The following is a 72,089-nucleotide window of genomic DNA, read 5'->3' as shown; positions in this document are numbered from 1 at the left end:
AGTGACAATCGTGGTGAAAAGTAATATTCGAATTCAAAATCATTGGCAAGGTATAGTTAGTTTGTTACATTTATCATTTACTGGGTTACGTTACAGAAATAAACTAAAATTTCATAACTCATTTCGTCGATTCAATTGCATCGATTTTTGAATAATTGCATTTTTCGTAATTTCACTACATAAAGATATAAACAAAAAATTTGGCTCTTCTTTCAAACACACGCGCCTCTTTAAACACTTGCGATTATTCCACGCTATTATTTGTACCAACCACTTTTATGTTACTTTTTTATAGAAGTTAACAATTATGCAAATATCGACAACAGAAGTGCTTACTATCAAGGTCAGGTGTTTTTCCAGCAAGGATGCCAGTTTTGTGCATTGACTGAACAATGGGTTTGATAAGATTGTTTATAAAAGTTCGCTGCAGTTCAGCAACTTGAGGTCGTTCGCGGTCCATAAAAGGTGACACTGGTACACCGAGTTTCCTTTCTTCATCGCCCTGCGCAATCATGTCAAACAGTTTACTACTAGGTGTAATAAGTATAAACGTTTATCAACCATGAATTTGGATAAGCACACAAATAACGAGTAAACCTGCACAAAAAATTCTTCGCATATTGCTTTGGTCCACGTAATATGCAATGGAGTGTGTTTTGCTGGACCACCGATATCGGCAAGTTTAATAACCATCTGACAAACCAACAACCGGTCTTCGTCGGCACTCCAATTGATGCCTGTCCAGAAACAATATTTAACAAACATTCTCAGGTAAAGCTGATATTAACCAACGCGTCCAATCAAAATTGCTGCGGCTCGCAAAATGCAGTAAAAACATAATCACCAGATCGTCTAATAAAATTTCAGCTGCAAAGGCAAACTACTTTTTTCTGGACGCTGGTCATCAATCAATGTTTGACACATATTATCAAAACTATGGTTGCAAAAAGAGGTAACAATTCTGATACCTTACTTGGAAAATAACACCGAGGTTGGTACCACAATGGACACTGTATCTTTTACTTTAAAGTTTACGGCATCATAAACGGTAAAAGTAGGACGTTATATAAAGAACGCATACAACTCAAGAAACCAAATAAAATGATTTGCCGAATGTAAATTTCTTAAAACAAACTTACCAGTTCTTCGAGGGGTGTCAGAATCGTCGTCCTCAAGCGAACGTAAACACTGCGCCTTATTGTTGAACTGCGAAAGAATTTCGAAATGCTTTTTCAGATCGGTAGCAAGGATTGCTTCAACGATGAGAAATCTAAGTCGCTTCCATTCCGCCGTTTCCAGGTTTCGGAGAAAATCAAAATTTTTGTTGGAGTGTAAAAGCTCCCAAGACGCAGAGGCATGGTGGTTTTCAAGAACAGAACGATCGTTGTATAGAATGGCCTTATTGATATATTAATTATCATTAATGTCACCAGCGTTTAGATGTACGGTAACTAGAAACCTTGGCTTAGTATTTACAAACAAACTCTTAAGTGTAATACAGCAGATTATGACACCTCACCAGTGGATGTCGGGTTTCCACCAGAAACGCATTAGTTCTGCCTGGATGGTCGTAATCATGCATAGCTGCAGCTAGATAAAGTGACATTAACTCCAGTGCTGGAATGGCTTGCGCTAATGAGCCATGGCCAATGTTATTGACCTGTCTCGTATTGGTCCCTGTTCCGCTGTCTGAATCTATTAAAGATATTGATTACTTCAACGTACTAAATAAATTACCCCGAATGAGTTGAACGTCCCCTAAAAGTTAACGGTTGAAGTGGCGAAGAGCATATCTTTGCGCATACACAAATGCTGTGCTTAAATCAGAGACAATTTGCCAGTATGTATACTGGCGAACGGATTTTTAATAATACGTAGTGGTTAAGCAGTTATTTCCAAATATGCATCACAAATTTGGTTTCTTTTATGGCGGAGATGTCGTCCATTACGACGTCACTATCTTAACAGAACATGCTTCATGACAGGTTCCAGTTATTGTAATACTGGTATGCAAGCATACGCGTTTTGGATGGAATATGTCTCCATGCACCATGTAAGTAGGTGATTAGTAGCTCAAGTAAAGTTTATTTTCAGCATAGGAATGTAACAGACGACAGAACATGTACCGGTCAAGCATTCTTGTCTTTACGGCAGTTACTGGTACCGCACTAGGCTAGTGCCAATAGCCAAAGTTGAGCTGTAGCTTAGCAGTTAGCACAGATATTCACCAGTACAAAAACACTTAACGGTAAGTTAGCCCAAACTTATTTAACGCAAAATATTCCCGTTACCATATACACTTAACGCTTTAACTATAGAACCTATTACTTGTCGACCACAAGAAGCTGATTCATACTTGATGCAAATACCTGAGTCATGCACATTGTTTTTAATAGCATGACGTAAAGAGCCGCCATCTCCATTGTAATTAACAATAAATTAGCGTTTTTTGCCACTTATTTATGGCAATAATCGCTTTACCACTACATTGCAGTAAAAATCCTTTCTCCAGTATGCTTACTGAGAAATAGTTCCTGACTTAAGGCTGACTTGTTTTGAACTTGATTTTACCCTCACTGAAACAAATTGCCTGACCTGAGGAATCAGAACTGAAGAGAGGAGAATGGTCCTGAAATCCTGGAATTTCTTGTGTAGAAAGAAACCAACAACCGTGAAGAACATCTGCGGCGTGAATTCTATTGTGATCTGACAATTAAAACACTATGTGACAGGGTACAAGAAAATTTGAGAAAGTAATTAAAATCACATATACACATGAAAGCAAAATATGAACGTTTTGGGCATTCTACGATTCCAAACGTTAACAATTTCAACTTTTTCATTTTTCAGTATTTTATCTGTAACGCTAACATATTACGTACAAGGAATTCTTCTGTAACCATTTTCAAGTGCTTGCATATAACATACGAATTCTCGTTTAGGAATGCTGAAAGTTTCAAATAGTCCAGTATCTTGGAAAAGTTTAAAAGCCATCTGAAAGGACGTTAATGCAAGTTTAAACATTGATCAATCCTCGGAAACGATTCCAGTGTTACGAAATACACAAAATAACGGGAAAACACCTGGCTTAAAACGCAATGGGTTTTTCCAGCAAGCTCGAAAATCCGGAAATTCCATTCATATACGGATTCAAGTAATTTTTCCTGATAATTGTCAAACATTGCATGGCCTTCAAGATCACCATCTTTCCAACGTTTACTGAGATAGTCTTCGTCCTCTTCGAGAATAACGGCCTCGTTCATTACTGGCGAACTGGCAACGCTACGGACCGGGTATGTCTAAAATTTAATGTAAAAAATGAAATTGTTTACCGAGCATTACAAAAGGAGATTAAGGATAAAAAATAATTAAGATTTTCTGAAAGCTATTCTCTACTACAGGGAAAATTCAATTGCTGATTATACGTTCATAACTTTTCATGGTAGATGTAGGAAGAAGCAATATCTCAAAAACTAGAGCCAATTTGAAAAAAGTAATGGCATTTTCGAGCTCAGCGTCCCTGATATACTCTAAAATCGTTCTTACCTTCCATGCCAAAATTTTTTTGTTGGCCTGTGTAATAAATCAGGTTCGCACTACATAAATATATACACATAGTTTGGACGATCAATGACTGTAAGCAAACCTCTTGTGTACTAGCTGGACTTGCTTGATTAATGTGACAATGATAATGAAAAGAAGGTGCATGCTCGTCGCCCTCCGTGTCAGACTTTGATCTGATGGTGGCTGACAACGGAAGTTCTTCGTTATCACAACTCTCGTAATCGGAAGAAATTGTTGAAACTGTAACAGACTTCACATTACTTATCTAAATTTAAGGAATAGTTTCGGACTTTTTCATGCAAACGAAATTAATGGTGTTGCGCGGTGGGATTCACACTGATTGCAACGCATTTGCCACGACAGTGAAAACATACATTTTTTTGGCGGGTGAGCCTTTGGTGTGGGTGCAAAGGACCAAGAAGAATCTAAAATCACAACCCTTATAAATGACTGTTTACCAATTTCTACTTCTTAAGTACAGCCCCTAAAAGGAAGTAAGGAAGGAAATAGCTCAGTAGATAGAAGGCAAAAATTAAACTTACACGAAACGGGAATATTCGGGTAGGTTCTTCGCCTGCCGATGTGAGTTGATATTGGAACATCACTTACAGGACTTTCACAGCGCGAGTCCAGAGGTGTGCCGCTCCTGCGATTTGCAAACATTAAATTATTAATCATACATAATTCACCAAAGTGAACGTGGATACAATCAATGGCTCACTAATCAGTCAAAATCAAACATACGTTGGCGTTTTGTCTTTGGCGATTTTAGGCAAACGTTTTGGTTTTACCGGACCGGGTTCTTCTTTTGGCAGACCAGTCGCGGTCGTCGTGGTAGAAAAGAGATCTCGCTGACCAGTTTGCCAGTCCGACCGTCGCACAAAGGTTCTCTACAGAGGCAATTTCAAAATGTACGAAACCAAAGTTCATTTTGAACGTACTGACATTTAATATAATTTTTTCCATAAACCATCGTCTAAAGAAGGTAAAAGTAAAACCTACTTTACTGGCGGAATGACGGGTACTGAGGCAAATGGTGTCTTCATCTGAACCATCAGTTGCGCTATCTTGTAACCACACAACTTGTCGAGGTTTTATGTGATCGGCCTTTTAACACGTCAACCAATTTTAGTATTTTTCAGTTTTAACAAATAAAAAATATTGCAAAAAACGAACAGAAATAGAAGTCAACTCCATTAAGAAATATTAATGAGTTGGTCATGCGCGCTATTGCATAACGGAGATATTTTATCGCGTAGTATGTATGTCTGTCAACTGACATTGCATTTAGATCGATATCATAAGATAGTCAAGGTTGCTTATCAATTTCAAACACGTTTTACCTTATAGGGTTTTAACAAATTCTGCAACTTCTTTACAAATTCGGCGAAGTTTGATGGTGCTTTGGCCAGCTCATCGAGAGTCGCATGAACTTCCACCAAAGTGGCAGTGTCCATGAGCACCGATGACATTACAGTCTACGAAAAGCAAGTTTCAAGTTGTGATACTGTCACCCCAGGATAGTTAGTATTTAAAACGCACTCACAATCCTAATTAATCATATCATCAGTGGCGTGTTTGTACAACTTGAGTAACGGCTTAAACACCACAGTATTGTAAATATTAAAACGTTGGGAGAAAAGAGAATTTTCATACAATGAATTTAGAGTTTAGATGCAAAGCGTCAAAATAACACATACTGTAGTTAGGGTGCTATGCAAGCCTACTGGATTGCTACATACTGGAAGGCTGACGCAAAATGCTTGTATTGTGGAATGCTAAGATAAGGTCGTTTGAAACCACACGATCAAACGCAAATTGCAGAGATAATCGATTTAAATCTCAAAATATACAAAACGCACGTACATCTGTTAATAATTCCTAAGGTGTAATAACGCAACGCTAATTTAAAAAGCAAAGGCATTTACACAAACATCAAATGAATACATATGTAATCTGCGATCTTGCAGGCGGTAGCACTGCTCCTATAAGTCAACAAAACTGGAATGTTGCCAGTAACTTGGTCCCAACGTATCTAATTATGTACAATGACATTACGAGTCATACAATGAATTTCAGGAATCGTATCCTGCGGGCCTAATATATTTACATAAATGTTATCAGCTTAGTTAATAGTTTTTCCTAAAAACATCATGTACAAGTTATTTGAACACAGTAAAATGTTCTACATATCAGCGGCAAATTATTAGTTATCATATCTATACCTTCAGGCAGCGTAGCTAGAAAATCACTGAAAAGAAGACGACAAAAATTTAAATAAATTGGAAGTAGAATTGTCCAAAATCAGCATTCTTACGTCTAGAGACACATTAATTCATTATCATCTCATACGAGTCGAGTGGGGCTTAAACCAGTGCTTCTTAACCTTTTTATAAGTTCATTCATCCTACGTAGTGGTTTTCCAAATCTATTCAACTTTAAAACAAAACTAGCTCAAGCATCTATTCACATTATTGGAGCGATTGCAGACGAAAGAATAAAGTTGGAAATTGAAACAAAACAGTTCACCGCCAAATAATGTTCTATAATAAAATTGAAAACATCTAAAAAAGTGGAAACAGTTGCGCGCAGGCTCACATTTCAAACAATTCGGCCTTGTACGGTTTTGTTTCTTCATTCAGCCCTTTGATTACGTTCACCTTTCAAAATTTGTTATTCACTCAGTAAACAAATACTAGCTTAAATTAGACCGAGAACTGAGAAGTAACCAGCTTAATAATTCAATTTGTAATCGAAAATTAACAATTCGAACACAAATTTGGTGTTCGATATGCTCAGTTGACCATAAAAATGAAGTTAAGATTATACAAAATGTTAAATAAGAGTTTAGAAAGTTACAACAAAAGGTTCGTTTTAATTAAAACTTGCAATTTGCGAAGAGCATTTGGGAATAAGGGTGGTGACAAACACGACGCAAACAAAATACAGCAGACTTTCAAATTACTACGTGACCTAGCCCTGGCCCTAGCCCTTCTATTATGCGCATATAATGTTATTACATACAGCTTGCCTACGTCATAACTTTCACTCGGCCTGATGCTGAATGGTGATAAATAACTAGTTTTGACATGTATCACAGAAAGCGTCGGCTTGAGTGGAAGGCTGATATATGCGCTTTGTGCGATGCGACAGTTAGACTTTAGCATTAAGCCGAGTCGCATCACAAACATACCGAGAATGAAAATCACATTTTTCTAGTTAAGCAAATGAACGGCACAAAAGCTGCAGAACGATCAGCTCAAGACATCAGCTACCATCGTCATTTGCCTTTTAGCAATGCTACTGAATTCCACCTGATAAAATCGATTAAGTACACGATGTACACAAGTCAACAACATCTCTTATACAATATTTATTTTCTTTTAACGCTTAACGTTCTACTTTTCTGTCAATACGATTGTTACAAAAGACGGAATACAGTATAACAACCAGAAACATACTTTTTCTAAAGGCTGCCACTATTACACCGGAAAAAATCGTGCGTTCGAAACTAATTTTCACAGTTTCTTGTTAACCTAAGCCTAACTTAAATCTTCCTTCTAATCTAGATCTAACTCCAATAAAACCTTTAATAGCTAAAATCAACTTTTTGCATGTCCATTCTCCTAACCTAACCATCTATCTTTAACAATGGGTTGCGCGACCTACTTACGGTGAAATAGTCACTTTGCTTTCTAGGGCAGTACACACTTTCTGATCAACGGACAACGACCACTTTGCAACCAAATACTTTATCGAACACCGATTGATTTTATCGATGTATGAACAGAGTACCATTACATACATACTTCCCAATACACAAGGTTATTTGCTCGAATGCGCAATCAACTGAGTTTTTGTATAAATATGCTCCGTATCTTATATCCTTCAAACACCATATCGTTATACTTATAACCAGGGTCCTAATGAATGCATGCGAACCGTCAAAGCCACACGACGATGTCATTGATAGTTTCTATCACGACAAATACAATACACGAAGCAAATATCTACATGGCGTGATAGAAATATGATATCTCACCTGACAATACTACACAACTTACTTTTTACGTTGACTTCACACTAACAAATGTCCATGAAGTTTTGTCGAAATATTTTGTAAAATTACTTAAGTAGAGCAATTGCGACTATTAATCAAAATAATGAAAACCATCATTACTTCAGAACCGATGGCAAAAGCAATCTGATACTTGGTAAGTGGAAGTCTTATCCCCTTATGCAATCATTAAAAGCGGTGTGTAGCCGGGGAAAATGCGGCCGTGATAGTCTTATCAACAAACGCCTCAAAAATTATTATTTTGATTATAAACACCTACGGCGATAAATCTGTAAAAGTTACTCAACTTTAAGTTCAACATAGTTTTATCATAACATGGCAGAAAATAGCAGAGTAACTTTTCAAAAAAATTATTGTGCTCTAAGAGAATGAGCTCCAGGGTCAAGCTTGCCAAAACTGTTTTATGTAGTGACACTTGTTTTCTGTGCACAGAGTTAGTTCTATTAAAAGTTTGTTTAGGTATCCAAGGAAAAAATAGTGAACCATGACAATAATTTTCAAATACATTGGGTGACGAGAACAGAAAAATCACATACAACACGCTTGTAACTTTTTAAATTACAAGACGGACGTGGGCACCACCACGCATTTTCCATTAAAATTAAATGCATCTTTTAAAGCAGATCTTGTATTATTACAACTGACCAAAACGTAAACGCATGTTGTAATCAAACAATTGCAGCATGTGAAATAAATGTGGCAAGTTAAAATATAAACAGACCAGGCGCATATACGCACTTTTAAGTTTCAATGCAATGGTTTGGGATATTGACCAATCTGTGAAAGACGAAATGTATTTAGGTAATCCTGATAATTCCATCAGGATTACGCATTGTTGCTATAATTATAGTAACAATGCGACGTCATCACTCACCGCGCAATATTGGGATGATCTGCTTTGACGAACATGGTACATCCAAGATCAAGCGTTTTATCGCACTGATAATAATGAGCAATGAAAATCAAGCAATGACGGCATATTTTTCTTTAAAAACTATGATGGCTAGGCTTAACGAGATATTTCTAACATTTACGTATTTGTCATGAACAAGGTCACGTTATTAAAAGATTTAACCATCGCATATGACGCCTGGTAATGTTTAGCACCGTTTCACTGTCTTTTGTAAACACGGAATCATCATCATCAAACAATGTTTGCATAATTCAGACTCATATGGGACACAAAACAATGACTACAGCAAGCAATTGAAATCAATCATAAAACCCAAGATGTTCGACTTGTGCCGGTTAACTCAAAGATCTAGACAGGGTTTGATGCAAGAATTTTAAACTGAAAACCTGCAAAGGCAAATGAGTGAAATGTGCCAAATAGAAGGAAATGTGACGTATTCCAAATCGCAGTTAAACAATATATATACTGTAAGCTAGTGTGAAAAGCCACTTCAGTTAAATAACCCCTGCATAGAACCTAAAAACGCTAAAGTTGTTCAAATATCATTTTACAAAATGTAGCGTTGACTACCAAAAGTTTCTTCCGGTAGCTTTGAAAATATTGCATGCGTACTATACACTACAGAATTATACCTCTATAAACAACTGATCACAGGCTCACAGCTGAACGAAAGCCTGCATACAAATCTGCTTTCCTAGTCGCCTTGTAACAATTGATGTACCGGTAGATAGCAAAATAATGAAGCCTAAGTGATTAAGACCAACGTCCGTTCACAAACTATGATAAGTTAAATGCACAAACAGGGTGCCCTATCATTATGGGTGGACGTCAAGGCTTAATAACAAATCGCATAATAGTATACGGACTTTGTCTGAACGCTAACAAATTCACTTACATAATAGCTAGAACGTTTTGTTAACATTTATATGTAAAACATTGGGAATCAAAGCCCAACAGTTAGATAATTATCACTAATGGCCAACTACCTACTGTGCTGTAGTAACGCCAAAGGCTAACCAACTACACACAATTACAGTATGCCAAAGATAAGGTTAACACCACAAAACGGATAAATGTTAATCAAACAAAGTGTGCGAAATCTTGTAAAGTTTCAGCAGCAAAGAGTTCTGCTTCTGCTCTGAATCTTTCAATGTAAAGTATATGTAAAACAAATAACGGCCACTTCTACTGGTTATGTTGGGGAGTACGTCACATTGAGGGAACCATTACGCGAATTCTATACCAAGTGCCAAAGGTAGTTAAGTTTGATGAGACCTAGTGTCAACAACCATATTGCAAGTCTGACGCATGCGCAACGTTATCCTACACATTTTCGCTTCCTACCAACAGTGAGAGAGATGGACAAAAAATCTCTAAAAACTCTATATAAACACAAACTAAACATTGCTGGCATTTATCAAAATTCAATTTGATTTTCTCTGTCACAAAGGCAAATAAGAACATGCAGATCCAGATGTAATAAAAGAACTTTGAAGGCAATGAAAATTCTGCTCGACGAGGCGTACACATATAAAGAATCGGTTTACTTGGTAATAGCTGACAATGGTTTTACAACTTTTTTACAGAATGATGTTAGTGATACTGACGCAATTATACGATAAAACGATATTTGTTGATAAATTTGGTCTCCACAAGGCGAGTTTAAACTTGATTTGAGTCGTAAAGTCGAACAAGATGAAAGAGCGTGATGTGGACTCGAAATTCTGCATTGAGATATTTTACTGGCTCTATAGTACGTTTTTTTTTTATATCCGTTAAAGGTTAATTCCGAAGCTTGTTTAGTTTTCAAACCCGAATCGTGTAAAGCCCTTCAGTACGAGATTAAACAGTATAGCAGAGACCATTTCGCAAAAAAGTGTCAACTCTACACCGACTAACCAATGTTGACCGTTGTTTCTTCTCAGCTACATACGGATATGCAATCAGTTTTTTCGACGTCATACCGTAGAAGACGTGTAAAATTTGGCATTTAAACATCAAGAAAATAATCCACAGTAAGAATCTCGCTAACTATCAGCTGGCAAAACCTCAACGCTAGATAAAAGGCATACTTTTGATTTTACTATGTCTTGACAAGAGCAACCGCCCACTAATTGACGGCTCAACAAACACGTCGGTTCAGGCGTCTTTACATCCAAATTATATTCACGCACCTAGTTGTCAGAAAAAAATCCACTTTCTCCACTGCAACTATGAAAGCCTGGGGCTAATTAAACTCAGAAAAGCGATAAACAAATCTCAATTTCCCCCCACCCGAATGGGTAATTAACGAACAAGTGCGGTCGTTATATTGACAAAATGTGACGAGATTGACAAAGTTTACCGAAGTGTTTCCGCACACAAATATTGTGATTATATACATAATCAGCGTTTCATTAAGATGGTCCTGCATATACTCACGCCTGACTAACTAGTAATACTGTGTACTTTGTACAAAGCTTGGCAAATATCGCCTGGTGACCACACCATTACACTGACGATGATATCCATATGATCTGTTAAAATACTATGCAGTGAAGTGGTGATCATCATCAAATAAAAATTGCAACCACGCAATTATGAATCATGCAATAGCAGAGCTTCACCAAGTATTCGGGTACTTTCGACTTTTCAGCTTTGTTGAAACCGGTACATGTGAATTATGTCTGACGCATTTCAATTCATTGGTCTTGCATGTTCAAACATTAAAGTCAGGGGAAGTGAGGATTTAAGACCAAAAACAAGTTGGCTTTAAATCGAAAAGTAGTTGTTAGTAAATATACTGGTGAAAGACGTTGTACTAATATGTAGTGGTCAAGTAGTTTTTGCCATAATTAAGTGGCGAAAAAATGTAAATTCATCACTTAAATATGATGAAGATGGCGGTTCTTATTACGTCACACTAAAAGAAACAATTGGGATAACTGAATTCACTTACTTAGATCAAGTATGAATAGAATGTTTCCTGTGACAGACAAGAGTAATAGGTATAATAATAGATTACTAAGTGTATAACAGGAACATTTTGCGTTAAATAGGGCAAAACTAGCTTGCCGTTAGTGTATTTGTCCTGGTTAATGTAAAATTGTAAATGCTAACCTACATTACAGTTCAGTCTAGCTGTTGGCTCTTGCCTAGTCCGGTAGAGGTAACTTTGTAAAAACAAGAATTTTTTGCCAGTTTATATAGTAGTACGGTCATCTGTATAAATAAACATTACCTGCTACTAATCATCTACCTATGGAGACGTATTCCATCCAAAACAAGTTATCACACCATAGTCCACACTCATAAGGCATATTGGTTTTTTACATTGTGACATTATAATGACCGCTGACTTCGTCATAATAAGAGGCCGAATTTGCGATACAATTTTGGCAATAACTGGTTCACTACAGTGAGTCTTTGACGTATTAATAAAAATCTGTTCACTAGTACATTTATTGACAAGTGAAAACTACTGTTTGATTTAAGGCCAACTTGTTTTGGATTTGCCCTTAACTGTAATGTTCAGCTTACGTTGATTTGATTCTATGTTTGAAGTGTTTTAGATGGGAATAATAATAATCTAAGTCCGATATAATGCAATCACATGTAGTCTAAGTTAAACCTTTTTCTTGGAGCTGGCGAGGATAGCGGGGAGCGAAGTTCTTCTTTTGTACATAATTTCAGGCCACTTAGAAGCCTCTTTGCTGCAATTTCGCTCTTTGATGACATCAAGTGAAGCGCGCCGGCGTGTTCTGGCGGTCTGTATTGTTCAGATATAATGAGAAATACGTGTTGCCTTCTCCAAAACAACATTGCCCAAACACGATTCAAGGGACATAACAATAGCATATTTTCTTAGTCTAAGCTGTTAAGCTAACAGCTCGATTCCAGATAAGATAACAAATATGAAAATCTGCAGTGATGCTTGCCATATGTAACCTAGTACAGTATTTGCTTCAAGGTTTCTTGAGTACATGGAAATTATGTCTTAAGGTCAATTTCGTAATGCACAGACAATTCAAAATAACTTTAGAGTTATATACCAATCTGAAAACGTTAGTTTGGAATAGTGGCTTCAGAGTTTATTACAAATGGACACAAAAATCGGTTGAACAAAAAAGCATTCTAAAGCATACTTTGCATCACTAGTCTTGGCGTACTATTACTATGTTATCCATATTATATAAGATATAAAACTTACCCGGTTTACCATGCCTATGTTAAAATTTCTCTTGCAGGGATTGCTGTTCTGTTTTTTCATCAGCACTACACATGGAACAAATGCATCTGAGCCAGCCATATTGGAAAAAGTTTCCTTTTCTTTTAATTTAAGCTCTGGAATGACGGTGTCCTGCAACAGAAATAATCAAGTAGATTATACTTTGCTGCTAACTGCAGCACTTAAAAAGGAAGTTCATGTGCCATTAATTGTCTAATAAAAAATAGTCCCGAACAAAAAGGCCACCATTTTTACTTTAATAGCTGCCAACAACTATGAAGTATGTCACAAAACATTTTCTTTGAAAATTATCATAGCCTTTATAATTACCAATATGCCTTAGCCACAGTCTTGCAATATTTCTTTTTTGAAATTTCAGTTTCGAGAATCACTGTATAATGTACCAGTACACACACAACATCAGTATAAGTATAACCAATTAACGACATTAACAAGTGACATTTCCATTAAATAAGTAAATACTCAGCTCATGTTCAACAGTAATATTCAACATGTAAGTTATAAGTTATCTTTCTTCTAAAGCTGCATTCTTTCAACAGTTAACAATCAAATGCATTGAAAAAGATGTATCATAAACAAATTCATTAATTTAATTATATATAGTTATAATTATATATACGTTCAGCAAAATTACATCATCTGGTACCACTTGAGATATAGGCTGAAACTATCTACAAAATCTACACCAAAAACAATGTAGCCAAAAATAAAACTACACCTTGCATATATTGCCGGAAAGCTAGAAATTAATACCAATTTAGCAGAAAAATAAAATATGATTTGATCCTATTAATATAACATTTGGTCTAATTCTTATCTTGGCTTTATTTGCAACCTCTAGGTTTTCCAGTTTTTGCCCATGTAGCATGCATGCAACTAAGGGTATATACAAAATGTCTGTAACAGCCTATTTGAGTGTGAGCTGGTCTACTTTAAATTCTACCTAGTCTTAGAAATAGGTGAAACGTGCAATGAACACAGTTGAGTTCAGTTCATTTATATGACACCAAGTCGATCATTTAAACCAGGGGTCGGTAACCTTTTCCTAACCGTGGGCCAAAATTAAGTTCTGCAAGGTCTCTGCGGGCCGTACTAATTTCATTTCCTTCACTCTTTAAGCTGATTAAGGTTGTCATTCCTTGTCAGACCTATAAGCTTGGAAAAATTAGTATGCTTCGTGTTATAACGGCGCTCTATATGGAATTCCTTATTTACGGTAACAGAAACGTTGCAAATCAAACACGTAGGCTTACCAAAATGGTAAATGAAAAAGTATTAGTTCTCCCATTCTTCATAAAATCGGTACTCGGCATCAACTTTTCTACGTTGCGTCGACATTGTCATTCTCAGGTTGCAAGAAAATCGGATAAATATATGCTTATTTACCACTAATAACTCAATTGCTGTAATTACTGAAACAAAGGTGAAACTGCTGTTACTAAAAGTAACTTTATGCAAATTTTACGCAAGCCAAAGTTTTGGAACATTAGAATATATTTACTCGCATTTACAAGTGTTGATTATGATGTAACAACCACATTTATTCACACTTATGCGCGAGTGAAGTTTGGCACAATGAATTATAAAGTATGATTTGTCATTAGGGAATTTCTTTTAAGTACACAATAAAATCAGTACGTATTGCACAAAAAGAGAAGAGTCATAAAATATAATACCACTAGGCGGGTCATAAAGTTACAGCACTACAATTTGTAAAGGGGCTGCGGGCCGGATGATTTTGCTTGGCATTCTGTAGGTTGCCGACCCCTGATTTGAAAAGAAATGCACACAAAATCCAACTTTCCTGGCCTTTGAACTGCAAGATATACTATTGTATAGTTAACATTTTCAAGAACAGAATTATCTTTCCATGAACAAAAAAGTGCGTAGTTAACTGTCCATTGACCCATATAACAAATTTAGTTATATATCGTAAAAAGATAAAAAATGCTTTTATTCATAGCCTTGAACAATACTTCTTTAACATGAAAAAAAAAGTTGAGTGATTAACCAATCAGTTTTTTTAATTCTTGCCAGACCTCTGCATGTCCATTTAAATGAATATAGTATATTCCTACTATATCACAGCTTAAACTGTGTAAAACATAACATAGCCTATCACAAAAAAACCTTACAGCACTCATCCTTTATGGATTACAAAAATTTAAACCATACCAGGGACTTAGAAATTATGCTCTTGCAAATTTAATATAGGCATACAGTATTTTTGTGATTGAAAACCGAGACGCTTCAGAGCAATGAGCCTTACCAGATAAATGTGGTTCATATTTTTCTGGGAGTATAAAACTATTTTGGATTCCTATCGTCAGGGACAACTAAAGTAGTAAGACATAAAGAAAAACTAAAATAATGCATTTTACTAGGAATGAAAACAATGTTCAAGCATTTGCAAATTTACATAGTCGCCCAATCATACTTTTCTGTAGACAATACCATCTTCAAGTAGTTATTACAGTCGAATCCGCTTAATTCGGACACCGGATAACCCGGACAACCGCTTTATTCGGCCAAAATGCTCGGGAACGGAACAAAAGTAAAAATTGAACGTAAAAAACTCCTGTTAATTCGGACAATTCTCCGCTTAATTCGGACACATGTTCGCAATTCCATCGTTAGGTTATGACACAATAAACAGTACTTCGTTCGTTTTAAGACAAGATGCAATTGCATTATGAGCGATTATGGTGAAACAATGACGATCCATGCAGTAACAATCGACAATCGACTCATATAAGGCCGTGCCAGCTTCATAGTCGCTTTTACTTCGGTACAATCGCGTCCATCTTGTAGGACAAAATTGTACAGAAAAGTTTAGCACAAAAAGTGAAATTGCTCACTAAAGTAAACGAAGACGTTTTATGCGATCAGTGCCAGTTACTGCAGTATAGCGCAGCTGCAATTCATTTATTACGCAACAGTACAGTATTTTAAATGCGTTTTTTGCCTTGATTTTCCGAACAACTGATTTTCCGCTTAATTCGGACAAAGCCGTTTCTCCGCTTAATTCGGCCAAAAGTGAGCGGAACCAAAGTGTCCGAATTAAGCGGATTTGACTGTATTTGACTTTATTTTCTCTTAAAAATCACAGCAGGAAAAGTCACTATTGATTCTTATGGAGCAAGAAAAAAAAACAATGTTCAGGCATGTGTAAATTTACACATTCGCCCAGTCATACTTTCCTGTACACAATACTTTCTTCAAAAAGTCTTTATTCGACTTTATTTTCTCAAAAACATCACAGCAGGAAAGTCAGTATTAATTTTGCAGTTGATAAGGGCTTTCACATACAAATGGTTTTTGCACAAGGAAATGCAAACAAGTACCAGAACGAAATAAGCTCTTTCAATAACTTAACTGCAAAAATAACATACTACTATCACTGAACTAGCGAATGCGCGAACAATCAACCCACTACTAGACCAATTACCCGCTACAACTATTTTTACATTTAACACAACAAAACAGGAACGCTCGCATAAGGCATCACTTTTCAGCAAGTTGGCTAAACAGACCAATCACAGCATGCTAATACTCGTGTAGGGTAGGGCAATACTAATTGACGAAATGCCAAAGCGGGACTTTTTGGTTTACAGACAGGGACAAAGCCTTAAAAACCGGTACTGTCTCGGCTAAAACAGGACCTATGGTAAGCCTATTTAATATCACCCGTATACGCATAAAATGGCTTGGCAATGGCAAATGTAATTTTACCTACCGTCTTACGATAATGAGAGGTACAGCCATCACTCATAGACTGATAACATTTTTGCTCCAAATGGTTTCCTTAGAAAAACAAAACAAGTTTCAATAATTTTTGGTAATAGTGTATGGTAAAAACTACAAATTCATACTGGTTTTGCAAGTACGGTAAACACTGCTTATTACAGCACCCTAGCAAATGGCAAATTTTCCCTAAAAAGCATTTTTTGCAATTAAATGATGAGAATTGTCTTCACTATGAAAGCGGGTATATAAAAGAAAAGCCATTTAAGTTCGGATAACTTGTAGAAACACAGAATTGGTCAATTTAACTGTTTGACTTCGTTTTGGCTGCGTGTTCTAACAGTGTAATCATGCCCCAACAGCAAGGACTAATTTTCAAGCTAAACATGTGTCATCATGTAATAAACTGCTCTAAGCACTATCAAGCTTTGGCAACAGTGACCACTCTTTGTGGCAGGTGCATTTCGCTACATGTCAAGTTGTTACAATATGTGGTGAACTTATAATGTACAAACCATCATTTATTCGGGATCAGTCAAAACGGCTCTAATAGGCAGATTTTACTGTACAGTATACAGCTTATTCATAGCATATAAGCTCAGAACTTTAACTATTTAACTTTTTACTTTTATATCAAAAATTTTAGTCAATTGCTTTTTGACATTTAATGCAACAACAAAGAATACCAATATCTTTTGAAACAGATTGAGGGAAAATTAATCTGGATGACAAATCTCCACCACACTTTGGTTCTGTTCCTACAACAAGTTTAACACCAAGTCCCATGGAAAAAAATGCAATCCACGATGATAATATCCTACAGAAAACAAGCAGAGTTATTACTAACGTACATGAATATCAAAGTAGTACTGACAATCGTGAAATAAATTAAACAAGTGAGGCAAATACCATAGACCTAATTTTTAAATTTATTTACTGGAAGAGAAAGCCACAATACTGCAACACAAACTACATATGTAGGTAGTATAACGTAATGCACAGGTTTCAACAAAAAAAAAAATTGATTAAGAGTTGATTGTTACCAACTATAATATCATAAATCAGACTTTAGTTGCTGAAGTATCATACTGTATTTTGCTTTCCAAAACATAACTTTCTGGATGTGGATGAATCGCTGTCACTATAAATATTATCATTTCTATTCATGTGACAAAGTAATTAAGATCTCAGCTTACGTAAAAACTTAAACCATATACGTTGCTTTCAGAATTATAGACAAGGTCATAAGTTCAATATGTTATAACATTTATTCAGCGAATTTAACCTCAATATGCTAAGTCTTTACAACCCTTACCTTTCCAAAAGATATCCCTGACTTGTAATTTGCAGTTGCAAATGAGGAAAAAATAAAAATCCACAACACCTTGAAACAAATGCGGACAAAAGAATAATTGCAGAGCAAATTAAGTTTTCGGCAAAGCTTTTACAACATCTGTTTGTCAGGTAGAGAATAATAGGAAATACTGTCAATGCAGCAAATCCAATGGTATGAAGAAATGTAAACAGATATTTCTTTCGTAAAGACAATACAGTATTGAGATTTATGAAGTCTTCAACAGCTGATGAAATGTTGCAGTTAGCATCCACAACATTGTGCATTTCATCAACTGAACATCCATTAATGAAGATGTAAATATTTTCAAACACGCAAAACATAAAAAATAGTTTAATGAAATCAGGATCAGTTGTATCACTTGGATTCTTCAAAGGCATGGAACATTCAACAGAATTAGAGATGTTATCACCAGGCTTTCTGTTATCTTGAAGTTTGTATGATGAAATATTTCGCTGTCGGAGAATTTGACTTTCATCACATTTTTGCAAATGGTCGGTTTCAAAATAAAGAGATTCAGGAGAAGTGCTTGTACATGTTTCAGTTAATACAGGGGATGTATATCTAGAACGTTGGATGTCCTCTTGAAATCGGAGCCTTACGATTGATTTGCAAACAACTGCAGCAGTATTTGCCATAATGATTATCCCACCAACCAAAAAGCTTGCCCCTGTTATGTAAGCTTCCACAGTAATGTTCTTTTGATCCATTTTTATATTTATACCAATTTAAGCATTCTTTTCAACAGCTGCATACCAACAGTTTTGTGCATCCATTACAGTATCATACATTCTAAACTATGTGCATATCTCAACAAAAATACACAAGAACCTAGAAAACTATGTCTGTTTTTAAAAATAGAAAATTTGTTTAAACAAAAAATGAAATAAAATCATATTGGCTTTTAAAAAATAATTATATTTTACACAAACATTTTCATGTTGCATTACATACCACTAATTTAAAGCAGCTTTTAATTAACATAATTTTTTTGTGTAATACCAATTTATATTTTCAAGATTGAAAAAATTAAACAAAATGGGTGCAAAAGAATCCAATCAACTACCTATCTACTAACTGCTATTTAGACAATAAAGCCACAGCCCACATGGGATAACCAAACCAGTAACATTTGGTTTAGTTACTCCTTTTAGGGCCTGTGGTACCATTTTGAGCAGTTTTGAAACGGAAACACGGCGATTGTGAAGAAGGTCGCATGCAAAATGTCACTATAGAATAAGTATAAATGGTTCTGGTCCAGTACGCATGTGACCTTAATTTGTGATGGTTTGTTGTTGTTATGGCGTTTGCTGAGTGTAAGTTCAGGCTAAAGTTGACATTTTGTGTTTGTTTGTTTGCTTGTTTGCCAAAATCAAGGCTTTTTGGCTGATTTTTTTGAAAAATACAAGGGAAAAAGTTGTTTAAAAGTTAAAGCATTTGGTGTGAGAATTTCAGATAAGAGAATTTGCTCAAAATACTGCATTAAGCCCTTTTATCCTAAATCTTGGTGGATACAAAAACTCAGCTAGGTGACCGGGCTTGTTCAGCAGCAAATTCAAATTGAACAATGTTACTTTGCATTGTTTAAGATAGGCCTTCGGATAGGCCTACAGCTCCTTACACAAAAATAAAATCAAAGAAATTGCCAATTTAATGCAGAATTGAGGAATCGGCATAATACAAGCCTTAGCGAAAATTACTGAAATTCACATAGCCAAAAAACTAATCTTCTGTCCATATGAGTACGGCCATTATATACAACTTTCAGTGAACTTCTAATGCAGGCTGCCCTATGTTTGGCAACATTTCGCCCTGAGCTCGCTGCAGGCTGAGTGAACTTCTAACTCTGACAATTTTAGAGGCTTAGCGATAAGCTGATTGTATGAAAAAAAATAGCTGCCAAGTGATAATGTTCACTCGACTAATGCAATTTTTTGATTAATTTCTATCTTTTTCACTGTGGGCACATGTTGGCTAAGGTTGTTCATTTTTCAGTGATATCGGTACGCTTACCCAACAGTGATTTTGATACAGGATTTTCTCAGAAAAAAATGTAATGTGCAGCTAATCACTTACTACTGTACTATATTAGCTAAACGATTCTCTGATAAATGCGTGTTTTAATACAATGGTTGACATTTCACCATGCTTAATTAGTGCAATTCTTTCCTTTGGTGAAAGTTCTTTTAACTTAGTTTTATGTGACGTCATTATTGGGGAGTAGGTAAAAGATAGTCCTACCAATTTGGTTGCCTAAATATTTATATGAAGTTTTTCTAGCTATCAGCACTCACATTTACTATGAAGTCTATGACGTAGAAGCTACACAAACATGCATATCCATAATAAATGAGCATTTTGCACAATACAATAGCACAGCAGCTGCGCCAACATATGAAGATACAATAGAATGAATAAATTTATTTTAACACACACAATCTGGGCTGACTTTTTCTTTATTGTTTGTTAACGTTTTTACAAGGAGATGAATGAAACATAATAACAGAACATAAGGATAATCAAAAATAGCCCAGCCAAAACTGCTCTTGTACAGCAGCCTCAATTTAATTTTGCAAGTCTAAAAGCATGGTAGCCTTCTATATGGCCAGAAGAAAAGTAGACATTGAGAACAGGTATTTTCAGGACTGCTGGCAGACATAGTATATGTTCGCTATCATCTTAGGCAAACCGGTTTGTCTTATTTGTGGGGTTAGTGTCGCAGTAATTAAGGAATATTACCTAAGACGACACTATGAAACCAAACATTAAGACAACTTCAAAAACTTAATGGCAGAGTAGAAACTCCAGAAGGTAGAACAGTTAAATAGGAATCTGATGTTTTTGACAGTAGACATTTTCCATAAAAGCGAAATCACAAAGTGAAGTTGCTGTGAAAGCAAGTTTTATATTGACAAAGAATATAGCCAAAGCAGCCAGACCTTTTACAGGAGAATTTTTGAAAGACTCTATGATGAAAGTGTATGACAGAGAATAGCTTTTTCTCTCGTGTCCAGGGAAAAATGTATTGCTTGCAAAAGTAAGCCTTAGCAGAAATACGGTTGCTGGTAGGGTCTGTAAGATGGCCACTGATGTAAAAACACAGTTGACTGAAAAAGGTAAAAACTTTGTTGCTTATCCTCTCATCGTTGATGAAAGTACCAACGTGACTGATAGGGCACAGCTGGCTATTTTCCACCGTGAAGTAGATCGCAAATTGTGTGTTAAAGAGGAAGAAATGGGACCACAACAGGGAAAGAAATATATGAAAATGTATCTAAATGTATAACCGACATGAACCTTCTGTTGGACAAACTTGTTGGGCTTGTAACAGATGTGGCACCGGTGATGTGTGGTGAGAAAAATGGCTTGGTGGGAAGGATGTGGTTACAGATGCAGCAAGAGAACTGCTCTGATAAGTTAATAGCATATCACTGCTTCATACATCAAGAAACTTTGTAGAAAAGTACTACAAATGGAACACTTAACATGAACCGTAAATTTTATCAGAGTTCAAGGCCTGAACCACCGACAATTTATATCTTTCCTGCAAGAGTTAGATTCAGAGTTTGGCGACTTGCCTTATCATATAGAGGTAAGATGGCTTAGCTCGGAAAAGGTTTTCAATGGAGTATTTAAGCTGAGTGAGGAAATCTGTCGGTTTCTACAAAGCAAAGGACACTACTATACTCTGTAGTGAAAACTGGAGATGGTACTTGGCATTTTTAGCTGGGTGCGTCATCTCAGTGCGTTGAACATTCAGCTTCCGGGACAAGGCTGTATGATTAGTTATATGTATGATGCAGTGAAGGCGTTTCAGGTTAAGTTGCGCTTATGGAAGGCACAAATGCAACTTGTATCACTTTTACTGTTGCCAGGTAATATTCAACCAGTTCTATGCCACAGCATTCCCAAACGCACAATTCGCTAAAAAACTGAGCTTGCATGACGTTTCGGTGAGTTTGAAGCATAGAGAAGTAATTTTGAGCTGTTGCACAATCCATTTGCTGGTGATGTAGAAACTGCACCTGCAAATATTCAGATGGAGCTTATAGAACTGCAGTGTAATAGGACACTAAAAGCAAAGTTTGACACTGTGGGACCCATAAAATTTACTTGTTTCATTTCTGAAACAACGCCCCATCCCTGTCTACATGCAGGTAACGCATATCTGTGTGAACTGTTGTTTTATGTGATGAAGATTAACAAAACGCCACACAGAAGTAGTCTTACTGATGAACACCTACTGTCCATTTTGAGAATTTCCACAACAACTAGTCTTACCCAAACATCAACAAACCTGTTTCCATGAAAAGATGCGAAACATCCAGCATGGATAAAGTGGCACGACAGAAGTAAAGACAATGGAATTCTTTGATTAGCTCTACTTTTAGCTTTCAAATGGACAGTTTAGTTTACATTTTTTTATGTATGCTCCCTGCAGTATGGTCGTGTTTGACAGAATTTATTACCGCATTTGTGCATATGAGCTTATAGTTACACCATACCATAAGCCGCATACATTCATTTTTAGCTTATTTATTTCTTCAGTCTCCTTGCATTTCTTTTAATATCTTACAGACGCAGCACGAACATAACAAAATAGTTTTATATTCTAATAAACATAATACTGTTAAATTAACCCGCAGTTTGATCTACCAACATTCCTGCGTGTTGTTCCAACTGATTGCATGGCCCAATTTCTGTGAAATAGACCGATTTTCTCAAAGCCTTGTTTTTAATAATAAGCGTACTTCTTGGTAGGGTATATTATTAAGTGCGTTATTTCGCTGAATTGCAAAAATCGCTGAAAAAATTTCTGAATTTTAAAGCGGCAACATGGTGATTGTGATGAAAGTCTTATGGCGGACGTATAAAAAGCAGACTGAAATTTAACAACAGTATCTCAAAGCATAAAGAAGGTATTAAACGCTGGATGGGGTGTAAATAGATGAACAATAGAACAAAATTTTATTGTTGTGTCGTAAATACTTTTAGAGCAACGTTAAAGTAAAAACTGGGAATTTAGTGGTGTTATGCAAGAAAATGTGAAACTCTCATAAATTGCCCTATATATCCTTGTCACGTGACCGGATGTAATCATCATTAAAGTTGGGGGATCATTTAACTTTAAAGTAGCAAACTTTAAAACGTAGGAGACAAAAGATAAAGGAGATATTAACTGATTTAAAAGTGCCAAAATTTGAAAGTTTGAAGATATCCCAAAAAAGTAGTCATGCGATCATGCTCAAATACGAATTTGACAGAGATTTTATTAAATCCCACTCGCATATCAAAATTTAAGAAAATCTGATGTTATTAACTTGAGTTATCACACGACAAACAAAAAGTGAATATCAATAATCTCCAAAACACTCACGACCCAAACCCTTATAACCCTGACTAGTAAGTAAGGCAATTTTTGACGAGAGCTCATGCGTGCAAACAAGTAAATTTTGGTGTGATGGCGTACACTGAAGCCTCAATTCTTTGTTTATTTATTTTAAATTTGTACGCAAGCAACCAGTTTTTATTTAGTTATTTATTAATCGTTATCATATAATATTAATCGTTATTATAAATCAGTGTGAAGATAAAAAATTTGGCGTTGTCATTGATGAACATTGTACGTGCAGGTGCCACACTTTCCACTATGACTTATAGCCAGCCGACGAATGACTGATTCACATTACGAATCACTGTAAGTAGCATTCACAAACACTCGTACCTTTTTTTACCAACTTTACAATTTTCCAAATAGCTTTATGGCCCACCTCAAAATGCTCCTGTGGCCCACCGGTTAAGAACCCATGCGTTAAAGGAATACCTCCTAGTCATGACCAAGTCAGGTCAGCGATGTAATGGTGTCACCTGGTTCTTGGTCGACTTGTTGGTCTTTTACCGGTTGGTGTGGCATGACTAACTTGAATTGCAAGTCTTTCCTGGGGCATTCTGGTGACATGATTAACTATTGTAGTTAGGACCTCTCAATTCGAACAAGTAGGGGCTTAACATTTAAAGAATTGTTTTTGTGCTATGCATTTGATCTAGTAGTGTTTCACTTTGAAAACTTCTTAAAAATCCAATTTCTGAAGCTTGCACCCGTTAGTCCAATCTTTTGGTCATTATCCAAGATTCATGACCATAAGTGAGAATTGGAAGGAAAAGTGACTTATAAATTGACAGATTTGTGGTCTTAGAAAGCTCTCACTTCATGCTGTCATGACAACCAAACGTTTAAACTCACACATCACTGCACTTGCTTTACCAATTTGGGTGTTTAATGCAATGTTCTGAATTCCATCATTCCTGAATTGTACTCCCAGAGACTTTAACTTCTCCAACTGTTTCAGTGCTTCTCCGCATGCTTATGCAGTGAGAACTGATCAGGGTTTCTTGATTGGCAGCTTACCCTAGTTTTCTTAATGGTTATTTTCATCCTGGAGTCATTGTAATTAGTTGTAAAACGATCGAGTGCATGTTGAAGATCAGGTTCGGAAGAAGCCAGAATAACTAGATCACCTGCAAACAGCAAATGACTGATCCTATGCTTTGCTTTGCTTCTAACCATGACACACTCTTCACCAAGGCTGTGTCGGGTCTAGTGCAAATTGCAGAAGTGCACAACCACACAATGCCTTTGGATAGGCCTAGAGCCCTAGACTATTAGACCCTAGCTAGTAAAATTGTGACGTCATCTACTTGTGCACTTTTGCACAAGACCCGCTCTGCCTGTCTATCATTTGATGTAAACTATGAACAGGAGAGGTGACAGCACATTCCCCAACCTGAGTCAACCAGCAAACACCTTCTGGCAGACATTTTTTTTAGAGAACAACATAAAGTTTAATTTCCGGTGTGGAACGATGTCTAAAATCGCTTTGAAACGTCGTAAAAATATCGAAAATTAACCCCAAATTCCTATAGGCGTTAATTATGATCGCGTCTGCCGGCACTATTTACTGCCTTCTACGGCGGCAAACTATATTTAACTTGGCGAATCTAAATCCAAGTTTAACGTGATAACGTTTAATTTTAACTTACGGTAGGGAACAATGTCGAAAATCGCAGTTAATTGTCGAAAAAAAGAGAAAAAACTAACCCCAAAATCATATACAGTCGACTCCGCTTAATTCGGACACTTTGGTTCCGCTCACTTTTGGCCGAATTAAGCGGAGAAACGGCTTTGTCCGAATTAAGCGGAAAATCAATTGTTCGGAAAATCAAGGCAAAAAACGCATTTAAAATACTGTACTGTTGCGTAATAAATGAATTGCAGCTGCGCTATACTGCAGTAACTGGCACTGATCGCATAAAACGTCTTCGTTTACTTTAGTGAGCAATTTCACTTTTTGTGCTAAACTTTTCTGTACAATTTTGTGCTACAAGATGGACGCAATTGTACCGAAGTAAAAGCGACTATGAAGCTGGCACGGCGTTATATGAGTTCATTGTCGATTTTTACTGCATGGATCGTCATTGTTTCACCATAATCACTCATAATGCAATTGAATCTTGTCTTAAAACGAACGAAGTACTGTTTATTGTGTCATAACCTAACGATGGAATTGCGAACCTGTGTCCGAATTAAGCGGAGAATTGTCCGAATTAACGGGAGTTTTTTACGTTCAATTTTTACTTTTGTTCCGTTCCCGAGCATTTTGGCCGAATAAAGCGGTTGTCCGGGTTATCCGGTGTCCGACTTAAGCGGATTCGACTGTAGGTGTAAATCGTGCCCAGGTTCACAAACGCATGGACAATGTGGAGTTCGTGATTGGAGACATTAATGCTTGGTCTGCACTCTATGTCATTACTTTCGTCTTCTTCAGGCTGATGTTGAGGCCGAAATCTATGCAGGCTTGACTGTCATAAGCACGTCATAAGTCGCTGAAGATGTTCAGCTGAGTGTGCAGTAACAGCAGCATCGTCCGTAAATAGAAAGTCACGAATGAAAGATTGACGGACTTTGGTCTTGGTTCTTAGCCTAGACAGGCTGAAGAGTCTTCCGTCAGATCTGGTACAGAGGTATATACATTACCTTCTGTGGCATTTCCAAAAGCATGCTTCAGAGGGACTGCTTGTTTTCATTTTTTTGGGGGCGCAGTTAACAATCCGCTTGTCAGCATTCCCCTAAGCCCCACGCACCCTGTGGGATTAGCGGACAGTGGCAAGACAGAACCATACTGACCATACATACAGACTTGGGACCAGAGGTGGGCAGTCGGTACTTCGAAAGTACCGTCGGTAACGGAACCGGTACAGGTACTTGGCAAAAAATATACCGACGATTCCGGTATTGGGAACTATTTTAAAAAAGTAGTTCGGTACTTTGTCGGTACTCAGTACCAGTACTTTTTGTGTAAAAGATGCTGCTGCAAATGCAATGTTTACCGCAATTATGTCCCCGGTAAAGGTTACTCCAGGTGAAAACATATGTCAAAACAAAAATTGATATTTCTAGATTAAAAATGATAAACAGATGCTAAAATTAGTATTAAGTATTAATTAACATGTATTTTTGAAAACATACTTGTTAAAATTTTGAAATTATCACGTGAAAAGTACCGATTACCGGGATCGATTGAAATTTCTTGAAAAAAGTTACTCGGTATAGAGATTTGGTACTTTTTTTTCAAAAGTACCGACGGTACAGGTATCGGTACTGAAAAAGTACCACGGTACTGCCCACCTGCGGCTGGGACCAATGAGAACCAGGGGTAACTCCAAGACTTCAGAACTCCCGGGCTAAAGCGATCTCACCGGATACAGTTTAACGTCATACCCAGGACCACTAAATAAATTCAAGTGCTGGTCTGCTGCCGTAGAAGCCAATAATTAGTGACGACAGACAGTATAGAATTTTTTTGTCAATCTTCAATCTTTTTTTTAGATACAAACCATATTTCCGCTGAATTAAACTTATCCGCATTCCAAAGGCATAGCGTCTTACTCTAGACTCTAGAGCAGTGTTTCTCAAACTTTTTGCGATCGCGTACCACTCATTCGTTTTTTTTTGCTACACTGCGTACCACCTGGCTCCTGAATGACTTATTTTACTCAAATGTACCGGTATTTATTAGTTAATACCGTTATTACTATACCATAACACCAATGAATAGCAAGAAAACACAATTTAATTTGATAGAAGCAACTGTTTCTTCTGCACAAGCTTGTCTATCCGGGGCAACACATTACTCACAGCACATCGAAAATCATGTTCAGCGGTACGCGGTACCACTTAAAAAGCTCTCGCGTACCGCTAGTGGTACGCGTACCACAGTTTGAGAACCACTGCTCTAGAGTCTAGAGTCTAGAGCAGTGGTTCTCAACCGGTGGTCCGCGGACCCCCAAGGGTCCGCGAAACGTTTTCAGGGGGTCCGTGAGAACTTCGAAATTTGCAACATAAAGTACGAGTTTTTAAAAAGTTTTTGCTGTTTATCATTGCTGTTTGAAATAGGCTTGAACATTTGCTTAATTGCCTATTGTGATGGGACAATACAAAAGCTTATTGAGATTTATCACCCGCAGGGAAGGCCTATTGTGATGCAATAGATTGCGGATTATACGAGAAGACAGCTGGATACAGTGATTTTAAGTTGCTGGAGATTGCACATAATCGCTTTCTCAGTTTTAGCTTGTAACTAGCAGCTTGTTGTTGTGAGCAACGTATAGTTGTGCACGCGCAGTTGTGCACCAAGACTATTAAGTAAAACTAAGCAAAGAAACATTTAAGTGCAGTCTCAGAACCCTTAGTTTGCTTAAACTTCAGGGGTCCGCCAACTGCTTTGACAGCACCAAAAGGGGTCCGCCAAGATCAGAAGGTTGAGAACCACTGACTCTAGAGGAAGAAAAGCATACGTCTGTCCATTCGAAAGGGAAAAAATTACCGCACTCTGGCCCATTTTAATGGGATGAAAGTAGACGAATCGGGTGTTTAACTTGATCATGTTAAACGTGAATCCATTTTCGATAAATATAATGTGATCTGCCGTCGTAGAAGTCACTAATTAGTGACGGTAGACACGATCGTAATAAGCGATTAAAGTATTTTTTGATATAATATAATATTATAAAGGCATTGGTTCAAAGCAGTCTGCCGCCATAGAACTCGCTAATTAGTGACGGCAGACACGATCGTAATTAACGACGACAGAATTTTTGGATCAATTTTTGATGTTTTTTACGACGTTTCAACACAATTTTGGACATCGTTCCCCGCCGGAAGTTTAAATTTAACTTGATAGTGCTCATTAAAATAAATAAATGTCTGCTGGCTTGACTCATGTAGATTTTTGAAGCCTTATTTGCACCTGCCCGTTTGCCTATTGGCGGTGGAAATTAGCGTAAGTTGACTTTTTTGTAGATCGTATGTTTGCCGGCAGAAATGAGGCCTGCAAACCGTGCAACGCACCATTGCGCTCGGACATAGCGATTTTCGGTCGTCCTGCACCTGCGCGATATCGTCGAAAAGACTTTTCGAGACTGGCACATAATATTAGGGCTACCAAGAAACCAAAAGTTTATCCCTGACTCAAAAAAAAGAGTTAGCCTATAGAAAGTTTTATGAAAGTCCAACCTAAAAATTAAACTAAATTAGTTTTCCGGTGCGGTGTTTATAGTTGTGATGTGTTTTGCTGCTAACAAAGAAAAAACTGTTGTATATTGTTAATACCGGTAGTTAACGCCCATAATGTTTCATTATTGTTCTAAAGTAATCCAGTCGGGAATATTTTGGTTGTCTTGACACAATATTATGGTTTTACCATGTTTAACCAATGTAGTATGGCGAAGTAGTATGCTGGTGTTATGTTATTCCGTTGCTGACTCAGAAGGCTGCTGCTTCAGTTGTCTGTTAGCTTCGCTCATATATTGAAAAGAAAAAAACACGATCTTCTTAGTTCAACGCTTTAATCGAACTCCTGTCTTGTGCGGAAGCAGTGCAGGAAAGAATGGGGTGGAAAAACGGACGCGCAGTGTGGAAATCACCACGTGCGAGAGTATTCCGAGGGCGCCAACCAGCGACCAACGAAGAAGCACCCAACGGCCGCTACAGTAGAATCAATGTTATCAAGAAAAATCAAAGTGAACAATTGTGCTTATTGAAGACATGAAAATTACACAGCATCTAGCGACAGTTGTATAGGATTCAATACTGAACCAATTGTGTAGTAAACGATTGACCTTGCATAGGCATTCAACTTACAAACAATTTAAACTGAAGTGACTGCTAAGGAAATGTCTGTAATCAGACAAGAATAATAATGCAGCATGAACACTCAAACTTTTGGTTGTCAAAAGTGCAAAAGTGTGCACGATATTAGAGACTCATCAATCGATAGACCAGCTGTTTGACCTGTTCAACTACAAGTTATAACTATACAACACCAACCATTGGTCATAATTTGCTTACAGGTCTGTGACAAATGATTCGTATCCTAATAGCAATCCAAAATAAACTATGTATTTTTAATGGAAACGCTGTATCAGTGTCCATTACCACCATTTTCTAGCGCATCATTTGGCAGGAGATCACTGTTTGGCAGTGAACGGTATCATCCTATTCAGTCAGACAGTCACTGAATACCGCTCACAGAACCTTCAGTCTTGCTTCTGCACCCCTGAGATCTCTGCAAAAAATGCCATACTCGGCAGTCAAGTTAACCACCACGCCACCGCATTGCTTCCTTCCCCTTGTCTAAAAGGAGAATCCAAACCCCATCAACCTGCACGACCTTAATATGAATTTAAACGGTAACACTACTATCATGGATAAAAACACCTGGTGAAAGGGGTAAGCTACAAAATTTTAAAAGCCTTAAAGTTTACGGACATACTATTTACAATATATATGAAATGTTGCTCCCACTGTTTCCTTTGGATGTGATATATATACAATACCTGACATATTCAAACCTGGTTACTATTTTCTACGCTTCGGGTGAAATCAAAACTAATGCAACTATTTTATGAATTGTTTTGGAGCTAGAAATACGACACTTGCTGATTATCACTAAGCCCTTGAAAAGTAAACAATTTTATAGTCCCAAACCCTTGGTTTATTCAAAACAACTTTCATAGTATTTGTTCACAACAGTGATCCATAAAAGACTATCTTTGCCTACGTATCTGAGAACTTGGCAATCACCAAGTTACTGTGCAAAAAGCTTTTTGCAGCCTTTTTTGCTAAATAGGTTGCCAACGGATTGAGTGACATTATGTTGGTAAAATCTGACGTGTCCTATCCTTTTCAGTTGATGCATAGAACCAGTACCAAGAGCCAAAACAGTAGAAAATCAGAAGTTTAGTTTAGTTTTATTAATCAGAAGTAGATACTACAACCATACAAAATTTTTTATTGATGCCGTTTAAAAGCTGTTGACAAATTTTCAAATATCGCCAAAAGTATTTCTGTAATGTTTTTAACATCACCGGTTATTGCGACGCTTCAGTTATCGAAGGGTGAACAAATTGATAGCTTTATGCATTGTTATTCATCGAAAATTTGAATTGGTTAAACTAGACATTTCGAAGTTTATTTACAGAAGTAGACATTGCTTATAATGTGTGAGAGTTGCTTTATTATGTCATACTTGAGGCATTTTCAGAAATCCTCCTCGTGTTACGCTTTCTAGTTTCTTTTCTTATCTTGTTTCACACTTCAGGCTTTCTTGCATCACTTCTAGTTGTCTGTCTCATGTTGCCCTCTTTGCTTTCGCACCTATTATCTCTTTTTTATCTTGCGCTATCCCTTCTCTCGAGTATTCTCAATATAAGCAAGTGTTACTGTCTCTCTTTTTCTCGTTTCATTTGGCTTTTTTTCTCCTTCTCTTGCCTTTGCATTTCAATGTGCTAATTATCTTTAATTGTATTTATTAGCCCAGCCCCCTTTATGACAGTTCAGGTGATTTCGAAAACCGTTTTCTATTGCAGTTAGGGTAAAACATGGACGCTGATAGCAAAAAAAGTAAGAAATTTTAATTTCTAAGAAGTTACACAGGTCAACTGAAGATCAAAACCAATGGGGCGAATCTATATTCTGCCCCACTATAATTTACAACTGTAAGGGTGAGCCACACAGTTGTAAATTATATAATCAGACTACAGGAAAATAGAAAAGAATTTGTCACCTGTGATTTTACATTTATAGATACTAAAATAGATCAGTAGATTTTTGTCGACTGATGGTCTGGTGGACCTGTGTTTACAATTGCGATGTCCAACAATGTAGCCTGCTCACACATAGCAACATTTAAAGAGGATCATGGTTTGGAGCCTTTTCTAATTACCCAGAAGTGGCTTGTGCATTGCAGCACTCATGAAGCTAGACAGGCAAGTTAGTCATTATCGGTAACGCCTGGTATGTTACCTGGTAGGTATTGATCATTATTATTGTATGACCATTGTTAATGACAATGACAATTTTAAGGTAACAAGTAAACAAGGTCTCCTTTAGATTATACAGTAGTCGCCGATTATAAGATCCACCTCCGGTCCAGGAGATATGGATCCTATAAGCGGAGGATTCAGTAAACGGCGAATCTACTTTTGGTCTCCACATTACTCAAATAAGCTCAGTGTGCATGGTTGTTAATCATGTAATGTATATGAACATCGGAAATAACGCAAAAAAACACAAAAGTAACACATAAACCACTCAATGCTTGTTTTCAAAGCATACTCACACAACCTACAGTGTCTATTGCATCACATTGGCTCACTTGTCAGAGCCGACAAGGTGAATAGAGACGTTACAACGGTGCTCGGACAATTCAACCCACAGACGATTCAACCCAGGACAGTTCAACCCAGGACCTTTCAACCTAGAACGATTCAACTCACGGACGATTCAACCCGCCGACGATTCAACCTACGGACAATTCAACCTACGGACCTTTAAACCCATGGACTATTTAACCCGTTTACAAATACGTCTACGCAGTTTGCTATCAGGCGTTTGTTATAGTACTCTATATCAGAATTGAAATGCTTTCATTAGCCCATACAGACTAGCCTACTGAGACAGAATACAATGACCACCCATTACATCTTGGATAGCCTAACCATGCTAGATTATGCAATGCCAGTACAGCAATATAATACACCTATACCACTGGTTACAAGTCCACACTGCCACAAGAATCCTCTGTTCGTCAGTCAGTTGATTCGTCGGTGGGTTGAATGGTCCTGGGTTGAATCGTCCATGGGTTGAATCATCCGTGGGTTTAAAGGTCCGTGGGTTGGAAGGTCCTGGGTTTAATTGTCCGTGGGTTGAATAGTCCGTGGGTTGAATCGTCCTGGGCTGAGTGGTCCTGGGTTGAATCGTCTGCGGGTTGAATCGACCTAGAACCGTTATAACAGCTGGGGGAAAGCATTTTACTAGGTTTTTTACTACATTTTAGCATTTTTCTATGTGGCCAGATGTTGGGAGTGGACCCTGTCTCTTTGATAGCACTAGGCTAGCTGTTATTATTATTTCATGTGTATGAAATGATTATACCATTTATTGGCTAGACAGCGATTTGCACTACTGTAGCTGTGTTCATTTTCAATTTACATTGCGCAGTTTGGATTAGTATTAGATTCTTTTCAGGTTATCAGCTGCAAGTACATTAGCTATTTTCTTTATTCAGGTGAGAGCAAGATCATGTGTTTGTCGTGTTTGCCACACGTATTCTGGACGTTTGCATACCTGTTTGCATTGCATATATTTTGGCTGCTATGAAAAGTAAGATTCATATGTTTTTTACATAAAACATAATTTGTAAAGTGTAACTGTAAATATATAAAATTTGACATACAGAGTCTAATTTAAGTAGTTTATGTGGATAAATGGATGGTTCATAAATGCTTACTTAAGACTTGCAGTTGTCGTAATGCTATGCTTTTGCAGTAAACATATTCATCGACATGCACAGGACAGCGGCCATTTTCTTGCCATGGATTTAAGTTATGGGCAGACTTACTGTTTCCTCTGCCATGAAAATGTTTATGATAAAGAAGTTGAAGAAATAGCACAGGTTGTTAAAGATGAATACTTTGTGACAAGCAAAAACAAATTTTGACCATAACTTCATTTTCCATAACATAGTTATTTCCCTACATAGCTCTGTATCGAATTTTGAAATTCTTTGGGTCTGCCAAACTTCAAGACCTAGGTTTCGGAATATAGGGATTTTCTAATTCACGACTTTGATGTGTTGTTTTTGTGGAAAAGCATATTGCAAACACAGATAACTGTGGAGCTTTTCTGCATTTTGTGATTGATAAACATCGCAGGTATGAAGTGACGTCAGATAAAAAAAACAATCGTTGTAAACACTACAAATGCAGTTAAGCCTTAACCTGTTAAGGGCATAAGTAAAACAGTATGTTGTTTATTGCACTTACAATGTTTCATTTTTTGAAGACTAGCAACAGCATTGAATGAGTTGGCTGTTATAAATTGGTCTTAATCGCAAAGCTAAAGGCGTGCCTACACTGTTATTTGTAACAGCATGCTAAACAACACACGTGACGCGATCACTTGCATAACATGTTTCTTAATAACTAGCCAAATGTTGGTAACAATATATGAAAAAAAAAACAGTTTATTGAAAAGTTGTATTACTGGTAATTGTGAAACCTGATTCTACTACCATACCTTTTTACAAAATTTTTTTTTGTAACGAATGCATTGAGTTTGCTTGGTGTTCACAATAAAAAGGCAGCTAATTCAGATCTCACACACTGCAAAGCGAAGAAGGCCATGCATTCCAAATTCTAGCATGCAGATTGATCACAATCAGCCAAAATATCAGTTAGTTATAGCTAAATAAATTAATGAAAACCAGGGTGCATGTATAGTATACTTTTTATGAACGTATTGCAATCGCAGAGCTTGAAAGCTGAACATATTTAATATTTTCGGATGTTTCATTGCAAGTTAAAAATGCTCCTTGGAAAAGTTTAACTCTTGAAACAAAAAGTGGGGTCTGTGGCATACGATTTCTGGGTCTTCTGCACATACCTGGCAGACCCATACGTGATACCTATTTTTCCGAATACCCGTCCCATTGTTGCTTTTACTAATTAATTATTAAAAGTAGGTTGTATAAGGTTTATTATGTAGTGCATAATTAGTGAAAACCCAATACTTTTGTTTTGCATGACTTGTATAATATATACTGGTTAAATGTCTCACTACTGATAGAGCTCTTTGTTGTTTCATTCTGCTTATAACTCCTTGCTTTTCTTCACGGTACATGTTTCACTTTGACTTGCAATAAAGTAAATGCAATTAAACACAAAAATTTTGCATATGTATAAGAGATAGGCTATGTGAATATTTGGTGATGGATGTAACACCAACCATTCAGGAAAAAAATGGTTTGCATCTTAAACGTTTAAAAATAGCTGAAGTCATAATTTGGGTTGATCAACAGTGTATTAACCAGATGACATTGATATCCAATTATGGAAATTGTTTGTATTGCTAGCTTTTGTCTGATAATGATGATATGATAATATTTCAGAAAGAGTGGAAGAAGGTTTGCAGATTCAATGGGTGGTGTGAAAGTTTGCTACCCACACTGCCCTATTGGGAACCTACAGGTAAATGCTTTCTATTTATATTGTTAACTTTCAATTATTTTTAAAGAAAAATTTTATAATAGATCGATTTAATTTGCAAGAAACAGTAATAAATTGTAAGCAACTTTTCTCTTTTGTTTGCAATTTGTATCATATGTTTTGTTTTTGGTTGTGCTAATTTTGAATGTGATGTGCATAAAATTGACAGGATTTTGTCCCAACTTTGGAGATAGTTTTATTGCTGTCAGTCTATGATAGTTACAGGGAACTTTGGCTTATAACCAACTTAGGGTTTGATGAATTGATAAGTTTCACTTTATAGATTAGTCCCAAACATGGAGTGTTTCTAGTTGGGAAACAGTGGGTCAGCCGCTCTCCCTGAGCAAATTTTTTCAAAATTGTTGTCGTTTCAATTTGTTTAAAACTTTGTGAACGTAATGAGCAGAAGACCATCCTGCTGCAACAAGGAATGGGCTTGATTTGATTTATCTTGGTAATACATCAACTGTAAATGAACTCACTTGATTTTATTGTCTTAAATTCTACGCTACACTGGGTTTGTATAAAGCGCCAACTCATATTTTAGTATATCAACATCAAGAACTATGGAGCATACAGGGTTGTCAACTTTAGTTATCATAATCAGTTGCACGTGCGATCACTAAATTTTACATATATTTATAGCTTATGTTTTTCAAGTAGATTATGATGACAACTGCTATTCGTTGTTGTATAAAAGGTAACAAAAGCTGTTGTTTGTCTGTTGTTAACCTGCTACCATATCACTATATAAGAGTGAGTCAGATGAAAGAATGTTGTGCCAGAAATCCCTTGGAAATTATGTTTTGAAAGATTGCAGTGAATTGGGATTTTTGTTGAATTAAAATGTTTAAATACAGTATATACACTTGTCGAGTTTAACAGACACTTGTCGGTCTCAAAGTATGTGACTGTTGATACATATTGAGAATGTATGAGAAGGCATATTTAAGTATTTAAGCTGACCTTAGTTACCTGTATTTATTTTTTTATGACATTGCCACATCATTCTGCATGCAGTTAAGAATGCTTCCTTAGAAAAATATATTACCATAGTCCGTAGATGAAAATCTTGTGAAAAAAATTGTCAAAATGTCTGAACTAGTTTTTGTTAAACTATTACGCAAGCTCTGTTGTGCCAGAAATAACGAGAAAAAACCTATAAAAATGTTTAGGGTAAATGTCGCTTAAAAATGCAGTACAGTATTTCAAAATATTAGACTCGAAGAATTTTGGCAGCACTGGCAATGCTAAACAGCTTTAGATTTTTAGCAAAAACATAATCTAGACCAAATTGGTAGTGAAACTTAAATTGTGCAGGAGTTTGTTTTGTTCAAAAAGGAATAATGAGAACAAGTAGTGATGCGAGTTTAAGCTTGTCTTTCAACAGTGTACTTAAATTCATGATTGCAATATGCCCTGACCTGGCCACATTGTTACCTTTTTTTTAGCTTTACCAATTGCTGAACCATGTTTCAGTTGTATTAAAACAAATAAACATCCTATCTACATGCATTCTATAATTGGTGAGCTTTGCATTTCACTGAAAGAAAGGTGGCAAATGAGGATTATTACAGTAATGTTAACATTACTGCACTCGAATGAAGCCAAGATTGAAAGTGGCTATTGCAAATTTTATGGTATACATGAAAACTGTTTCTCAGTGCTTTGTTAAGATGTAAATGTTTCGATTTTAATTTATGTTTGAAATGCACACGGTGACTTTTCCATTGTATTCTATTCTGTCTTGTTTTATCTTTCATAATTGCAAAGAAAACTCAAACTTTTTATGCAATGATTAATAAATTTGTGTTAATCTTGCTAATATTGTGACGTCCGTCTTTGAAAACTAGCTGTGCCCTCACGCAAACTTAAAAACAAAAAGTCAAGTTACCAGTATCTCCAACCATCAGTTCCTTTCAAAATGAGTACCATATGCTTATAATCGAAAATTTCATTCTATTATGTTGTCTCAGTTTGATGCAGTGTAACCTGGATTGTATACTGATATATTTTAAAAGGCATGGAACTTGAATATCTTCGTCTCAACCCAAAGCGACGTAAAATTGCTGCAGACAGTTATGTTGGATTGCGTGGACTAGTCAATTTAGGAAACACTTGTTTTATGAACTGTATATTACAGGTGCTTGTCTAGATTTAAAGCTTAAGGTTTCAAATATCGTAAGCAATATGTCAGTATATTCTTACGTCAATATTTTGTCTATTTTACTGTTTATTTATTTAATTTTATAAACAGGCATTTGTTCATACACCTATGCTAAGGGACTATTTTCTTGCTGAGAGACATGAATGCGACAAAGAGAGGTGTTTAGTTTGTGAAATGACTCATCTTTTTCAGGTAGGTATTTTACTCTGGTTCTAAACAAACTAGCGACCTGTTGATGTATATAGTTTGCAACATTTGAAGTTGTCGGATGAATTGAGTTAGAAATAGGTTGGGTTATCTGGGTATAACGTGTAATGAATTAATGTAGAAATTTTATGCTGGTGAGCGTACAGCATATGTGCCATTTAAACTGCTACACCTTGTATGGACCAACGCTCGCCATTTAGCTGGCTATGAACAACAGGATGCTCATGAATTCTTAATTGCAGCTCTTGACTTACTCCATCAACACTTAAGTTCAAGGTTTTTGGTGTTATTTTGATTGTTCGGATACTATGTTAGAAAATATTTCCACATGACTATAAATATTACTTACTTTCACAGTGAGTCAACAAATGATAATAACAAACTCATCAGTGGTCGTCCATCTCTGTCTCGAAGCTCATCAGAGAACCTCATAATAAACAATTTGCATGAATCAGTAAATGAGCCTGATGTCAATGATGATGACAGCAGCAGCAGTGGAAATCCCTGTGACTGCATTATAGACCAGATATTCACTGGTGGTTGGCAGTCTGATGTAACATGCCAAAGATGTGGAGGTGTATCCACTACGATTGACCCGTTTTGGGATATTTCTCTTGACTTACCAGGTAACACTATAAATGCATTACACATGATATTTAATATTACTGTAATTATAGTATTGCAAAGAATTATAATCTTCATAAACTACACGTTAAAGTAATATTTAATATAAAGGATTATTTTATGAAGTATCATGTGTGTTAGAATTGTTATTGTCGTTAAATAGAGTAAACGTTAAATATTGCAGTTTAGAGATTTTTAGTTCAATTTTGCATGAAAACGTTAAGAAAATATTGCACCTGTCAAGTTGTCTTGCTAATCCTTTGTTTCAGGTTCAATGTCAAGCCCTTGGCACTGCATGTCACCTACACAGACGTCTGCGCCAGGGATGGTCTCACAAGTTAGTGGCGGTAATCAGATAAATGGGTCAGAGCAAAGGCCCATGTCCCTCAAAGATTGCTTGAACAGGTAAGCAGTTTACATTCATCATTTCATTAAATCAGTACAAAGCTATGTTCTATGTTTCAATCCTATTTGCAACAGACCAGCTCTGCTTAGCAAGGCGCTAATAGACAAAAGCATTGTAAGGCTTAATTAGTTTAAAATCCCTCTTGAAGCGGAATTAATTAATTTTTAAAAGGATAAAAGCTACTATCATTTTCAACATTATTGTAATGTTATATTTTCATGCCATTGTAAATTCATTGAATTGTATGAGCTTGGCCTGGTTGCTTGTTATTTCTTTTGGTCATCAGATTTACAAGACCAGAGCATCTGGGAAGTGCTGCAAAAATTAAATGTAGTCGTTGTCACAGTTACCAAGAATCTACTAAGCAGCTTACCTTAAATAAACTTCCAATTGTATGTTGTTTCCATTTAAAGCGCTTTGAGCATACTAACAAGGTAAGTGTTTTTGTTAAATCTTAAGCCATGAATCTAATCTAAGCAAAACCAGCTAAAAGTTTGGTTACTGTTCTTTAACACTGACTATTGACAGGTTCTACAGTATTGCCCTTGTTTTACTCCTGGGCAAAGCGTTAAGGACCTTTGTTCTACCTAGTGCAAAAGCAGTGTGAAAGTAAAAGCAAAAAAATAATGATAACTTCAGTAGTAAGTGCTTGAGTCGTAAGGAATTGCAACAGAGTAGAACATCATGACTAAACACGTGGCTCCAGCCAATCGCTCTGCTTTTGTGAAAGTCGCGTTACATTAATTTCAAAGATGTCCCTAAATTGAACCAGAAAAATAAATAAATGATTTCAATACTCTCAGTTGTTATAACGAACTTTGGGTTGGGTGCTGTAGTACCTTAACCAGTGTTTTCATAAAGTTTTTATCCATAGGAAAGTCAGATGTGTGTTTTTATATTTTATTTGGAAGTTCATTAGTCATTACTAACTTTCAACCATTATAGCCTTTGTCCTTTTTTATTTACCGGTACTTGCATAATGCTAGCAAGTAGGAAGTTTAAGTACATGATTTCTGTGTTAATAACATCGCGTGTATTATTATTTTTGCCACATATTATTTTTGTTTAAGTTATGTGAGTACATGTGTGGATAACACTGTTGTGGGCAAACGCTTTTTTACTTAGCATTGGACAAACAAAGGGAAACAAGCAATACAAATTAGCATAAGACTAACTCTGTAAACTAAATATGGTTACTTTCATGCAATAGATTTGTAGACGTTGCAAATTTTTGACCAAAAAAGGCCTTGGTAAGCCTATCCTATGCTTAACGAAGACCGCACTTATAGCGCCCACTTATGGTCCCAGTATGCGCTTTTTTGGCTATGTAACTTTTATCAAGAACAAAGGAATGGACATTGTGGCTGTAACTTTGCAGATGTCTTCAGCCATTTATTGCGTATTCAATATTTTATTTTATCTGACACTAAGTTTCAAGCACATTTATTATAATAAAACTTTTTTACATATTGCTAGTTTCTTAATTTATCAAAACACAAGTTTGCTTTAAACGTAAGTTCTCGTGTTTTGCTGTAACATTAGAAAGCTTCATCTTATGATGACCTCTCTTCTTGCTAACAACAGTTGCGTAAGAACGCATCTTTTCAATGACTTTATTAAAAGTATTACCGTATTCTAAAAGCGTATTTGTCCATTAGTTCTGCCAAATGCTACGAATTTGATACAGTTCTTTGCTATCGAGTTTCACATGTGACTTACGTCATGTTGAATTACCAGCCACAACTAGCCAGTTATTCGAAAGAGGTGTAGTACTTGCATATGATATCATTGTGTCACAACTATAATCGACATGGGAAGCTACATTTACTTTCCAGGCTCGCCGAAAAATACCAACGTATATATCTTTTCCTATGGATTTGGACTTGAGTCCGTTTATGGCGTCGCGTAGAAGCGTTAATACTCGCGATGAAACTTCTTTTGATGAAGCTTTGCGGGAAAATAAGTACTTACTTAGACTCGAATATGAACGTATTGGAGATTTTTTGCTTTCTTGTTAATTAGTACACTTTGGAACAGTTTAAGTGGACAACAGATGCCATGTAGCTACAATTACAATGATTTTTACAATAAAATATTTATTTTTTACATGAAATACTTACTGTAGTTTTGGAGTGTACATCGCTCCTTCATTAGAGCAAATTTAGAATTAATTTAATCCATGAAGAACAAAACAAGACTCTGTTTTGCCTTAGCATTTTATCTTGTTCAAATTTGCCCTAATGAAGGATAGATGTACACTCTGAAACTGAAGTCGGCATTTCATGTTTCATTTTAAACTTGCCTGCTTTCATCGTCACATTTGCAACTACATGGTTTCTTGTACTGTAATAATCGCTTATTTTGTAGATACTCCCTGTTTGCAGTTGTCAACCATTTGGGTTCATTGCAAAGCGGCCATTACTCGGTGTATGTGAGACAGCATCGCGATCAATGGTTTCAGTGCAACGACTCGACTATACTCAAGGCCAGCAAAACTGAAGTTTTGCAGTCTGAAGCCTACCTTTTGTTCTATCATAAGCAATATTTAGAATATGATTAACGTATTATATACCTTACTTTGTGTGGCTTCAAGTTCATGCATTCCTTTTTCAATACAAGCAGAGTAATAATACTTTTTATGCTTTATTTATTGTACAACCAACTTAATGGGACATAGCAAAAGGAAAACAAAAGTGCTACAAATGTAGCAAGGTGGTTTAGCAGCAACTTTTGGTCAGTGAATGTGCAAACTACATGCATTGCAAACAGTTAATCAATACCTGGAGTTTGCCTATATGTTTAATTATATTGTAAAGAGCGTAAAATTATCAACGAAGCATGACATAAAAACAAAGAATGTATCAAAGGAAACTATACAAGAAACACAAAGCAAAACGTAACACTGACCACCCTATTTCACAAATATTTACTCAAGTTTACAATTCCATTGTCACATTATCTTTCCGGATTATTATTAGATGAATGTCTTGATCGGTTGTGTGAATCTATGCTCGATACCGGTGATGAGCGACCATCATTACTGGATTCTGAGAGATGGCGAACTCGGGATAAGATATTTCCATTATCATTTGTTGCAGTGGTTTCAGTGCGTTTAATTTCTTCTTGTGATTGAAGCGATACACTACAAACAATAGAGAATATAAAATTGTTTTCGATAACATAATGATGGGGGAAAGTTAAATTTCCGTTACAGGCTTGTAACTTTTGAGCCCGCAATAGTTATAAAAACAACTCGACTAAGAGTTCTCAACCACGCCATAGACACCCACATTGTAGGAAAACAAAATTAGCTCGTAAACGACATCAAAATTTTTATTTTGAGTCGTTATAAAGCGTTTTTCAAGCGTAAAAAAGACAGTTTTTGTCCGCACATTTTGGGCGAGGTGAAAGAAACGTAGGGATTTTAGGACAAACTTTTTGCCCGGCTCCTCTCCAACGCAATCTTAAATAGTCTACGCCACTAATTAAAACATCTTCGTATCAAACAAAATCACTCTTACTTTGTGTTGAACATAAAGAACACAAACAGCAACAACATCGTCAACAGCAAATTTTAATCAGAGATGGCTGTATGTGTTCCACAAAAACTGTCATTTTTTTTGTAGCACGTCAGGTATATGAGATATTCTTATTTTTCTGTTTTAAAATTTGACCTACAATAACTTGGGAAATACGGACTTTACCAAGCATTGTAATTCAGCTTTGACATTTCACAAGGCATTCCATATGTGGCTGAACTGACAATGATAAGAAATATCTGATAAAAAGCATGCATTTACTATAAAAAAGTTATTTATTTAATAGTTAAAGGCGTATGTGATCTGCTAAAGGTCTTCGATTTTCGTTAGTTTTTGTTGTTTGTAGCATTGTTTCATAGGAACGTGGAAGTAGCAATCAGTTTTTTCAGAGCTATGTGTGCATTAGTTTGATTGCTGTGTAGTGTATATATATACATAAAAATAGCCCAGACGTTTTGTTATGTTTGTGGTAGTTGAGTAGATCTGAGAAAACTGCAACGGAGCAATAGGCTCCTTATCAAACATGTACTTTTTCTTCAAGAGGTTTGAGTAATTGGCTGAACAAAAGAACATCAGCAATGTTTTTTTGCTGTTCATATGAGATGAGGGAAACCTAAAGACCACTTTCAAGATTGTTACTTATGCCTTAAAAATGAAAAAGGCTATTTCTCAAATCTAGGCTCAGCACGGAAACTTGTTCCACATAAGGCATCAATATCTGTACCACTTTTACTTCAATATTGTCTTGACGCTGATACTTATGAAGTTAAAGACGGTGGTGCTGAAGGAAGTATTTCAGGTCTGGGCGCTTGAACATCTTCCAGGTTTGATCCAGAAGAAATTTCATATAACAACGTGTCATATCAGATATTTGTGAAAAACAAGTTTAATCGTTATTGGTTTAAAACTATTCGAAATTCTGGATTCAAACAAAGTTGTTCCAAATTATTCTGGAATAGTAAATTATTATATTTTGCACATCCCTACCACTGTTATTATTTTGTGGCATCTGTTAGCGATTCATTAGTATAAAAACACTGTCTGAAATGGCACTTACTCTTCTGTGTAGCAAACGACAAAGGCCATGTACAAGCAGGGAGTTTGATAAAGCAAATGGTTATTTAACAAGCAAAATGTAACATTGAAACAACTACAGGCCCAACGCAACACCAGCTTCATTTATCAAAAAAATAGGTGGGTTATATGGCGTTAAAAATTGTTTTATGCGGCATTTCACTGTAAATTGCAAGGCAGCTGTTCGTATGAATTTGAGAATATGTTTTGTTTCGAGGTGTATTTTGAGACGTGAAGTGGCAAAATTGTTGCGCTCGGGGTTGACAATCGCCAGAATTTCAAACCAAGCTTTCAAAAGCCCCACCGCCCCTGGACAGGTTGATGTATATACCATGAAACGTACCATTGCTAGTACAAAACAAGTTAGTGCGTACCATTTCAAAATATTCTGCGGATGCCCTTAAGCACTTCTCGCAGTTTGTGGCGAAATAAAATAATAGAACAAGAGTTTAATTACAGTGAAGTTAAGTGGGAACTTTAACTAATAAGCTTTTACCCATCATGTCCAACGAATGTAAACTTCTCCATAATGCTACCCAACCAGGATCGTTTGCCTACAGAATAAAGTAAGTTTAGATTTTTGTAAAATAAACAGCTGCCCTAATATTAGTGTGCATTTTAAACATATGTAAATGAGTTGACTAACCTGTTTCGGGATTATCTCTGCATGAATCTTGCTGATTTTTCATGGTTTCTGCTTCATCCAGATGACAGGCATGAGTTGCAACGTAAGCATTTATACTTGGTACACAAGACATTTTAAAATTACGGTAGTTTTTTCCTCAATACTTAGTTTAGCATCTATTTAAAAACGAAGAAGATATTGTATTTTACAATTGATTGTAAACACTTGCATTTTAAAGAAATGCACATTATGGTTGGTACACATTTTATGTTTTTAGGCCACAAACCTTTCACCAGAAAAATTCTGATTTTACTATAGTTCTGTAAGAATGAAACTTGAAATCCATCATGAACTAACAAACTGATTTACTGACGTAAAAATAACCTAAGTATCTATCACAACTCAGAATTCTAACTTAATTGTTTTCTGGATGTGGTCAACGTTCAAAGAATCAATTTACCAAGCAGTGTTTTCTTTAAGCACAATGTAAGGTAATTTCACACGTTTACAAAATAAGAGTGATTATGTGGTATCTCACTAAAATCATGAAACGAAGAAAATAGGCCTAGTTGGAAAACACCGTTTTCTATGTCAGTCTGTTTAGCTCCTTCAGCCTTTCAGGGTTATAGTGTGTTAACGGTTTAACCAAAAGTAGGTCACGCTGTCCGTTGTTAAATGCTGTCAATATTTCACCAGAAACTATTGTGCGTTAGAAGCCATTTTTAGAGCTTCTCAATTTCTTGATAAGTTAACGTAAATCTTAACATAGCAACAAACCTATTTTCGGTTAAACAGTCACTTTTATTGTTTTTTAAGGAGTTAACGGGTACCGAAATGGTCTCTCAAAATTTATGCTTTTGCAAAAACTGACGGTCTCCTAACATTTCTTAGCGATCGCCCAAGTCAAACTTGAAAAACACTGGACACTCTCGTTGTTAAAGATACCTGAACAGTACAGCCCGGTCCTACTACCAACTTTACATTACGTGCTTGTAAATGTCTGTTTTGTCGTTATTGTGTTCGACTTGTAAAACCACTCGTCACCCCGACTAGTGACCACTTTTCAAACCACGCTTAGCAACGCACTTTCTGGATACCTACTTACAGTGAAATACCGCAGCTTGGTAGGCTTGAACAGATCGTTGGCTAACTACGAGAAACACAAAAAACATCCTGGTCACGATGTTAACATGAACTTGTTAATGATTGTAGTATAATCAACATATCTATCATCAAAGGGAAGTGAGTATTTCACAAGTCGCTCATGCAGCGCGTTATTAAAGATAGGCAGTTAAGTTAGGAGAATGGGCCTGCTAACTTGATTTTAGTTGTTTAGGGTTTAACTGGAGTTCGATTATATGGTACATTTGGATAAATAATTATTAACAATAGGCTGTGTGACCTACTTCGCTTTAAGTGCAAAAATGGCCACATACTAATTTGCTTCAAAACCTGCCCTCACGCAAAAAAGCGTCTATTAAAATTTCCTCTTACTGTTTTAACCTATACTTCCAGCAGCATACTGTTAAAGCGTAATTTATGGAATAGGTACAAGTTGCAGGCCTACCATTACTAGACAAGTATTTTTAGACTGTAGGCATTATAGGCTACATTTTCCCAGCAAAAATCCTATCCTATGTTAAAATCCATTTTCGCAAGATGACCGAGCTTGGAGACTTCACACTAAACTAAACTATCAACCTAAATCCTTACAACCGATTTCAAGATTTGAAAGAAACCTTTGAGTACCCTTTCTCCCTGCCAAAGCTAGCTCAGTAACTCCCATTCCCTATTTTTCATATAGCCAGGTACGAACAAAATTAATCGGGTCTAGTCCAGAATTGCACAACCAAATGACGCCACAATTTGAGTAGCTGGGGCCTAGTATACAAATTCATCCTTTGGTTGCGCACTTTACACTAGCCTAAAGCAAAATATTGCATACCTCTACCATACTTGCTAACTGTCGACATACAGTATTGGTGGATGCTAGCCTACTAACTGACTAAGTCAGTATATTTTTTCGAACTTCTTGAAGACGTTCAAGACAATCAAATTTTGCAATAAATTAATTTCGCCTAAATAAGCAAAACAACTCGCCCTTGTTCTGAATGCATTATCGCAACTTCGAGATCTTAAACGAGCAAGCAATGAAGTTTGAAAACCAAAACGCGAACTTTGTTTGGTAGAAAATGTCACAAACCGCGTTGCGTAATATTGCACATGGAGAAACTCCGCCGTTGTGCCGCTTGTCACGCGCCTTACCATACGTTTGTTGCGTGATCGGCTTTTTAGTAGAATCAAAACACGTGATCAACCATTCTAATACCAGTTAAGCGTTTTTCACGCCATGTTATTGAGGTCAATCGTCAGTGCTCTTAGTATTTTTAGCTAAGGAGCTTGTTCGTTTGGTGACTAAATTCAGCACGCTGAAAAATACTACTTGGTGCGAAAACGTTAATTTGCTTGTAATCTTTTTGTACACAGTTTAAGTTGTTTGAAGCAGAAATCACATCTTTCAAAACTATTATAGCAACACTGCAGTGAATACTCGACGAGATAATTTTTTACTGAGCGTCGTTTCCTCAGTTACTCTTCGTTCAAACCTATACTGTATACATAAATATAATTGCTTAGAAACCATTCTTACACTCACAAAGAAAACAGATGAATCAGCTACATGGCTAATAAGGAAACCGTCCATAACGTCAATACTCAATAGTGTTGTTGTTCATAACTAATTATAATACTGTAATTTGCTGACGTATATTTGTTTACCGTTTCGCAATGCTTCTACATAATCTACAAGGTTTTGCCAAACAATACTCAGTTCCCTGTATAGTGGGAAACTTATGTGAAGGTCGGATGTATTGCAAAAAGTCAGACGGCTAATTACCCTGGTTTTTGAGAATTAAGCAAGAAAAATACATCATTCCTATAACTAACTGGTGATTTGGGTCACCCAAGTGTTCAGCAAAAGCTTGTAGCTGCGCTACCCTCTTGAGATTGTTACATTTGTAACAGTTTAGCTTGTTAAACGACCAAAACTTGAATTAAACACGTCGGAATATTTTATAGCAGCTTTTATTTCAACAAGCAACCTTACCGGTATGAACTCAAAGGGCAAACTGCGGTTAACGAATATACAACCTAAAGTTTATATGTAACGTATGACATATTTATAGTATAGTCGCAGATAACGTCGCGTTATTTACAGAGATGAACAGTGTACTAACGTATTCAAATAACTTAGGTACAGAGAAACAAATAGCACCAAAAGTTCCAAACCTAGGTAGCATTAAACCACTGCTACATACAGTAAACTAAAATATGGTATATTGAAATATTAGGCATACTGACACGAAATTATAGTACATCAAAACAGCATAACCCTACAGTGAACAAGGATTAAGCGTGACGAAACGGGCACAATTGTTGTTCAGCTATCAAAACAAATGGCATGGCCAACCACTGAAGTTGAATGATAGCAATCATTGAGCCAGATTGTTGTCGATTGGGTATTTGCACAGTGAAAACCTATCTAATATATAGCACGCACTCATAACCTGACTACCAAAGTTTTAGCGGTTGGGAACGAATGTAAATTAAGTGCTTAAATTCGATGACAACTTTGCATTTTTCTTGGCCTAGACATAGACGTTACGTTTGTGAAATTAGTCATATCTGATTCGATTTCATTTATAGTCTGAAAATGTGGCATTGTTCTTGAACAAAAGAGTTAAATACAATTTCTTTCAAGTTCAAATTCTTGCAGAAACTAGAACTAACATGCCAACGTCAGCGATGGATACAGGCGTCTTCAAATACGCCGGCGTTTCGCAAAAAAAATTAAATATTATAAGACTTTAAAGTTAAACAAATAAGCTAAAGAAGCTAAAACTGAAAGCAAACAGAACAGAAAATGCAAAAAACATGTGGCGGTTTAAACCGCAGGCGGATATGTCCAGACGTTAACAGAATGGCGCAATGTACGTCAAGGATGCTTTAAGGCGAATTAAAATGGGCAACAAAAGCACACTGAATGTAGGGAAAACAAAAGCAAAAAAATACGTGCTTTCATTTGGGCGTCAAAAATCGCGTACAGTAACATAGGTTTGTATGGGATCTGAAAGGCTTTAAGCTACAAGTTGCTATCAATTTAACAGCTCATCCTAGCGCGATAGCTTTAGGTTGGGGTTAACTGCGACAAACTAAATTGAAGAAAAAAAACAAACACTGCATTTCACCGGAACCCGGCAGTATGTGCAAAACAAACGGACTATGGCAGGTTTAAACTGATGCTAAAAATTTGCAAACAAACGGAATGACAACAAACGAAATTCATTTAACCAAAGCAATGGGTTTGCCACACGAAAAAAGCCAGAAAGAAAGTGGGGTAAATACGCCAACTTGAAATTGGTCAACAGCAATCATTCACGATTCAGATGACAACGGGCAATTGTCGTCATTCTTGCCGTCTATGGTTCGATTTCTTGTAAAGCCCTGCGTATAAACATCAACGCAAAAGTACAGTAGGTTTAAGCACTCTAAAAGAAAATACAGTACTTAAGTTCATAATCAACAACGAAACTTATGTGTACGCACTGTGCGTACGTCATTTGTTCACATAAAACCTTGATGTTATTCAAACTAGTGTCTGAGTGCATCGTTATATTTAGCGGATATTTCCCAAAATACCGGCGCCTCATACACATACGGGCAACCAGTTAAGGAGCCGTATATGCTAAAATTTTGCGATTTTCATGATTTTGTTGAACGTTTTACGTAATGGATAAAAAGTGTGTTAGATCAATCAAACGCCAGTATGGCCGGTGTTGACTTTCAGTGCGCGGATTACCCTAGCAAATGGCGCGTTAAAAACTATTTTCGATTTTTCGATTAATTGCATTTTTAGTAATCTCACTTCATAAGAAAATAAACAAAGAAATCAGGCCTTTTCACAAGCATATACGGTGCCTTAAGGAGCTGATAACTTTGTGAAAATTTGGCGATTTCCATGATTTTGTTTTACGTAATGGCTAACAAAAGTCTGTAGACCGATCATATGCCAACATGGCCGGTGTTGTTTATCAGAGCGCGGATTATCCTAGCAAATGGCACATTAAAAATGTCCAGGTCGCATGTTTAGGTTAGCCTGAAATGTAAGGTGAAATTGATGAATTCTGACTTTTATAGCCCAAAATTGTAGTTTGAGATTAGTGGGGCTATTGCAGGAGCTAAAGCTGTGTAATTTTATGAGATAATAACCTAAGGCATAATAAAATGATATGCGAAATTTCAGAGAGCCCCATGTGGGATTTTTCGAGTAACGGCACTTTTAGTGATTTCATTCTATGATAAGACAAAGAAACTAGCTCTATTTACATGGTTTGTCGGCTCCTTATGTGCTTATAAATGGTACGATTATTATCAGTATCAAAGAAAACATCGGACAACGCCCACTTCTTACGTCAGCACTATGATACAAACATTCCAAAATACACAATCTTCTTTCTCGCAATGATGATAAACTATATCAGCAGGATTGAAAATACCACATTTCATATAAAAATTACCGTGACATTCTCCGCTGGACCACGAGGTTGTCGAAGTACCATCACAGTTGGACCGGTCGATGAATCACAAGTGCTACGGAGCCTCAAACGCTCTGGACGTTGTTGCTTTGGGTGCTCTTCAGCCGATCTCACCTTGGACGCCGAAAATTTACCTTAAATGATAAACATTAAAACATTAAATAACACCAAGTAAGTTTGAAATGTAACACGTTATAGCGTCTGTATGAGGCAAGTTCCAAATTCATAGTAAACAATTTACCGCTTCTTTGGTTATAAATGACAGAAAACTCCACAGTGCAGCCAGGCGATATCAGCTGAATTGGATCACGAACTTCTGACATATGAAAAAATAATTTCCCATTTCCGCCGCTCTCTCCACCTTTTACTTCATAGTTAATAAAACCAAACTGCAACAGATGAAAAAATTGGTGTTTTACTCATACTAGAACGCAATCGACGATCGTGCGCTAATGCTATGCTAAAACCTACAACTACTGCAAAGTTCTAGCGGAAATTTTGGGACTCTCTTGAAAAATTATGGCTTACTTCCAAAAATGCTGAAAAGCAGCAGGTAAAGTATTCGTAAGTACAGTATGGGACTGCTCTTTGTAGTCACTTTTCTGCTCTTAACTTTAGCAATGTGCAAAGATGAGAACAATCAGGAATACAGTAAAATGGCCAGCGTTGAGAAAAAATGAAGCCGGGTCTTGTGCAAACACTTGTGTTTAAGGTTTTGAATACTGCAGTTCATTCTGGTTAAATATCAATAATAATAATAACTACTTTAAGTCATTAATGGACGTTTTACCTCATGTTCAAAACTTTATGAAAAGGACTGATGGAAAGACTTAATACTTAACAATTCATAAGCAAACCCTGCGTTTCAGTAGATTGACCCAAAATGTGGCACGTGGGTTATTGAAACGATAGGTAATCAAAGTTATTACAGTATATATGAGGGCATTGGATTTGAGGGTTTTTACCTCAGACTTCGACCAATGGAAGTCCAAGTTCAAATTCCATTTAGTTTTGGGTCATTGTTTTTGACGGAATTCTTACAAACTATTACAATTCCGTTAAAGCACTGGTTCCTAAACTAGGTACAATAAACGAATTTCTCTAAATACTGCTACAGTAGATCATTCCGGGGCCTGGCAGCCACTAAAAAAACATTTTCTCATCATACATTTCTGTTCGACATGATGTCGATAAAGATTTTAACCATACTAATCATCTCTGCTAGCCTGTCGCCTGTCCTTCTGTCCTTAACAAGTGGCTGCCTTAACCACTAGCGGTGATATACTCAGTCCCAAAAAACACTTTTGCTTAGGTATGCGTATGACACTAAGCAAAGTGGCCTTAAGTTAGGGGAGGGTAGAAAACAGGAAATATTAAGTTAATTTCGGAAACCGCAAGAGTTTTTGGGGTGAAACATTCAAGAGTATTCTAACCATATATTTAATGTTTTTCTTATTTTAAAACACATGTTGTATCATTTTACTTCAAGAAGCATCATTATACATATGTCATTGGATTAAAATAAATAAATGATTAATAAACACTCTCCAAATGCCGCCAAGAACCAGTCTTAATTAGAGACTAATGCAGCAAAATGTACATGTAACACTATCTACCTTAGTATACTGTACAGTGTTAGTACTCACTACTCAATATTAAAACTGTTCAGTGCACATGGTGTCTATTATGCATTGCGATGTAGAAATATGACAAAGAGCATTGCATATAAATTGAATTATTTGATAGAAATAAATACATGACAAAAAACCAAAAGAATTATTACCTCCCCTTTGATGCTATCTATGGTTGCACGAACCGTTTCGCGATTGACAGTGACGTTTACAGCCCTCTGTTTATGACTGCTGCTGTTTATGCTTACCTGGTTACAAGTAATGAGTTGGATTACCGCAGTCACTAGCAGAATAACACTAGAATAACAATATGCCATAAGAAAGGCTACTTGGAAAACATTCACCTGAAAAGTGACCTTGTCTCCGACCTGAATAAAATCTCTTCTATCACTTAGACTCATTGGACTGTATGGAATGGTTCTAATTGTTGTTTCCTCTGTAACATTAATTTCTTAACGCCTTAAAAAGCATGTAGTAGAAGCAATACAATATGCCATTTTTTGAAAGTATGAATTTCAATTTTGGTGAGTGTACCAATCAACTGCATTGTTCAACGATATATAATGATCTACCATGCTATATGTATATAGAAACACACTAGCTTATTATCAAATGTCACAAAAAAGACCTGCTTCATTAGTTTCCTTATATTCGATCAATCCTTGATAACTGCTCTGACTAGGATTTACAGATTTAAGAGGCTTAAGTACTTTACCTGGAAATAAGGAAAGTTTATTTTAGTGTGGCTTCATAAGAAATTAAAATATCACAATAAACATTAACCTGGTGTTTCTTAACATGGTCTGGCAACAATTTAGTGAAGTGTGGGAATTCAAATTTAACGAAGAACTATGTGATCACTTTTTGCAACTTTCACTTTGAAATTGAGCAAGAATGCAACTGTAACCGTTCAATAGCATAATATCAAAAAAGGCCACGAACTAAATTGCTTTAAATTCGTACATTTAGCTTAAATGTAATCTTAAATACGTCACTGATGGCGGGCCTAAAATTTTTTTGAAATGAAAAGCGGGATCTGGGCCAAAAAAGGTTAAGAAACACTGCATTAACCAAACAACTGTCTCTTCAATCAGACAATATAATTACCCTTGATGATTTTATTTTCTACAACAACTGAAGACGGCAACTCCTCAACATGAATCTTTTGAACTTTCATTGCACATGGCTTGTCTTCTGCAAGCATTCACAATGACAGGTTTTAATATTAGCTGGTCCATTACAACATCTCTCAGTAAATGTGGTTCAAATACACAGCAAAAAAGCAATAACACAATATTTAACCTTTAACTCCCATTACAAATTGCAATGGTGTTCCAACTTTATACATTTCAAGTGGAGCAAGAAGTTCACTGTAGTGGAAGAATATCTCTGAACCATGATCAAAAGCTTCAATAAAGCCAAAGGATTCTTTTAACGTGCTCATCCAACCATACATTATTTCCTCATCAACTTGTCCATTTTCCTAAAATAAACTTCAAAGTCAGTAAAATCAAAAATTACGTTTGAAATTATCAAACTCTGATACAAGTAAAGATGATTATGATTAATGCTGGTTGCTGTGAACACTGTGAGTGGTACAGTCTAAAAATTACTAGTAGAAACAACATAAAATCAAGGTTTGGGGACAGGTATACAATTGTACGCCTACAATTACGTATATCTGAAGGAACAACAGCATGAGGTAATTGTCCCACAATACTCAATCCTGATATGCACATGCATTTGTATACTCTCCTCCGAAACTTTTGCCACATCATCAAATTGGCATTACAGTATGTTGCAAAGCAGTTAGTCAGAATAACGTTTGAGCTTCATAACTGTCATGATTGCTATGTTAACCAATGCTTAACTTTCATTTGTTTTAATTTAATATTCCTGCAACTGTTATGCGTTTTATACTCTCATTTAAAATGTATTACTCAGCCAAGGCTGATATTGTAAAAACAGGTACCTTATAAGTGCTTTAATTGCAAAATGCAGTTTTACCTCTGCCTGTTCAACGCCAGCATCTTGTTTTTCTGGTGTTGATGGTGGGGATGGCTGAGAACGTTCGTCATCATTTAAACTCAGATGCATCATTTCGGCTGCATTTAAGTTTTCTTTTTCTTGCATTTTGGGTGAAGCAAGAATAACTGGAGTCAGACTTGATTCGGACTGAGTTCTGTTCAAACATATCAGATACATTATATAAAAACAGTCATTCTCGATGTGGTTTTTAGCCAGTGGTACCAAAATTTTCATGAAAATGGTTTTATAGGTCATACTCAGCTTTTCCCCATTTTTTTGTTAATTTCTTGACACTCCAGCCCAGATATTAAAATGTGAAACCCAGGTTTTTTAATACATCAAGGATTTAGGGTTTACATTACATAAGTTTTTATAGTTAAAGAGAAAAATACCCGCTGTAGCCTATGCCAAACACATTTAATGAAAACGGAAAACTGCTTCAGAATTTAATGCATTTTTATAATAATACAGAGTTAAGAAGTTGTAAAGATTCATTTTTCTCAACCCTACACTTCCCGCAAAATCGGGGTTTTCCATTTTTTTTAACACAGGCATTCCCAAAAACCAGGTTTTGAAATTTTGTCCCAAATTGGGAACTCTATTTTTGAGTCTTAGTGGGCAGCAAACAATTATTCTCCTATACAAAAATTTACTTAATATGTTACCAATACAAAGCTTTTCTCAGGCAATTATAAATTCAATTATATCAACATTAATTGCAAGGCTGATAGAGGGCAGCAAAAATTCTTTGTGTGGCTCGCAGTTTGTGCAGCCTTTAAATATGCAGTAAATTTTGCTACAAGCATACCTTTGTGGTGGTGAATGTGGCATCAAACCTGATAATGTTTTACCACCCGAAACATCAGCCAGTGAAAGAGGAATTGTGGCTATGTTGAAAAAAAGCAAAATAAAATTTTTTAAAAGCTAAAAAAACAAAACAAATCTTATTAATTTTACACTAAAATTGCTGTAGATTATTAGAAAATTTTACCTTCCTCAAATACAGGAGCTAACTTTAGAGAAGCAGAACTCAAGGTATGATTTAATGTTCGTCGCTTGTTTATTGAATTATTTTGATCATCTTCTGTGCGAGGTAAAAGTTTAATGTCCACAGCGCTTTTTGCACCAGTGCGTTTCACTTCACATATTTTGAACTCAACCTACAAACAAAAAGATTAATATCATAGTACGTAAAATTTTCAAACTTAATCATATTTGAGTACAGAATAAATATACCATGGGACCATAAAATACATGCGACAAAATTTTCAGGCCAAGTTCAATACAAAACAATCCCGCGTAATGTTTAAAGCATTGTCATTCCAGACAAAATAAACAGGAAAAAATAAAAATAAACAGTGAACACCCTCACCTGACAGATTTTTTGTTTTTGTATATGTTACACAACTGAAGAATTGAAACAAAACAAAAAATAGCATTCTACTATCTCAACAAGGTTTTAAGACATTAACCCTATTTTGGCATTTCTGGCACCTCATGGAGCCTTTTTTCGTCTTTTTCTTGTAGTATTCACAGCAGTTATAGAAAAATAACAAATGACCTCTAACTTGATAAAAACAGTGGTATTCTTAGCTTTGGTGACTGAATCTTAGAGTGGGCACCGAAATAAATGTTTTTATTTTATTGCTTTACTTAGGTTTCATACTTTCTATTTCAGCTACAACTGCTAAAGGTTAATCTCTAACTTCGTGATGACATTAACTTGACTTTTCTTGGTATAATATGTCTGTAATTTTTTTACCATAGGGGAACACTGTGTTTTTTCAACAGGCTACATATGATAAATTCAGGGAAATACATCATTATCTTGTGCATTTGTGCTTTTTGATTTTAGTGACCTTTAATTTGGAGCTAATATTATTAATTTGGTTTTTCTTGACAACACCAGTATCACATTAGCTACTTGTATATCAGATATATATTTGTATAGACAAGGTGCTACTGTCCCTACTACTGCTAAAGAAAGCCACATTAACAACATTGACTCTAAACGAAAGGCGTAAACACATACAAATGTACAAAATATTTATCTATTTTACCAAAGTTATCAACATGCAGCCTCGCAACATTCAGGGTTAAACCATGAATCCAGGGGAAGCACTATTAATACCAAGTTAAATTAAAATATTTTTTGAAATAAAGAGCACAACTAAAGATGGAAATATGCAAATTTTTAGGACTTTTCTATGCTTGCAGTGGATGCTACAGGCTGAAGCAATAAAAAGAGTAAAAAATGGCAAAGTTTCAACCTTAAAACCCAGTGAGGGTGGAACATTGAGTTTTTGTTTTGTTTTTAATTCCTAGCATATACAAACAAGAGAATTCTGGAGAGGTAAGGGGCTCAAGGTTGGTTGACTATTAATGGAGCAGCTGAATAAACTGAATAGCAATTTTAAATGAAAGAAGTAGTTAAAAAAAATAGCACAATAAAGGGAATGTCACAAATGCAGAATAGAACATCATTCAACAACAGAAAGCATTTGGGACTACTACAGTGTCAATCTAGCATCCAAGATCGAGAGTAATTCTCAGGTGACTTAATTAACTATCTGTGTCGTTTTTAAATAGAATACGGTAATTGTTGAATAAGTGTTTTTATTGATAAAATTATGATTGATAATTGTGGTAATTTTAAATCTAAATATAATATGGAAGTAAGTAGAACAAACGTTTAACTTAGCTCCAAAAAATGAATTCAATAAAATGAATTGTTTTCACTATGGTTACAAAAAAGGAAATGGCTCTACAAAAAAGGTAATGACTTATTTTTAAAATCTTTACAAAAGAAGAAGTAAGTGCTGTGCTAGCTAGTTTTTGTTGCTAATTGTAGTTCGAAACAAAACGTGTTTGTATCAATTAGTAACTCACAGTGTCTCCTATTTTTAAACTTAAAGCATCCATCCATTCTTTGAAATCTTTTGTGGCAAATGGAATTCTAAGTAACCCATCAGAATTTTCATCATTATCAGTCTCAGGCGAGTACACAATTGTACCTGGATTTGGTCCAAGACTCGGGCTGAGCAAGCAATCTGTAGGGCTAATATAAAAAAAGTTAAATTTTATTTGATAATTTGTAAAGTTTGAAATTTCATTGGTGTAAATCAGGTGTCACCAAACTTCTTTCACAAAGGGCCAGATAATCATAAAAACTGATGATCGCAGGCTAAATCCCCACTTTCTTAAATAAGCTACCATATAATAAGCTGATTTGTGATTCAGTGAGGTGGTCCGGACAAATTGATCTTCTTTCGGGTCGTAGTTTGGTGAACCCTGGTGTAAATCAAACACACAATACCTTTTGGGAGCTGTATTAGGTGATGATCCAGGCAACAACTCAATGATTCCAATATAAATTTGATCAGATATTACATGGAAAATAACACTGCCCTTTTGTAAAACTTTCATTCTTGTGGCATGCAATCTAAAATAAAAAAATTAATGCAACCATTTCCTATGTAGTAATATAACAATTAGATCTCTAAATATGAAAAAAGCAGGAATACAAAAACTCTACGGCTAGTCCACTGCTTAACGGCTTGAGCAATAATTCCAGTGATTTGTAGTGACAAGAATCATAGGTCAAAATACAGTACTAAAATATTTAAACTTTCAAGCAATTGAAACAGTTAGTGCTTGGATATTTTGCACACGGTGATGATATATTCTTCCCATAAATCCCACTGTGTAGTAGTTATCACTGCATTTACACGAACACTATGCAACTGTAAACTTTTCAGTTTTTTAAATGTGATATAATTGTTTTTAATCTTTTACATATGCTGATCGCTGGCACCTTAGCTTTGTATAAAACTTGGTCTGATGTGTTTTTCTGAGGCCGTTATCGGTCTTGGATGAAGACAGTTAAAAAGAAACAGGTTTTTGACTGACATTAAAACCCAACTTTTTTGGGGTCATAGACTTTTGACATCTTCTTTCATTTTTTTTGTCACATTTCCTTGTTTGCAACTACTCAACAGCTATAACCTATAGTAATACTGAATAATAATCATATACAGCGGAATAGAATTAACGTAAAGGGCAGGTATATGGCGTTTCAAAAGTGTACATATTTCATTTCAAGGCACTTTGAAGCCCTTTCGGAGGCTAAAATCGCAAAGTTTCTGCCCTTCGCACATTTTTGGGTGAGGTGAGCAAACAAGAGAAGTTTAGACCAAGGTTTTAAAAACTTTGCTCTCTTAATATGACCCTAAATACACCGTTGATAAAATTAACTCATTGCAAACATTTTCGTGCTATTACCATACAATATCAAACCGTACCATAAAAAAATTAAACTGTAGATTAATGCAATGGTTTTAATATCAGAGCAGAAACCAAACAAAATCGTTTTTCGTATCATTTCCACCAAGTTAAATCATTTCGCTGTTAACCCCAAAGGCATTAACCATAAAGAAATTTTTTTTCCATGCTTTTGACAATAATGCCATGATCCCAACTATGTTATAAATTTATTGGTGACATAGTATTTACTCTTCGGTCTGTTGGTATGACAATAATATTTGCCACATACTTGAGACAGTACTTAATGCAATCAATACCATCGCTCTGAACATACTTCTATTTTGATGATCAGAGTGTGCTAAGCACATTGATACTATTTGACAGCTTACACCCTTTGCCTTTCTTAGTAGTAGTACAAACAACAACTGAGAATTAGAGAAAAGAAAAATAGAAACTTAAAAAGATAAGATGTAGTGATGCAAGCATACAAGAAAGTGAGCATGGGGGCATTTTAGGTTTTACTCTGGAGTTCGCTGTGGATCATTGTAATCCACATCCACGCCCGCAAGCTGAGGGCAGCTTTTGGCCCGCCAAAATATTTGAATTTTATAACGTTGCATATGTAAGCGTGTTTATAAGAATAAAACGTGGTCTGATTTTGAAATGTTATTTGACATATTGGAATACAAGTGACAGAAAATAAAACCGAATAACAAAAACAAAAAAACAAAACAAAAAATTGACACTTGCGATCACCAATCGTTAGCTGCAACAGACACATGATCTGTTCAGTATCAATATGACATAAAAAGTAAGCTGGAATTAATTACTATCAACAATAGGTAACCATTGCTTCGTATTAGCAAAATGTTTATTAAACCAACACTTCACAAAAATGCATTCGAAGCAAAATTAACATTTACCAGCTGGTTGCATTTATTACCATGGATTACGAATGCAATGTATCTTTCTCAATTTTATCTCATTGGTATTAATGGTCAAGCATCGATCTGGCAGAGTCGCAACATAACGCTAGCTTATCTAAACAGGAAAGCATTTTAAGAAAAGATTTCACAAACCGCAATGGTCGAAGCAACAATATTTTACATTTGTAGCCGACACCTGGCTACTTAGTCTGGAAGTATATACAAAAACAACCTTTACCAGGTCCAGATGTATCATTAATCCTCTTATTTAGAACCAAAATAAAATACGGAATATAGTATTGGAACTTATAGTAGGCCGGTTGTGTTGTTTTTGATTTCTGGGCGCTCCACATCCGTTTCCAGGGCTTAGGTGTGTAATATGTACATTTCGATTTAGGGTTACTTCGGATATCAATAATATTTACTGTCTGGATAACGGATATATCCAGATATTTCTGTTTTAGCTAACCGGTTAACCGGATAATAAACGTTAAGCACAAAGTAACCTTTTATCCTAATTTCTAGTAAAACATAATGTGTGTCGATTGCGAAAACGTCCAAGTGTGACATAGTTTTGTTAATTTTTGCATAAAAAATTCACAAATTCCTAATGTCTATATAGTTTTTTGTTTTAATTTTTAATTTAGTAAATTCAGAAGAGTCCAATCGATCTCCAATGTTTCAGCATAATCCCCAAGAAACTGCCCAATTCCCACCTCTCCATGCATCTAAAATGTTAATGCTTGGTAGTTGACTTGAAATTTTACTGGCGCATTTCAATTGCTTGATGTATTGTTTGTAACATACAAGAAAAATTTTGTCTAATATTTTGCGTCTTGTAGTGAATACAAAAGGCAATTAGGGAGAATTAAGGTTTTAATTAAGTTCAACATGGAGTCAAACACCGTTTCTGTTCTGTTAGGGGCTGCCTATATCTGAATTCAGGAGGATTCTAAACTTGCTAAAAAGGCTTAAAAACAGATAAAAATGCATTAATAACGTTACTCATTTGTTATCCGATTAACCAACAAATTTTTATCCGGATATCAGACAGCCAAAATTTCCTCGGTAAATCAGTTAACTGACATCCGCATAGTCCAACCCTGCTCTGATGCAAGCATTGCATTTGGTCTTTAATTATATCGCTTTTCTGGAAATTGATGGTGCCACTAATGTTAATCACAAATGTAGTTGTTTACGCCCGGCCAGTGCAGAGCAGCAAAACATGGAACATTAGTAATAATGTATTATGTACTCACAGAAATGTTTATAAGTGTGCGCTACTAAAAATATCTATGTCTGAATAAGGTTGACAAATTTTCTTGCATCCCTATGCTAAATGTTGTAATGTGCAATCAGTGATGCTCGTTTTCAATATAGTTTACTGTATGTTTTACCGCTGTTTTTCAGCAACAGGATCAGGAAGAACAGTAAAGTCAACTTCATCTGACATACGAATGTGGTGAGTTGGATCAAGAAGCTCACAACAGTGAAAAAAGAGACGAGAATCACGTTCCACGCATTTAATGAATCCAAATCCTTCTTTAACTGCAGCAACTATCCCCTAGTACAATAAATAGTATTTGCATATTACAGCAAAATAGATATTTTTTTATCACACCAAGCAAAAAGTTTAATAATACCTGCTCTCTCTTTTCGTTTGTTGTAGCAAGTGTTTTATCAAGCAATAATGTAACACCAGCAGCACGTTGCTGACCATTACGTTTGTCAGTTATAGTCAAAAATGAAACCTAAAAAGTAAACAGAACAGCTAAGCAGACTGATACAATTACATGAAAAGGAAGACACTAATCCGCCACATACCTTATCTCCTTTGCAAAGGGTATGAAGACAGTTAGCTGCCCGGTCTTTTTCACCAAATCTAATTTTGGCCATTTCACCTTTTGAATTAACATAACATATCACTCCTGCAAGTGCAAGAGAAGGTTGAGTTGGTGATCCATTTACAACTGCAGTTCCATTTTTTATGGTTTGACTTGGTGAGGTAGCATCTCCACCAGCAATAGTAGACTTTAAATAAATTGACAAGCTTCAGTATCAAGGGGACATCGTTAAACATATCATCATATCTAACCTCCATAAGATACTTGAGGTGTATGAGCATGAGTAATTAGTGTTTTTTCAAAAAGAATGAAATAACTATGCTGCACCTACTGTATATCTAAACTAGAAACAGGTGGATGTACCTCATTAACAACCTTGTTTGAAACTTTTGCAGGTAATGGTTTTTCAATAGTTCCAATACAGAGATTACTAGATATTTCCTCCAGCTGAACTGAACCAAGTGGTAGTAATCGTATCTCAGTTGCAACGTCTTTATTCTGAAAGCAACATTTTTTTGCAGAATTCATATGAAGACTGTTATGACCAATTTTATCTTACACAATCTGGATGACATAATTTCACAAGCCGAAATACCGTGTCAAAACTTACATTCCTTTCCTGAATACTAAATTCTACATGATCTCCCACGCGTAAGTCTGGTACGTTGGCCAGTACTTCACTGTAGTGGAAAAATATCTGTAAACATCAAAACCAAAACACACAAATTCAAAAGCAGCTATTGGCAACAATATATTAAGACATTACAGTCAAATGCTTAATTTTCCAATACATTTTTGAAAGTAAACGTTCAGCAAAGCTTAAATCACGTAGAAATCCCTTACTTCCTTGACTAAGTCTGATCTTTCAATGAATCCGAAAGACTCTTTCATAGCAGTAACAATTCCAGTAAATCGTTTTGGAGGAGCACGTTCCACAAGAGTTATTTTCCGAGCACGCATCACACCAGTCCTGTAAGAATGAATAAAACATAGTCCATGACAGTTAACAAAATGCAATATTAACCTACTGCTATCACAAAACCAAAATTTAAAAAACTGGTATTTTTTGAGAAGTGGATTGATTGCAATTGTTGATATTTGTGTGATTACTTTTTTATAAAAAAAGCAAAACCCAACACGTCAATACATTGCAAGTTCGATTATTAATTCCAAACTTCGGATAACTAGAGTCCTCACAGAATCATAAAACGCAGAAAAGCAGTTTAAATACTGTAGTGAACCTAAACCTACCTCCTAACCTAAATTCAATTACTCTTCAACAGCTAAAATCGATTGTTGACCGCATGACCTACTTATGCTGGAATACTCAATTAATAAATAATTTCTTAGTCTTTCTGAAAATTGATGGTGCCATTAATCACAACAACACTAAGGCTTTGCTAAGCAAAGTGATAATGCTTGTATTTTTACCAAAAGAAAATAGGCAGTAACTCTAACAGAAACAACTGAAGTGCACAATGTTATATGCAAATATTTAATATATTTTGGCTCGTGCCTAAAGGCTGACTTTTATTTGTGACATGTGGTAAAATTAAGTTGGGACCACCCTGTTTTAGAGCATTCCCATGGCCACCCAAACACCCAAAGCAAAAATTATTTTCCTACAATGCATTATAAGAGTTTAATGATATAATGCAAGCGTTTGCAGTGTATGTTCAAACAAACCGTTACCTCTTTTCTGTTGCTATGTTGAAGGAAACTTGATCTCCGGGTTGCAACACAAGATTGGGGTTAGTTAGATCATTGGCAGAATAATGCAAGAAGAAGAATTCCTTCAAACAAGCTACATAATTGAGTCATTGTACACAAAATAACCATATTCTATGAGGGCTATGCCCTAGTAGAAGTGGATTTCAATACAACTGCAGCTGCAGGTAATTGTAGTAAACTGTTTTCCATTAGAACACCAGCCCTTACCCCCATTCTTTCATACGAAAGTGTTCCAAGTTTAGCAGAAATAACGGGCTCTCCCTTCTCACTGGGTCTGTAACCTAAACCAGCATAACCAGTAGTGCCACCTGGGATGGCACTGAAAGAAGCTTGGCCTGGTACAAGAGACAATGGTGGAGCTGGATTTGTAACTTCTCCTAAAATCCTGTCCTCACTCAAAACTTCAAAAACAACGGTGCCTTTTTGTAGCTTGACTACTTGCACAGCAACAGGTTTTCCAGTGCGAGTATCCATCGAAACTTCAAATTCAATTTCATCTGAAATAATAATAGGGTATAAAAGGGTAATTGCCATACTACAACAATAGCATAACCACCAGATTGACTAGAACTGCCACTGATCACAATTCACAACTATGTTTTTAATATATCTAGTATGATTTTAAAGTATGTTTTTAAAAATGGTTTTCGCATGGCATAACTCTTCAGAGTTAAAAAAGTCTGACAAAATTTTAGACATTTGAAGTGAAAGAGAGTTAGAAGAATGTCAGTATGCCGTCAAAAACATAAAAATATCATTATATCAAATAAAAAAAATACCATTAGAAAACAGTGTTTGGGCAGAAACAGTATTTCATATTCAAAAAAGTTTACAGGAGTGCAATTACATAATAGCAGACACACAACCTCTTTAATCTTGGAAAAAAAATGCAAACAAAAAATACAAACCATTTATATGCAAAGCATTTGCTTCTCCATGAAACTGACTGTAATGGAAAAATAATCTCCCTTCTCTATCAGCACACTTTATGAACCCATATGACAAAAGCAACTTTTCTATTACTCCAGTTTCTCGACTGCGATAACCGTTGCCCATTATCCCAGGTGTTGATGACGGTGAGACAGAAATAGAAGAAGAATCTGAAACTGGAGTCACTGAACTAGTGTTAGGAAGTCCCGACACATTCAACATGGGATTTGAATCGTAACTTGTTGATCTCTGAATATGAAAAAATTAACAACTGTAAAACGAGCAAGCATTAGTAGTACCGATACATAAAATTTCAGTGATAATAAAAACTGATTGTAAAAGTGTTGCTTAAAATGTTTACGATAAAATGAGCAAATTTTTCGTTTATTTGGCATAAACTGAAACAACTTGTCAACCTGCAATGCTCGATGCTGGTTTAATGCAGACTGTCGCAAACCGCTATTAGTATTATAAAGACCACCTGGACCACAGCTGGTAGTTCGTGTAAGACTACGCCGATTCACCATCTGCCACAATTATATCTTCATGTCAGGATATAAAATATCAAGCAGAGCTGAACAACGCTTGTATAAAAAGAGTGGTGCTTACACTCACGCATGTTGAAGAAAAAACAAGCGCCGCTTCCACTCATAAAAAATTGAGCACACTTGCATTCACAAAATAAGAAAGGAGCACTCGTGTTCATTATGGAAAAAGCTATTTTTGTCTTCATTCTATATCGACAATGTGCCCTACGAACCACAATCTAGCAAGCCTATACTTGTGTGGAACCCTTTGCGTTAATGTTTTTGGTTTTTAACTGTTTTTACACCACCATCACCTGAAAATTACAAATAATCTCAAAGCAGTCAAAACTTCTATAATTTATAAGCTGCAATGGGCATTCACAGCGCATTTTGTGCTAAGAAAACGAGTGCGGGCAGACGACAGAAAAAATTTGAGCGCGCTTGCGAGCTCACTCCATTTTGGCAATTGAGCATTGCTCATGCTATCGCTTGCGAAAAAACAGTTCACTCAATCAAGTGCTCCTGTTCAGCTCTGATATTAAGTAGAATATGTACAACGATAACTTTTTAAAATCATTATAGCTACATTTTAATGTATTAGTTCCAAACTACATTACACAGTTTGTCTTAAGCCTACACTAAGCACAAGGAAGCCTATAGCAGTAACAAAAAGCACAAACAGGCAATTCTAATAAAATACCAGGGCAAGCAGAGAGCTTATAACCTGTCTTTCTTTGGCTTCTTGCTGATGCTGTTGAAGAGCAGCAATGCCACCACTTACTAATACTTTCTGTTGATCTGACAGGTTTAAAGCATCTGCAAGTAAAATGGCATTGATTAACAACACCACAAAAAGAGGAGCAATGGAGTAGTAGTTCATTTATTCATCATTTCATCAGTTAACTTGATGACTAGTTCATTTATTTTCATAGAGGACTGCATCATCTGCATGATTGGTTTTTGGAAACAAAGTAATGAAAAAGTATAATATTTGTTTTGGGATAAAGTTTTCAAGCACTATGTACAGTACATCCCAAGGTTCATATGGAAAAAATTAACAAGTCTAATTAAAGTTTTAAAATTGATTTTCGTAATAGAATTGATTATTATAATGTAATGGTCAATATTCAGTAATACCCATTTCAATTTTACAAATCCCTGCATGAGTGCCCTTAAAAATTAACCAAAAATGATTGTAAAGAAAAAGTGGTAAACAGAACACTGAACACATTTTGAAACTGGGTTAGCTCAGTTGTAATTAAAATGTAGATAGTGAAATTACTCAGTAACCTGAGGCCCTGACAAACATTATAGTTACCATAGATAGGAGAAACATGAATCACCATTTTTCAATTTAAAATGCTTGGGGTATCGCTAAGCGGAATTTTGGGCACAATGAAAGGATCTGAACTTTCTTATTTATGATATCATTTCGAGGTCGCACCTCCTTGTTGAAGTTTCGGGAGGGGGGTGCATTTTACCAATTTGGCGATATCTTGGTAACCGATTGAGCTCGAGCCACAACCAAGGTGTAAATCTTTTCTCATTTTTCATGGCAAAGGTAGAAGTTTACGATCATCACCAATACGATTGGACTAATAAAAGTCCGATTGGAAACTATTGGTGATTTGCATACAAAGTATGTCAAAACTTAGGATTTTCTCAAATAACTTTTTTCTAGAGCAGAAATGCAATTAAAATGTATTAAGTAGTTATAGGAAATGACATGACATCATAAACAAAAAAGTTTAGATTATTTTATTGCGCCCAAAATACCGCCTAGGGAGATCCCATGTTTTTTAAATTCTAAAATGGTGAAAAAATCAAACATCCTATATTGCTAATAAACCTATATTAAAATAATGCCACTACACAAGAAATAGCTGGTCAAAATTAAAACTGGTCAATAATTTACATAATTTCAGTTAATTTTCAGAGAGTCAGTTGGGACAATAGCAATATTAACAAAATCAAACGGATTTCTAGATATGTTTGTTAGGGCGCTCATTACATGTTTTGAACTATTTGGTATTTTAAGAATACAACAAGATCTACACGCTGCTCATATTATATTGAAATAATCAAATTTTGGTCTCTTTTTTTAGATACCATACAATGGCCATGTTATTGTTAAGTGCAAGTTAATCCGCTATTCTAAAAGGGTTTAATTCAAATGTACTCACTAGTTAAAGAATGTCCTTGTGGTCTAAATGGTGCAGCACCAACTAGGTTACTTAAGGGTTTGCTTACTCCACCAGACTGAATACCAGCTGACCAAATAAAAGGAGCCCTAAAAAAAAGTGTCTTAATATTTTTCGCAATCCAAAAAATATTAGGTTTTTAATACAGCCATTATCTTAAATTTTACGACTATTTACGCACTGAAAATAATTAATCAAGTAAGAACGTTATAATAAAATGTTGATGTAAATGTTGTCACCATAATACTTTATGGCGATGGTATTTTTACAAACCTGTTCATTGTAAGGGGCTAATAAGTATCAAAGGATGACAGCGGGCAATAGTTTCGAATAAAGCAACGTCAAGAAAGGTAGAAACTTCAGATTTTGAAATCACAGCAGGGCAGTGCTAAAATTAAAGCTTATGTTGTCATTTATAAAATTATAAAGTGAACCTTCAGAGTGCCAAACTCATTACATTTATACACTCATACACTATATTACATCATTACACTCATTACGTCATATACATTTTTTGTACAAGACAACTGTTTTCCACTACTTGAATGTCATCCAAGTTTTTTTGTTCAAACTTCACGTTTGTTAGCATGCTAAATCCTTATTAGTGTGTTATATTAGCCTAAATGCACCCAAACAGTGAAACAATCATGGCAAAACAAACGCTCCAGACATGTTAAAGCTACTATAATCGTTGGTTACTACAACTTTGGATTGCAGGTAGTTAACATTAGGGTTGACTACATCGTGCTAAGTTTGCGGTCGACAAATAAACTTTTGCACATGTATCCACCACTTGTCAATCAATTGTAAGCAATAAGCCAAAGTCGCATATCAACTAAATTGCAATGGCATAGGTAGTATCATAATTCATTTCCGGTGTCCCATTTCCGTTATGCATTGCATTGTGTTTGTCTTTTTTCCCAAATTCTTAAGCAATATAACAAAGCCACGCTCAGTAGTGTTGTGTGAGAGGAAATTTAATAACAGCTCGCTGAAGCATGATATTTTAACAAGGCCAAAAACTTAATCAAGCCAGACAGTTCAATATGACATGATAAAAATTAAATTAAACTATAGCATTCTATCTTAATCTTTTTGTAAAGGTCATTAATGTATTGAAATGATCACGGTGATTTACTGAGAAATGACCTGAGCACTATTTACCGTACTCTTTGACTTTATGTTACTTCAAGAAAGGGCACGCATGTGACGTCATTTCAGACGGTTTCATGTGCTTTGCGGCTTAAAACTTTGCAGAAGTATTCAAAAAGGTATTCCTTAAAATACAATAGTAAATCTTTTTGGTTTACATTTTACATAAATTGTCCGTCACTGCTGCTGTTTACTTTGTAGTAAACTTTGAAGATCAAATTATAAAAAATTTTTTATGAAAAGGTTGGTTTGAACAGGAAAACAGTATAAAAGTCATTCCAAGAAGCAGTGCACATTTGACACAATGGCCTGCCTGACACCAACAAAGATATTCACTGCTTGCCTGCTAAAATTGTGTGACCTGGCCTAAGTAAAATACTAGTACAGTAGTCATTTGTTAATCGTGGGAAAGTAAATTGCACAATGCTACGCAGGATTTGTTTGTGACACAATCGATACACCACTTTGTCACAAAATTTTGTGTTTGGTATTAATATTTTACAGATATACCACATGTGACTCTTTTTACTGTTTTCAGTAAGTTTTCTCCACATGTGCATGATTTACAGCATTACCTACGACTCTTCCACGAGGCATGTGACGTTGCCAGCGATTTCTAATCAAGGTCCTTAATTATAGTTGATTGCGCTGTGGTTTCGTTGACAAGGGTTTTTACTTTTTTATTCTACGTTTTGGATTTTATGAGAAAGCTAGTGTTTTACTGATGACGACGAGCAATACTGTTGCTTTGATTCCACAGCAGTTAGGAGATTTGATATTATTAAAGGTTTGGGAAGAAGATGTTGGCTATAGTACAAGCGAGAAGGGCCAGAAAAGAAGAACTTAGCATGACAGTTTGAGCTACGCTTTATGTTGTCCTTTGGCAAAGAGCACTTTTACTCAATGAGCAACGGGGTGGCCGTCACCCTGTAGAAGCAAACATGGGATAGCGTGGCCACCCTGTAAGTCGGCGCCTACGGCTATACCATAATATATAAGAAACTGATGAATGTCAGCCAAAAGCATATCAATCATTTTATTGATAGCAGTCAATAATAAAAACACATCAAACAGACTGATTAATTTGAATAATTAATAATTGACTAATTAACAAACTAATTTGCATATAAATCACACAAATATCAATAATAATTTTTGTCGAATGCTATATTCTGCAAAAAGTAAAAAATAATAGAAAAGTTTTTGCTTGCGTGATCGATCTTTGGGACAATTTTAATCAATGGTGGTGAAAACCTTTAGTTAATTTGTACAATTTTTTTATTCAACAAATTAAAAAGTTTATGAATGACTTCATTTCTTGACAGGTAGTTTGGTAAAAGGACTTTAGCAAAGTTAGATTCAGATTCGCACAAATACAAAAAACTATTATTTAAGTTCCTAACAAATATACATCTTTCAATTTAGCACATCCCCATACAGTACGTAACTACAAAATAACGTTGTGCTGCTCTTATGCTCTCACAATGAGAAAATTTTGAATTTGTTTTCACTCTAGCTTTTATTGAAAAAAATTAACGCCAGCCATAAGTCAGCGTATATGACGCTAATAACTGTTCCTCATGGAACAAATACTGTATAACAGTATAGTTTATACACAATATATCTTACCTTATAGTTAATTGCTTAAGTTCTTTACAATATGCATAGACATCACTACCTGCAAAACAGAAACAAGCATGTACCAGTGAGGCTGTTGGTAACATATATTTTTTACAAGTACTGTCATCTAAATGCGTGTGTATAGGCATATTTTTGTCAACAAGATGGTCTTTGTTGCACAATCAGGTTTAGCCATTAATGCTGCAATCAAGTATAAAGTTTGCAAAGAAAATATTGTCCAGATATTGGATAACAATAACAACAAGTCATTGTGAAATAATTGGCTAGGGTTTTGTCAATGTTCACAATTTACAGGTCTCAACGATTAATTGTTCACCTTGAGCGAACGTTGTTGTTCTCTTTAAAAGGGCGAAATGGGTAGCGCTTTACTCCTTGCAAATGTCACTAACCAAATATTCAAAAAAAAGCATACTTTTCATTTTGTTTGCTATTTACAGGCTAGTGACTATTGCCAGAAACAGTGCCTATACACGATTCCAACAGAAAGGTTACATGTACTTAATTTCCTGTTATGTACAACAACAATCGTATCTATTGTAGATACAGTTTTCTTGCAATAAAAGAATTTTCAAGCAGTTTATTAAAAAAGAATTTTAACATTCAATTTTCTGCTGAATCTGGAAACATGGTATGGAATGATAACACTGGCAAACAAAACTTTTTTTTTCATGGTGCCAAAGATGTTTCAATGGCTTTTACCAAACTTTGGGTGACTAAATCCTAATATGGGCTCAGTTTTTCGCTATAGCAGTGAATAACCTTAACTGTTTTTACTGGATGCTTTTGGGCAACCTGGCTCCTCGAAAATCTGGATGCGAAACTCTTGCAAATTAAGCTTAAATCTGCCAATAGACACAATCAATTTTTTGGGTCTAAAATTTTACAAAAGTTCTGCTCTTTTTCTTCTCAATGGTCTGGTCACAATTGCCAGAGTTATTTCCAAATACATCTCTTCATGCTGTGCACATAGCATAGTCTGGCACAGATCACACCTTAAATAATGACATTACCCAGAAGTCAATTACATGGGTAACCTTAATGTGCAGTGAAGACCAACCATTACAAAACATGGGTGCCAAATGGGAATCCATTCCGTTCAATGTTGGATGCCGAATTCAAAATTTGGTGGCCATTCTACCCAGACACTCACTAAAATCCAACGCTGCTATTGTGTCAAGACAAGTTTCTTAAAGCATAGCCGGTGTTTATTACAATAGCGAAAAAATAGTAATGTACAAACAAAAATGCTTGTTTATTTTTTTAATCAATGAAGAATAAGCCAACTTAGTCATTTTAGTCAAGCATATTCAATATAAAATCCTTTAAAACGATTAAACACCAGCCATAAATCGGCGTTTAACTAATTTCCGAGAATGAATGACAAAAGCATTGTCACATTTAATTGACCAATAGTAATCAGCTAGTATGACAACATTCCACCTCCCTTACATCTAACTGATATCTTGATGAAACCGCTCCTATTGCTCATCACCTAGATCAGCGTGGTCCAACTGCAGGCCCGCGAGCACCGATTTTTTGGCCCGCGAACTGATAGTCAGCTTTGATAGTCGCTATTGTCGAGGAAGAACCTCGACCGCAGATGTCACATTGATCAACATTTAATAGCTAAATTTTGAACTATTCTAATTTCAGTTCTAATATCAATATCACATTGTTTTTCAGTTCTAATTTCACATTTCTTCAGTTCTAATTTAAAAACATTGGCCCACAAGATAAAAAAATTTTCTGATTTTGGCCCGCGATGAAAAGAAGTTGGACCACGCTGACCTAGATCACCGAAGTTTTCGGGAAAGCAATCTAGGTGGTTGCATAGAAAATGAAGCTTGATGCTCAATTTAACATCTACATCCTGCAAACTGCTATGTAAATTAGTCACAGCCTCTTTGTAGTTGGAAGCTTTCTTATTTCCCAAAAAATTTTGATAACTTTAACACTCCAAGCACTTTTTCATTCTTGGAAGTTGAAAAGTTAGGATCATTTATATGTTTTCTGATCTAAGGACCATCAAAAATGCCAGATTTTTATTTTTCTATTGTTTATCTCAGAAATTTGGTGCCAATATATCTCAAACAGTCACCATTCTTATCGAGTGCTTTAACATATTGTTTCATAATACATGGCTTGTTATGAAGAGGAGGTAAAACTATTTTAGATTTTTCCACCACAGGATGAGCTTGAACATTTTTCTCGCCAGGTACCAATTTTTCCTTCACAGGCCACTCATGTTTTCTCCAGTGGTGGGCCCTAGCTCTGCTATCCCACCAGCACAAAAAGTATGGGAACTTCTTATAAACACCCAAGTCGAAACCCAGCACAAATAATCCTGTTGTTTTCAATCCAGAAAATTATTCTTTGAGTTATTGAGTGTCCTAAAGAAATACATCCAAAAGCATTACCATTGTGCATGAGAACACATTTCAAGGTTCTTCTACAGCTGCCAATGAAAATTCGGCAATCATTAAGATTATATTCTGAGACACCAAGTCTTTTTAGAAGGACTTTCAACGTTGTTACAGAACACGATCTCACTTTCTTGTGTGAAATACTGCAAGAATTCAGCATGAAGTTTCTGATAAAAATTGATGAGAGTACCTGGTTTTAAAAAATTTGTTTTATTAAGCCTTGAAGCCAGCAGCTCAGAAGAATCCTTAGAAATATTCAGCTCTCTCGCCGAGTCATTCGGTTTTTCCTGGGAAAACTGTTGCGAGGATAAACAGATCGTTATCTGCAAGAATGTTATTATTGTCGGTTGAAATATCCTCTTCTTTACCGAAAAAAAACACCATTCTATTTCTGGTAAGCCTTCGAAGACAGTAACAGGAAGTTCTTCACTGTGTGGAGCTGGCCTGATCGCGGAGCATTGGATATGTTACGCAATTTCTATTTTTCCTTTTGATATGTTTTGCTCACTTTACAAAAAAGTAGTTGTTGTAGTGGTCTTTTGGTTCTCGCCATACTATTTGAACTACAAACCAGTTTTTTTACTGTTCGTTTTCCATTGCCTTAGTATTTAACACAAGGTTTACAAACAATGTGCGGTGTCTAAGGCTTGTCTTGAACACCCAGTATTACTTTGAAGTAAGCAAGATAAGCATGCTTTAGAAAATTGCTGAATGGTATCCTGTTATGCTTTAATTGTATTCACCACAGGTATAGTAGAAAACATTTCGTACATTTAAACAATTCATTCTAGCTCTCAATGATGTAGACATAACGAAGATTCTTATTCTCTCTAATATTAGTAAGAATAATACAAACCCTAACTTCATTGGTCATCTATCTAGATTCGAGTCTTTCCACATTTGCATTCCCACATTAAGGCATAAATAGGAAGGATTTATCGGCAATAGATAAAAACCTATGTTGTAACAATTGGGAGTGCGAAACTAAATTAGTCCTTTTTTATTTAATCTGTCATCCATTTGGATGATTTTTCTCAGTGGTGCTTGTGATCTTTTATCTACTATGATAATGTCCTTCATTCGTGGCGTCGTCAAGTGTTGTTACGATTGGACTCACCTTCCACTTTGTAATTTATCCAAAGAGTTGTGACTGACTTACACCTTGAAACCAACAACCCATGGTAGAACATTTACACTAATAAGCTGCATAAACTTTGCGTTTGTGGTCCCTTCTTAAATTAGAGTAATGCTGTTAGCATCTCGCTTTGGTATTTACCAGAAATGCAAAGTTGTGGCGTAATATTATGTAATACCTAAACCAACCTCTGTGTGAAGGCAATTTAAATTATTAGTTAATTGTTTATTTTACAAACCAAAGTGTGCAGAAAGTTAACTTAAAATTTATCTTGCGTGTCCAACTGTCACGAAATACCGACCAGCTGACAGCAAAGTACATAAGTTTTTGATGGGATATCGTGCATTATCGTAAAATTTTGGCATAATCACGTGCACCGAAGCCACAGTTCTTTGTTTGTTTATTATAATTTGGTATGAAAGTAAAACGTTTGATTTGCAAGTTTATGAATGTTGCGCGTGCCGCTGCCACACTTTCCACTATATAGCACATGGTTAGGCCAAGCCAACCATACTGCCATATCCGAATACTTAATTAACCCACACTTAATCACAGCCAAAATCAACCACCCCCTACAAACTCCATCAAACTTACCGGTACAGTGTATATCGATTATCGTAATCAACTGCTGTTTTAACAAATTTTAGATATACCGGTATATAGAGCTATAGTGTAATACACATAGGCCTAGGTTTTGTCGTTATATAATCTTTTCCTAAACACTTTCCCCAATTACATTTGGTAGATGTTTGGATACTGTTAGTTTTTTGCTATTCTGCCCAACAAAAAGTCGCTACCGTCCAGAAATCCATCCCCACAAATCAATTGAAAATTGAGTGCACAGAACTGCATTTTCCAAGTCATCAAGTACAAATAACGCACTTTAAGTGCAGCACTGAAGCTCATGAAAAGCAGTACTGAGTGCGCCTATGCCA

At 35.9% G+C, this 72,089-nt stretch overlaps 4 protein-coding genes across 8 annotated transcripts in view; 1 reads left to right on the top strand and 3 right to left on the bottom strand.

Annotated features, from left to right (window-relative positions):
- LOC143466020 (cGMP-inhibited 3',5'-cyclic phosphodiesterase 3A-like) overlaps positions 1–18,722 on the bottom strand; it is a 20,195-nt gene extending 1,473 nt beyond the window's left edge. Inside the window, exons 1-18 of one of the 3 annotated variants that reach the window (XM_076964633.1) lie at positions 17,843–18,722; positions 17,214–17,344; positions 16,520–16,587; positions 12,745–12,894; positions 12,166–12,303; positions 4,908–5,042; positions 4,567–4,671; positions 4,309–4,454; positions 4,107–4,210; positions 3,939–3,989; positions 3,647–3,804; positions 3,084–3,299; positions 2,883–2,994; positions 2,596–2,706; positions 1,520–1,695; positions 1,140–1,398; positions 598–737; positions 337–502 (exon numbers count right to left, since the gene is read on the bottom strand). In XM_076964633.1, coding sequence (XP_076820748.1) covers positions 337–502; positions 598–737; positions 1,140–1,398; positions 1,520–1,695; positions 2,596–2,706; positions 2,883–2,994; positions 3,084–3,299; positions 3,647–3,804; positions 3,939–3,989; positions 4,107–4,210; positions 4,309–4,454; positions 4,567–4,671; positions 4,908–5,042; positions 12,166–12,303; positions 12,745–12,894; positions 16,520–16,587; positions 17,214–17,344; positions 17,843–18,591 — 3,115 coding nt within the window. In that variant the 5' untranslated portion in view covers positions 18,592–18,722. Of the gene's footprint in view, positions 1–336; positions 503–597; positions 738–1,139; positions 1,399–1,519; positions 1,696–2,595; positions 2,707–2,882; positions 2,995–3,083; positions 3,300–3,646; positions 3,805–3,938; positions 3,990–4,106; positions 4,211–4,308; positions 4,455–4,566; positions 4,672–4,907; positions 5,043–8,516; positions 9,149–12,165; positions 12,304–12,744; positions 12,895–16,519; positions 16,588–17,213; positions 17,345–17,842 lie in introns of those variants that run through there. The other 2 variants (XM_076964713.1, XM_076964782.1) reach the window with 2 other exon arrangements.
- A 10,686-nt stretch (positions 18,723–29,408) lies between these two features.
- On the top strand, positions 29,409–40,522 carry LOC143470159 (ubiquitin carboxyl-terminal hydrolase 22-like). 2 transcript variants are annotated; one of them, XM_076968137.1, is made up of 13 exons: positions 29,409–29,671; positions 31,070–31,207; positions 32,509–32,603; positions 32,769–32,895; positions 34,390–34,468; positions 36,508–36,629; positions 36,744–36,845; positions 36,982–37,136; positions 37,218–37,486; positions 37,754–37,889; positions 38,177–38,324; positions 39,726–39,853; positions 40,258–40,522. In XM_076968137.1, exons 2-13 carry the CDS (start codon positions 31,091–31,093, stop codon positions 40,448–40,450), a joined length of 1,671 nt encoding a protein of 556 aa, XP_076824252.1. In that variant the 5' UTR covers positions 29,409–29,671; positions 31,070–31,090; the 3' UTR covers positions 40,451–40,522. The 2 variants fall into 2 exon arrangements, with proteins under 2 accessions (XP_076824252.1, XP_076824336.1); XM_076968221.1 differs by lacking the exon at positions 29,409–29,671 and having other exon boundaries at positions 31,060–31,207; positions 32,469–32,603.
- On the bottom strand, positions 40,521–43,331 carry LOC143470274 (uncharacterized). Its single transcript, XM_076968339.1, has 3 exons — positions 43,150–43,331; positions 43,000–43,057; positions 40,521–41,032 (listed from the first exon to the last, which is right to left on the bottom strand). The coding sequence occupies exons 1-3, from the start codon at positions 43,259–43,261 to the stop codon at positions 40,846–40,848; spliced, it is 357 nt and encodes a 118-aa protein (XP_076824454.1). The 5' UTR covers positions 43,262–43,331; the 3' UTR covers positions 40,521–40,845.
- A 2,865-nt stretch (positions 43,332–46,196) lies between these two features.
- LOC143445137 (cold shock domain-containing protein E1-like) lies at positions 46,197–68,288 on the bottom strand. 2 transcript variants are annotated; one of them, XM_076944030.1, is made up of 28 exons: positions 67,913–68,286; positions 67,585–67,633; positions 65,077–65,191; positions 64,786–64,892; positions 63,327–63,418; positions 62,492–62,602; positions 62,054–62,324; positions 61,353–61,642; positions 61,107–61,207; positions 60,258–60,384; positions 60,025–60,111; positions 59,778–59,912; positions 59,395–59,601; positions 59,214–59,321; positions 58,968–59,134; positions 55,698–55,823; positions 55,271–55,439; positions 53,373–53,541; positions 53,190–53,268; positions 52,361–52,535; positions 51,656–51,836; positions 51,461–51,547; positions 50,982–51,068; positions 50,698–50,789; positions 50,506–50,601; positions 48,964–49,111; positions 48,705–48,856; positions 46,197–47,631 (listed from the first exon to the last, which is right to left on the bottom strand). In XM_076944030.1, the coding sequence occupies exons 3-28, from the start codon at positions 65,082–65,084 to the stop codon at positions 47,563–47,565; spliced, it is 3,441 nt and encodes a 1,146-aa protein (XP_076800145.1). In that variant the 5' UTR covers positions 65,085–65,191; positions 67,585–67,633; positions 67,913–68,286; the 3' UTR covers positions 46,197–47,562. The 2 variants fall into 2 exon arrangements, with proteins under 2 accessions (XP_076800145.1, XP_076800153.1); XM_076944038.1 differs by lacking the exon at positions 62,492–62,602 and having other exon boundaries at positions 67,913–68,288.
- Between the last annotated feature and the right edge of the window lie 3,801 nt (positions 68,289–72,089).

The sequence above is a fragment of the Clavelina lepadiformis genome, chromosome 1 (assembly GCF_947623445.1).
Source record: "Clavelina lepadiformis chromosome 1, kaClaLepa1.1, whole genome shotgun sequence".
NCBI lineage: Eukaryota > Metazoa > Chordata > Ascidiacea > Aplousobranchia > Clavelinidae > Clavelina > Clavelina lepadiformis.
This window is presented reverse-complemented; position numbering and strand designations above follow the sequence as displayed.

Coding starts and splice junctions, on each gene's coding strand:
- LOC143470274 (XM_076968339.1), bottom strand. CDS start 43,261: ATGTCTTGTGTACCAAGTATAAATGCTTACGTTGCAACTCATGCCTGT. Junction 43,058..43,149: donor CAGAGATAATCCCGAAACAG/GTTAGTCAACTC, acceptor TTTATTCTGTAG/GCAAACGATCCTGGTTGGGT. Junction 41,033..42,999: donor ACATTCGTTGGACATGATGG/GTAAAAGCTTAT, acceptor TATTGTTTGTAG/TGTATCGCTTCAATCACAAG.
- LOC143470159 (XM_076968137.1), top strand. CDS start 31,091: ATGTCCAACAATGTAGCCTGCTCACACATAGCAACATTTAAAGAGGAT. Junction 34,469..36,507: donor GCCCTATTGGGAACCTACAG/GTAAATGCTTTC, acceptor ATATTTTAAAAG/GCATGGAACTTGAATATCTT. Junction 37,890..38,176: donor CTCAAAGATTGCTTGAACAG/GTAAGCAGTTTA, acceptor TTTGGTCATCAG/ATTTACAAGACCAGAGCATC.
- LOC143445137 (XM_076944030.1), bottom strand. Junction 59,602..59,777: donor CAAACAAGGTTGTTAATGAG/GTACATCCACCT, acceptor ATTTATTTAAAG/TCTACTATTGCTGGTGGAGA. Junction 52,536..53,189: donor CCACATTCACCACCACAAAG/GTATGCTTGTAG, acceptor ATGTTTGAACAG/AACTCAGTCCGAATCAAGTC.